The sequence below is a fragment of the Oreochromis aureus genome, linkage group 17, assembly GCF_013358895.1.
Source record: "Oreochromis aureus strain Israel breed Guangdong linkage group 17, ZZ_aureus, whole genome shotgun sequence".
Classification (NCBI taxonomy): Eukaryota; Metazoa; Chordata; class Actinopteri; order Cichliformes; family Cichlidae; genus Oreochromis; species Oreochromis aureus.
The window spans coordinates 28,655,405-28,717,322 of record NC_052958.1 but is presented as its reverse complement, the minus strand read 5'-3'; the positions used below and the strand labels follow the sequence as shown (position 1 = coordinate 28,717,322).

Here is a 61,918-nt window from a genome sequence, read left to right as displayed (position 1 = left end):
CGACACTCTCCACAATACTAAGGGGTTGGCAGTCCTTTATAATAAAATTCAGGACTGCCTGGTCCAGAACAGAGTTCAGGCTGTTTGATTTCAAAATAATAAAACACATATTAATAAAAAATAAAAAAAATATGATAAAGCTGTTCAGTGTCAATATAGGCTGACCTGTGTTCATTCTCAGTGTGTTTGTCTCCTCATTTTCATGTTTGGCTCTGTAATGCCTAAACATTGAGGAGGTGCTTTTGTTTGTGTAAGAAAGCTCCGCAGACCAGATGCGACATTTAACCTGCATAAAATGAAATAAATAATTTACACTTCAACTCACATTGTTGTTTTTCCTATTCTGATAGATTACACTGAAACAAAGACAGACAAACTATTACCTTATTTGCAGTTAAAAGATCAAAATGATCCCACACAGCAGAAACATTTCTTTTTCTTTCGGGCTCCATTTTGTTATGGAGAGATGTGTGTTTTTATTTTTATTTTTTAATCTTTAGCGACAGTAATTTTGTGTTTTTTTGGTGGCGACTCAGTCCGTTGGTAGATGCGGATGCGGTACCTTTTAAACACAGCTTGGCTCGTTGGCAATGAGCGATACAGCAGCTGTATCGATCACGTGACTTTTTCTTAAAGCGACGCACGCACCGATACAGGCTTCGCTAGGTGAGCTTGATACATGCGTCGGTGCGTCAGTGTTGCAGGACCCATCACTAGTCAACAGGGTCGCAAGAAGCGTGTGGAAAAACCAAGGCACAAAATAACTGCCCATGAACTGAGAAAAGTCAAGCGTGCAGCTGCCAAGATGCCACTTGCCACCAGTTTGGCCATATTTCAGAGCTGCAACATCACTGGAGGGCCCAAAAGCACAAGGTGTGCAATACTCAGAGACATGGCCAAGGTAAGAAAGGCTGAAAGACGACCACCACTGAACAAGACACACAAGCTGAAACGTCAAGACTGGGCCAAGAAATATCTCAAGACTGATTTTTCTAAGGTTTTATGGACTGATGAAATGAGAGTGAGTCTTGATGGGCCAGATGGATGGGCCCGTGGCTGGATTGGTAAAGGGCAGAGAGCTCCAGTCTGACTCAGACGCCAGCAAGGTGGAGGTGGAGTACTGGTTTGGGCTGGTATCATCAAAGATGAGCTTGTGGGGCCTTTTCGGGTTGAGGATGGAGTCAAGCTCAACTCCCAGTCCTACTGCCAGTTTCTGGAAGACACCTTCTTCAAGCAGTGGTACAGGAAGAAGTCTGCATCCTTCAAGAAAAAAACATGATTTTCATGCAGGACAATGCTCCATCACACGCGTCCAAGTACTCCACAGCGTGGCTGGCAAGAAAGGGTATAAAAGAAGAAAAACTAATGACATGGCCTCCTTGTTCACCTGATCTGAACCCCATTGAGAACCTGTGGTCCATCATCAAATGTGAGATTTACAAGGAGGGAAAACAGTACACCTCTCTGAACAGTGTCTGGGAGGCTGTGGTTGCTGCTGCACGCAATGTTGATGGTGAACAGATCAAAACACTGACAGGATCCATGGATGGCAGGCTTTTGAGTGTCCTTGCAAAGAAAGGTGGCTATATTGGTCGCTGATTTGTTTTTGTTTTGTTTTTGAATGTCAGAAATGTATATTTGTGAATGTGGAGATGTTATATTGGTTTCACTGGTAAAAATAAATAATTGAAATGGGTATATATTTGTTTTTTGTTAAGTTGCCTAATAATTATGCACAGTAATAGTCACCTGCACACACAGAGATCCCCCTAAAATAGCTAAAACTAAAAACAAACTAAAAACTACTTCCAAAAACATTCAGCTTTGATATTAATGAGTTTTTTGGGTTCATTGAGAACATGGTTGTTGTTCAATAATAAAATTATTCCTCAAAAATACAACTTGCCTAATAATTCTGCACTCCCTGTAGATAGCAGCTGTTTGTTCATCCTTACGGGAAGAGGAGAAAGTCCAGCATCTGTGTCATGTTTGTGTCACAAGTCTTACTGTAAAAAAGGAAGATTTGTCCTCACAATAAGACCTGTGCACCTGAGATTGTCATGTTAGGGATACTGACAACTCATTTTGACCAAAAGAATTTAGAGCAATCTGAAAAGTGAGCATTTGTCTCACTTTTACAAACTATTATTTGGAACTGTAGCCACCTACCATACCATGTAAATGTAAACGTGTTTATATTTTTTCCTGAAAATAATATACAAGTATTATATTAGCAAAAATAATGGAGAAACACCCCAAAATGTTAAGGCTACTCTTTCATTGTCCTGGTATCATTGAAGGACTACACCTAGGTCGAGTAGCAGTTTTATCATTTTATCCAAATGTTTTTGGTCATAGTTAGCTTGTTTTGACCTGCCTGTGTCCTAAAACTGGGCTTTCATTTTTTTTCAGTGGGTTGTTGGTTCATTGTACTTTGTGGAGATCACCTATATCAGTTTTCCTTTGAACAAACTGTCTCCGCAACAGTGAACTGAGCAGCTGCATGCCTATTGATTGTTAGTTTGCTGTAAGTAATGATCAGATATTTGAAGAGTGATAAATTATGCTTTTCATACAACAAGTTCATTAAACTGACTTTTCACAGACTGAAGCTGATGCCAATAATCTGCTGTTAAATGTGAAACTCCTCTGAGATTTACAGTGACTTAAGCTGTTAAATACTTGGTTAAAAAAATACCCTCATAGGTCAGAGACTGGCAAAAACAATGGTATGTTATATTTAATGGTACTTTATCATTTTAAAATGTATCTTTCTGGTGTGCTATGTGTCCACCACACCCAATCCTTGAAACTAAGGCCAGGACTAAGACAGCCAAACTTGACAGAATTAAATTAGGAGAATAGAGATGGGACAGAGACAGACATGGGGAGACACAACAAGGCAGACTTCACAAGGCAGGACAGGAAACACAGGGAAGGCATCATAACAAAAACAAAAAATATGCAAACAAAAGTCTAGTCCAGACACACACATAAAAGGGGAGCAGTCCAGAAATCAAAAGAAAAACAGTCAGCAGGTTGGCCTGGCTACAGAGCAAAGGTGTGAAGCAGTTTTGAGGTCGGGTGGCAGGTGGCAGGCAAACACTTCAGCAGAACTGAGCAGTTCTGGGGGCCAGCCAGATGGCCAGTGTTAGAAACTGAGAAAATCTGGAGGCCGGCTGTCCCCCAGCAACAAAGACGACGTGACAGCATTGGTGGAGGGCGGCAAAAGAAAGTCACTCAGGAAGTAAATGGGCATGGAAACCCTCAGGTGACATGGACAGAGACCGTCTCAAAGGCAGAGGTGACCTCTAGTGGTTGGCGTCAGCGATGGAGGCCCTCAGGTAGCATGGACACAGGCAGACAATGGCAATGGAGGTCCAGAAAACATCCAGAAACCAAAAGAGAATCAGTCAGCAGGTGTTGACCTGGCAACATTTAAGCAGTTTTGAGGTCAGGTGGCAGACCCTCAAGAGCCCGATAACAGCGAAGGAGACCCTTGGGAGGTTGGGGTGGAGGACAACAGCGCAGATGTAGACCCTCAGGTGAATTAGCTGTAGTTCAGCATCATTGAAAGAGATTTATCCTCTCTGAAATGGCCGGACGCCAGCAGTGGCATTGAGTATGGAGTCCCTTTGGGCACAAATGGTGATGATGCAGATGAAAGAGGAGGAAAACCACATGAAGGTGAAGAGGCAAGGGACCCCCCTGGCTCAGACTCTGGTGGCATAGCATCCGCAAGTGGCAGAACTGGGTACTCAGGAAACACTGTTGACTGGGGCTGCTTGATAGAGTACCCTGCTGGGGATAGTAGCTAGGCTGGTTTAGGTTCCTCCAGGAGTCCAGGGTTAACTTAGGCCTCTAGCAGAATCTCTGGGTAGGCCCTGGGCAGAGCTACAGACCCAGAGGGAACCAGAGTTATAAAAACATCAAATGATTTCCTTAAGAAGAGTGAATGTACAAGATATAACTCAATTTTGTCTGATTTGTGAAGCCAAGTCTGCCTAATTCGCAAAGCTCCTCTTTTCAGCAGACTGGTCCAGAAAGACCTAAATCAGATCGTTAGTTAGAGGTTACTAACACTCTGACCTTGGTAGACGAAGAAACACAAAATTTCGTCTCTACATGAACTGACTCATCCAGTCAGCTATTGAGCTGGCAGATAACAGACGTCTCCGAAAACATCGGAGCACTTTTGCAAATATGGGATGTCTTGATAAACCAAGCAGATATTTGAGGTTTACACAGCTACATTCTCGCCTGAAAATATGTTAAAAGTGTAATTTCTGACGCAGAAAGAGTAATATCTCAAACTCTTTAAATAGTCATTTAATTAATAAAGTATTGCAAAGAGTAATAAGAGTAATATTACAACTAGGTAGCTGCCGCCATTGTTGGAAACTGGAATTGGCCAGGCCACGCTATGAATTCTGGCATAGGTTGGGCCACAAAGGATACACCTGACCCGTCCTTCAAACTCTGGGAAATGAAGGGCGCATTTGTCAGCCGCATTTGGAGCAGCTGTCAAATTGGGACAGCCTTCGTCACGTCGCTGTGACATAATCGGCCTTCAAATGCGGCCTCTGAAGGATGAAGCCCCTGAATTGAGACACAGCCTGTTAAACTGTAGCAAAGCCACGGGTATAGTCAATCCTCTGCTTTCTCTCAATGTTTCTTTTCTTTTTCTCACCTCGGCACAAGAGCTCCTGTAAGGCATTCCTCATCCAATCTTTCACTAAAGATGAAAAAATTGATGTGCTGTGTGAGATCTATGAGCCTGAGGTAAGACTCTCCAAAATGGGATCTCTGTATTCAAAAAAAAAAAAAAACTTCATTGTTTTTTTAGCAGATGAAAAAATTATCTATAATGGATTCTGTGTTTTTAGTTGGTTTAAAATCAGCCTGTTAAACTTTCACCTCTGTCTTTTGGAAAAGATAAAATTAACACAAACTGATGATGTGTACTTGTGCCATAAAGACCATCATAGGTCATTTGCGTTTGTCCCCACCATTGATTGCTTTCTTTTTTTTTAGACCCCAACTCTTCATCAGAATTGAATTGAACTGGACTGGATTGATTTTTTTTTATCAACAGCATCAGATGGATGCTTCAACAGTTCATGTAACGTCATACCCCTAGGTAGCAGTGTTGGGACTAACGCGTTATTAAGTAACGCGTTACAGTAACTACGTTATTATTGTGGTAACGAGCACGGTAACTAGTTATTATGCCAAAACCAGGAACGCGTTACTCGTTACTGGGATTTAGATAGGCTCGTTACTCGTTACTTCGTGTGGTGGATATCGCGGCGCTTCCACAGATTCAATAACATTAGCAAGTGGTGGAGGCCAGCAGGTGGATGAAGGAAAAGGGAGGCAAGAGGAGAGACCGAAGCGGCCGCCGGTCCGCGTGTCAGGTGAACGGAACCTCAGGTAAGAAGTTATGACCTGCAGTCTATCTGGGTCAGATATAAACCAAGTTTAGGTGGAGTTTATTTTCGGTATGCTGACATTTTCGTATCATGTGCTAGCTAGCATGACGGAGTTTCTATACAGCTGGGTGGGTGCTATGTTACTGATGTTGAACTTTATTTTGTTCATACGGTTAATTATTAGAGTTGCCAACCGTCCCCTAAAAACAGACTCGTCTCGTATTCAGAGAAAATATTTCGCGTTTCGCACTGAGGTGAAAAGGAACACAGTTTGTCCCGGACTTCAGCTACAATGAAAAAGACACAAAGCTGAAGCTGCACAGCTGCCTCTTCTTCTCTCATTCTCTCCGTTTCTACTTCAATCACGAAACTGATCAATGATCAGCTGATCGGCTTTTCTCTCTTGTTTATTTATCGCCCACTTTGCGCCAGAAAGAGGAAACCAGCGGATGTCGCGTTAAACAACAGCAGCACGTTTAAGCTTGATCAGCTGTTGTTAGAATTTATTTAATATTAATTTCTAGTATCAGCTCATGTTTGCTGGAGCCACAGCTGTAAAGCTGCTGGTCATGATATCGGTTTGGTTATCTGGTGAGAGGAAACATGCAGATGAAACCAGGAGATGTCCTTACTGAATCATCAGAGCTGAACAGGTGATGGAGAAACAGGTTTACCTTTTAGGTGACATGGATGAGTTGAAGGAAGTTATGAACTGTTTCTGAGAGACAAATAACACCAGGATCCTTTTCTAAGTAGCTGACAGCTGGTAACTGTGCAGGGGCGGGTCTAGCAAAGTGTTGCCAGGGGCCAGGTAGGGCATTAACAGGAAAGGGGGGACAAGGAAATACTTTTCTTTATTATTCTCATTTAAAATGTCTCGCTTTTAAAAAAAAAAAAAATTATCTGAGTCTTACAACAAACAATTGATAGATTGATACATATATACCATCAGAACAGTGCACATCACTGTCACAACAGTGTTTATTTTCATTCAAAGGCTTTATGATTTTTCCTATAATGGTGGGCGGTCTCTAGTCAAAATGCCCGGGACGATTTTTTTTTGTCCCAGTCCAGCTCTGTATGCAGCTCATCTGCAGCCTGGTGTTACCTACATCTTCCTATTCAGAAGGCAGAATTTCCAAGTTCTGAGTACAATCAAAAGCACCACGACTGCAGTTTTTGTGTTGGATGTAAAAAGCAGGCTAGAATCATGGCGGCGGTCAACGACGGTCCAGGCGTGATTTCTCTCGTGGAAATGTGCACATTATTTTTTCCTTTCTATTGGTAGGTGGCACAGTGCACTTGTGGCAAGTAAGCAAGATAGAAGACTGACAATCTTGCTGGGTATCCAATTACGGAAGCAACACATTAACAAGAGAATTCTGAGTAAAACCAAAGTTACTTTCCCTAGTAACTAGTTACTTTGAAAGTAACGAGTAACTTGAAGTAACTGAGTTACTTTTTTAGAGAAGTAACTAGTAATGTAACTAAGTTACTAATTTAAAGTAACTTACCCAACACTGCTAGGTAGTGTACCACTAGTATACTACAGTGCACTAGTGGTAGTGGTACAGCTTAAAAGAAAAAAAGTACCATTCCCGGTCAACAGGAATTTTGTTGATGAGCAATCGGAATTATTTCACCAAAGATGATAGAAAATTCTAAAGTGCAGAGATATTTCAATCTTAGCACAAAGCAGTGGTTCCCAAACTTTTTTTGCTAGGCCCCCGTTTGTTGAAAAGAAAACTCAGTTTTTGCGTTTACGTGTGGACGAGGAATACGGAGTTTGTCACACAACGTCAAAGGTGTGTGCCTTTTTCACGTCACGCTGTGCACCACATTGTCGTTTACATGAGATGAATTTTTACAATGGCGGATAGATTCAAAATACTGTTACTTTTAATCATACTATCTGCAGTTTTTACACTCTTACATATACACACGCAGTTACTGTCCCTCCATTTAGAAAGGCAGAGGTGTCCTAGTGTAATTATTTTACGTGTTGTGGAGGTACGCACAGACCACACGGAGCTCTTAGTTCTGACTTCTGCTTTATTCCTCTCCTCATATCAACTGAACACATCGCGCCACAAAACACAGCAACACACTTCCTCAACAGTGGGTGTGAGTGGAGCCCTCTAGTGGTCCAACACACGTGCCCCCCACCCCCACCCCCGAATACCCAGCAGAATTAGTCCAGGATCCGGGTTTAAGTAAATGGCCAGAACGGCTGCACTGGGGGGGTGGATAACTGACTCAGGGGAACCCAGCCCGGGAGCAAGGCTGGCACTGGCAGTCAGAAAAAGCTGCAGACAACTCAGGCTCCGTTGGTTGTGGGGTGCTCCTGGAGGAAAAGGAAGAATCCATCAGCCCAGTGGTAGGTGGGCGGCCGCGGCGGGGGGCAAGACCAAAGCTCCGAAACAAACTGGGGGCCCCTGTCCGAGGTAATGTCAGCAGGGGGACCGAAATGCGAAACCCACGTTGACAAAAATGCCCTGGCCACTGCCTCTGCTGTCGTGGATGCCAGAGGTACTGCCTCTGGCTGGCCACCTGGTTGTGCGGTTCACCACAGTTAAAATGTGCGTGTGTGGTGTGGAGGTTAGTCGGATAACTCGAAGCCAGTCAGTTAACTCAAACAACAGACCTTTATTCGTTGTCAGCAACATAAGACCATACGGGCCAGGTCTCCACAGCTCTACTCTGTCCGTACATACATGTGCGGGGATCGGTAGTCGCCGGCGGCAGCCCGTTGGAACAGTGAGGTTTCTCCTGAGAACAGAACACGAGCAGCATGTAATGGCTGCCGCTATACTTACACACCCACTAGGAGACTCCCACAACTACTACAATAGTAGGGCAGCTGGCCAGCAATATATCGTCCAGGTACACGAAAACGAAAGTCAGCCCGTGCAAGACAGAGTCCATCAGCCACTGAAAGGTCTGGGCGGCAGCTTTCAGGCCAAACGGCATGCGCAAAAACTCAAACAAGACAAAAGGGGGTAATGGCAGCGGTTTTAGGAATGTCTTCGGCGTGCACGGGAACCTAGTGATAGTCAATTTTAGAAAAATTTTTGAAAAAATCGAGGTCCCAGCGAGATGGGCAGAAAAATCCTGAATGTGAGGGATGGGGGTAACAATCGTTCTCCGTGGCATTATTTTAACTGCAAAAATCTCCGCATGGCCGCCACTGACCGTCCGACTTGGGCACCATGTGAAGCGGAGAGGCCCAGGCACTGTTCGAACACTGTACAATGCAAGGCGCTCCATGGCTGCAAACTTCCCTAGCGACGGACAGCTTTGTGGAGAGGAGGCGGCACGCGCGCGTGCGAACACCGGGGGCCCAACTGTGGGAATATAATGCTCAATCCCATGCTTCGTTACCGCATTAGAGAAATTAGGGACGAAGGAAACTCCAAAAGCAAACGCTGAAAAGCATCCCCGGAGGTCACTACATTAGGGTAGCGAGAAAACAAGAGAGCATCAGAAAATCAGCGCCTACGATAGGCACTGAGCTAGCGGCAACAACAAAGTTCCACTGGAAATCCCAGTGTTCTGACAAACCATCCTACTTTGGCAAAACGTCCTACCGTAAGTAGTTTATGCACATTTCTGCTGTCACAGAGTAATTCCAGCACCAATTTAAGTAGGTATGACAGTTTGCCACTTAACTTTGCCCATCAGAGTATACTTGTAGCTCATATGCATACAGCCAAGATGGTTTGCCACTTCATTTTACCCGTTAAAGTATGCTTGTAGGTAACATTCACAAAGGTAGCATGGTTTGGCACTTAATTTTACCCGTCAGAGTATGTGTGTAGCTGTTATTAACAAAGGTAGGATGATTTGCCACTGAATTTTACCTGTTAAAGTATGCTTCTAGCTCGTATTCACAAAGGTAGGAACAATTCAGCATACAAAAAAAAACCTGACCGATCTCAGTGCATCGCGGCCGAAGACAATGGTATGGTGTCTCTCGGTCGGAAAATGCGGGGCTCTTACTTCTGGAAGCAGATTGAGATGAACTTTCAGGCAGTTGATAACAACTAGAGCTAATGAAGGCTAACAGTTTAGCTCCACGCGGTACTTTCTAAAGTCGCCAGAAAACTGCAGCATTCGCCTGTTTACTCACTTTGGCTAGTTTTAACATGAAAGGTAGCTGATAAACAGCGAACTTATGTGCAGCACAGTTGGTTGCAACTTATATCTAATACTTTTTCCAGCTCAAAAACTTCAGTTTCTCAGGGATCAAAGTTTTGCAGTGCAGCTCTCTCTTTCCCCTGCCAGCACGTGACTACACACGTAGCAGCAAACACAGAGCAGGTGGGTGGGACATACAGCGGCAGGCTGCTTTCCCATTGGCCAAAGCATACTAGGACCTGTGCATTTCAATTGGTTGGGCAGGCTGTCCATCTCTCCTCATATCTATCACTCCTTAAAGTGGTACCCTAATTTTATGTGGGTTACAGAAGCGCGGGGCCGGAAATAGAGTTGAATTCAACGATTGTATAGGAACTGTGTGTGTATTGTTGCTAAGTGTGGAAGGAAGAGTTCACTCCTCGGTCTAGAATGGGGAGGAACATTGTAGTGTGAGAAATGCTTGTATGTTGCTGCTTAGCTAAAAATTGTTTTAACTGTGATAAAGGATTGTCTCAATTTTGCTATTGTGAAAAAAATAGATGTGTGTTGAGTTCTGTCGAGTTAGTGTGAAAACAGAAAATACTAAGATAGAGAAAGGGAACTGTGTGTGTGTGTGTGTGTGTGTGTGTGTTTGTGTCTGGAGTAGAAGGTGACGAGCACCACGTCACCTTCTACGGGGGGAGAGGCAGTCGGTGTGACTGCACGGAAAAAGTGCCTAGAAAGTGAAGAGACAAAAAAGGGAAGTAAAAGCAAATGCTGAAAATGGCAAGGGGAAGAGGATCATTAAGTAAAATCAATATGACAAATGCACAAATTAAAAATAAAAATAAAAAATTCAAAATTTTAAAAATTAAAAGAAGAACTGGAGGAATTGGAAAAGAAGGCACGGGAATATGTAAATTAGGAACAAAAGGAAATGCAAAAAGAAGGGTAAAGAGGCGGCTAAATGGGCAAACTGGAGGTAGAAACTGAGGAAATGCAGTGTAATGAGGAGTGTGTGTGTGTAAGAAGTGCTGGGTGAGTGTGTGTGTCTGTGACAGGAATGTCTGCATGCAGTCTGAAGGAAACTGGCTGAGGTGAGTGCAATGAATGACGAGAAAGAGACGTTTTAAAATGTAGATAGAAGAATCAGAGAATGAAAGTGTTAATAAGTAGTGATGAAAATGATATTAAATAAATGTCCTAGTGTGTTAGTACTGGTGATGGTCCTGGATCAACCTCCTCCATGAGCACAGCGGCCAGAGCAAAATGATAGATTAACATAATTGGAACGACAAACAGGCCAGGTTTTGGCTGAAAATTTTACAGCTTCACCTCTCATCCTGTTCTTATCCTGAGAAGAAGCTCCGAGGACGGTCAATCTCTTACTGAAGACAAAAGGCAGCTCCAAAGCAACAGCGTCGACTTCAAGAATCAACAGCAGGTGAACAGACAGCAGCATGCACAAATACCATCGTTGATGGAAGCATGCGCTCTTAATCACAAGCTGGGAGTTCACCAGTGACATCATTGTGTGAATGGACCTGAGGGGACTGTCTTAGTTTCACATTTGCCATGCTGGGAGTGAAGCAGCAAAATAAGAGACTGAAAAGAGGAAGAGAGGATGAACAGAGAAGAAGAAATAGCTCATTGGGGCTCTCATTGCTGCAGATGTTGGGGAGCAGGAAGCAGCTGTGAGAAGTGAGGAGACGAGGACATGGGTGAGAAATGAAGGCTGGTGTTGTTAAAGTGAGAGCATATGAGAATTGGGTTGAAAATCGAGGCTGACCGACTTGTGGAGGTTGGGAAAGTGTCCAGAGCATCGCAACAGAAAGGTAAATAAAATAAATAAATAAACAAATAATTAAATCAATGAATAAAAGCATACATACACAAACAGAAACAAGTGAAATTCCTTTTGGAGAGAATCAGGAGCTGGGGGAGACAGTTTGAATCCACAGCTCCACGCCAAATGCATGCATCAGTCTGAATACAAACTGTAATATTTAAAGAAATTAGGTCACTGCTGAACTGTATATAACCACCATCCTTAACATTGTATTAATTATCATTTCATCAAAGTGTTTATTGAAGCTGCTGGCATTATGTTATAATTTATATTATAGGGGTTATCATAATCAAATATTAACATGTTTATTACAGGTGCAGTTATAACTACTTTAAAATGATTGAGTTAAATATATATGTATCATAACTCATATGCTGAGTATATTGGTATAGTAAAATAGTAGCTGAGCAAAGGCCTGAATGTATTCAGCTTCTTGTGGTATTTGAGTTTGCTTAGTTACAGGTGACGGAAGGATGTCCAGTCCATGGTGACCTCAAAGGCCTTAGGTCATCACCATATTCGGAAGAGTATGCCACAAGGAGGAACCTCTATGTTGCATTTAATTCTTAAAATACATGAATGTTCTGTACATGCAAATTATGTGTTTGTAAACGCAAGAAGGGGCGTTACAATACCCTGATGTTATAAAAGCAATCTAGAGTGTATTTTGGGTAGAGATGTACAACTGTTTGGCAGTTTACACCTCTCCACGCTGCGTGCATTCATTAAAATCAATTGTTTGATTGACCTCTTCTGGACCATCATTGTTTTACTCTCATCCTCAATTTCGGACCCGTAACATTTGGTGCATTGGCCGAGGGTTGAGGGAGAAAAGTTGGAGGTTGAGACTGAGAGGGTCCAAGGTGCTCAAACAGGCAGACACGAGTCAGTGGTCAAGTGAGTGGACATAAGCCGGCTTATTCAAAGGTAAGGCACTACCTGTTGAATTATTTCCAAACAGTGCTGAATTGGTTCTGACAAAATTGAAAGTCTACTCACTGAAAATTACTGGTAAAGGTCTGTTTTGATTTTGGTGAAAATCTCATGAGAAGTTGAAGTTGAAGTAATGATAAGTTATAAGTAAAAGTGAGTTAGAGTCTCACTAAAGGTACCGGGTTAAAGTCCCAAAGGAATAAGAATAAAGAGGATTTAGAATAAAGAGGATTTAGAATAAAGAGAATTTAGAATAATAGGTAATTGGTGAAGTTTGTGACATTAAAGTCTCAATTGAATATAAAGCCGGGCTTGGACACCGATATGGTGGGTTTGTGATTTTTGGGGTGTCTTCAAAATAATTAAATTGTATAGAACGAGACTCTGGGAGTCTAACAAGTGCATTTGTCGGAAGGTGACGCTTCCAATTTGTCGGTGACGATCGACATCTTCCTCGGGGAGGGATAGTTCACTTGGCAAGTGTGGAGAACAACGACGCTCCAAAATAGCCACTGACTGGGTCAGTTTACCGTCCGGGACGGTGGTTTGCACTTTTTTGGTCAGTAGAAACCGGGTTTCGGGCGTGTAACTTTTAACTTAAAACTTCGGGGAAGCCTGGGATGTGAAATGTCCCCAAAACAGAGCTTTTCGGCAGGGGTTGAGTTGGTTGACGCTTTTAAATTGTGTAGGGTCTTAGATATGTGACCACGGCCCGGGGCCGAGACTGGTTAAATTGATGACAAAAAACTCAGGGAGTTTATCGGTCGGACCGTTAATTTAAAAATTGTCTAAATTGTGTAGGTTTTGAAATGAGAGGCCTAAAATCTGTGCAGTTGTAATCATAGGACGTCTGTGTAAATATATTAAGAGACTTGTCTGAGTCTGAGAGTCAGGCTGGTATTATTTTTAGATTGTGTGTGTGTGTGAGAATGCAAATAAGGCAGCTGAGAGGTCCATAGAGTATGAGGAAGTTTATAGAGACTGCTAGACATTGCTGATGCATGTACTTAAGACGCTGGTTTTGTTTATTACAATATGTAAGTAAAGTTTTATTTCTTGCCACGACTGTATGACTTTTTGCGGGGTTTTGAGATAGGATACATAAACTGTTGATACTTAAGACCGTTACCTGGGTTCTGAGAACTGAAATTGAATTTGAGATAATTTAATTAATAAAGATGTCTGTAAGCGATGTGTGTTTTGGGGTGTCGAAGTAAGATGTTTTAGGATTTTAGATGGGTTTTGTTTCAGTTTGAGATAATATATACAGTTACATTTTCTGTGTGTGTGTTGTTGAGTGACAACATGCGCAGTTTAAATTGGGCGCTGTTCCTTCCTCTTTTAGTTTCAAAACACAAAGGCTGTTAGATTAAAAATTACTGTGAGTAACGGTTTGACTTTTGACTAGGGAAATAATATGCTTACTTTTGGGTCTATGAAGATATTTGACCTTGAGTGATGGTATGAGAGGTTGAGTTTATTTTATGTTTGAAAGAGCTCTATTTAAAAGTGTGTATGAAAGGAAGGTGTATTGTTTTTAGACCAAGACTTAGTAAAACTAAAGAGGGTTTGTAGACTGTAAATATGAAAAAACAAGTGTTTGATTAATCTGTAGAAACAGGAAAGAGAAATAGGAAATACTGTGCTGCTGTGTGTGTGACAGGAAGGTGTGTGTGTGACTGATGATGTCAGGGGAGCACCCAGAGAAATGGACAGAGTTAAATTCTAAGAAGATGAAGCAAATCGAGGTTTTAAGATAAAAAATGAATATAATACTAATTGTATGCTTTAGTGTGCCAATACAGGTGGAATTCTCTCAACATTGAACCTTGAGTAACCGGCAGAAAGTATAGAGGAACAATTGGGAAAAACAGGCCACTTTTTGGCTGAAATTCTACAGCTTCACCTGTCACTTTGTCCCTAAACTGAGAAGAAGTTCAAAGGACAGTCAATCGCCTGATGAAGACCGATAGAACATCGTGGACGTGAAGAAGTAACGGAAGCTAAAAGACAGTGCAGGCGAAAGCAGTAACACTGACAACGACTGATGAGTCCAGCAGCATGGAAGAAAGCACGTGATGCAACATGCATGCTGGTGAAGAACAGCGTGATATGTCTGCTTGAAGGCACTGACTGTCATATTTGCCAAGCTTGGAGCAATCTTGGAAGAAAAGACAGAAAAGATGAATGGAGAAGAAAACAGAGCAAATGAAAATAAGACTGAAGGAAGAGGAAATACTGAAAGATCAAAACAGAGGAGAAACAGACTGTGTTTGCTGGGGCTCTGAAGCCCGAACAGGACACTGTGAATGGAAAAGGACCAGTGAGAGATGAAGCTGGACGAGTTTGATCTGCGAGAATATAGGATATAATTGGAATAAAAATTGAAGCGGGACTCATGATTGTTTAGTGATGTCCACCAAATCACGTTTAAAAGAGGTAAACACGAATTGAAAATACACATACACAAATTGTTCCATGTGAGATTATTTTTGAAATGAATTAGAAGTGAGATAGTTTGAATCTAAACCTCAGTGAAAAATGCATGAAGTAAAACTGATTATAATTTAAGATGCAATGAAGAAACAGCTTACACGTAGTGCACATTAACATGAATACATAGAAATGCAACGAAGAACTCAATGAATTGATTCAATGAAGAAGCAGTTACACTCAATTAACATAAAATGCAAGGAAGAACACGCTTACATGCATGGCATAATTGGTATTTCTGACCAGAGATAGAGAAATGGGTCATTTAAGCACTTGTGATAATAATGAAAATGTCTTAGTTTTGTTATTTTCAGGAGTAAAGCAGACCCGGATCAATTCTCCACAGCAGCAGTCGGAAGAAAGTTAGAGGTTAACAGCAATGGATAAGTTAAGGCAAGTTTCTGGTTGAATTGTTCACAGAATGATGTGTCCATGAACTTGAAAAGCAAGCCCTAACTCCTGGCTGAAGACCAGGAGTGCTTTATTTAAGGTGGGAGATCAAAAGTCTGGGTTAGTAATTCGGGAAGGAGAAAACTGACTGTTTAACTGGAGGATTGGAAAGGTGTCTGACAGACTGCGAAGCCATATATGCAAAATAACACGTACACATACACATACAAACAGAGAATGTATTAACCTTACAAAGACAAGCTCATGAGGATTAATGCATAAGATAGTGATTAAAACCTGGCTAAGAACACAAGCATACGCAATGAAGATCAGCTTGCTAATTGTATGAGTGATAGAATGGTGTGAATGGTTATTAAAACAGACTTAAAGCTTGAGGTTGATTCAAAGAAGTTAGATGACAGGGGTGAGCTATGGAAAAAAAAAAAAAAAAAAAAAAATATAAGTGATTAAAGTAGTTTAAAAGAGTGACTTAGCAGTGCTTTTGCACTGAGTGATCAAAACAAGTGATTAGTATAGAAAGAAAATGAAAATAATTGAATAATGGCATGAGGTTTAAAAAAAAAAAAAAAAAAAGTATTTCTCTTGCCAAGTTAAATTGTTGAGATATGGCTGAGTATGCAAAAAGTTTGAGAGCTCGTGTGAATGTGGACAGAGGAGCTTGCTGTGTGTGTGTGATTGAGGCCTTAAAGGAGGGTAGATTGTTCAGAGATGCAAATTTGGTTAAGAGGTTTATAAATTAGTGTTGACATATTGTGAGAACGTGCTTATAGGTAAGGTTGAATGTGAGTTTGGTAAAATGCTTAAAGGGGGATATTGTGTACGAAACGGTGTAGCTTTTTACGTTTTGGGTGTGTTCTATGGGTGAAATTTAAGATTGTTGAAGATTTTTGAGGTTGTTGTTTTATTTTTAAAGAGGGAGTTTTAATAAACATGGACATGTTTAAGGGGTGTTGTAACAGTGCACTTATAAAGAAAAAACCTGTCAGGTGATTTTGTTTGGTACTTTGATGAGCTAATACTCAGCTCTCTTTTTTTTTTTCTCATTTTTGTTGTAAGCAGGCCTGCAAAAGAAAACAATGGATAACGGCGCTGACAATAGTCTCAGGAGAACAAAAAGTAAGGTGACCTTGTCCGAATTACAAGGGGACAGATTGTGGGTCCCTGTCTAAAAGGATTGGAGCGAGCCAATCCAGTCCAAAAGTATAAAGAACTATTTTCCTAGAAACAACTAAAAAGAAAATAGAGGAGTATATAAATTAACTGAGTTTACTGAAAGTGGAAAATGTGATTATTTGTGCGGACGTCTACCACTACCAGATGTTAATGCGAGTGAGTGAATGTGTGGGAATGGACAGGTGAATGGACGGACCAGGCAGACCATAGGTTGGACCACCTGGACACTGACAAAAGACTGGACTAAGGTTGGACACATGACTGATAATTGTTCTGTTTTAACTTTTGTTTTATAACACAGGTTGGATCATAAGTGGAGAAAGTGAGTATAAAAGGTGATGTTCTGGTTAACACACAGGCTTTTGTTTCTAGGACGTTTCAAGGATGCAGGCTGTGGATGGAGCCAAGAAAGGATTTGACATGATGATTAATTTGATTTCATTCCTTAAATACAGGTTTGAAGCTCCGGAGCATTTATACATAATATGATAGGACTAAACTTTTCTTTTAATTCCCTAACCTGAGTGAAGGATTTTGAGTTTGTAACACATGAGATGTGTCACAAAAAGGGGGGTGTTAATATATGCGATTAGCTACATGAAATGTGCTGTTTTAGGGTTACTAAGCAAATGTCTACGTGACCTTTACCTAATAACCTTTGTGATGATAAACTTGTTTACCGACTTGCTCTCTTGTAGAACATACAGACTTAGAAAAGGGGAACCTCAGCTCTGAGTTCTGAGAATAACTCTGTTAAGTTGACAGGAAACACGTCGAAACAGCAATATAGGGCAAATGTGTTTGAGCTTGTAATTAAATGTGGGGCTTGAAAAGAGGAAGCAAATTGGGTACAGGACGTACTTGAGATGATCAGACGAGAGAAGGAGAAGGTCAGGAATAGTTTAAACTAAGATTGAGAAAGTAAATGGGGTAAAAGGGGGTGTAGCTTCAGGGCAGCTCACAGCCCGGCGTAAACGCAAGGTGCTGTCACACAGCCTAAGTTATTTGGGTGATTTATTTTATGACAAAATAATAAGGAGATATTGAAAATATACAACACGTTGAGAAGATCTCTTTTGTTATATTTTAGTGTTTAACATGGAAGATGCCTCTCTGGAGCTTCTCTCCTGATGCTACTCCACCAAAAGAAGTTCATTTATAGAGACTATGTCAGCTCCCAAACAGACAACAACAAACCAAGACTAGCAAAAAAAAAAACAATCTGAATATAAATAATAACAAATAAAGAACAATACAGAATCCAAATCTGAACCAAAGAACAAAATAGTGAAATGTGGATTATTGGGTTTTTCTCTGTATATATGAAGCATTTGTAATGTCTATCGGCTCATTATCTTGTTTCATGTACTTTAGTTGTGAAGGCTTGTAGAGGCCAGTTTTTACTCACAAACAAGTGCTCAGCCAGACTGAAAAACAGGAAGTTTTAGTGCACAAGGCATATTAATAAATATAGACACAAAAAGAGGAACTCCCCATATAAACAACGTTCAAAAATGTGTGAAGTATAAAGTACCGAAATAACACTATATAAGTCACAGTTGATGATTCTAATGTTAGAGAGCTCTTGCAACTGGCGTCTGAGCTGTGCAGAGGTCGATGTTGGTCATAACAGTGACATCTCTATTTACAGGTTGAGTTCATTTTATACACAATGCATATCTGTGCTTGTTTAGAGTTGATGTTCCGTCCAAAAGGGTTTTAAGCTTCACTGGTGAGAGTGTCCAGGTGATACATGTTGAGGGAAGATGAGAACATAGCAGGTTAATTGCACGCACGCTTACAAACACACATGATTTATATATAGGCCAGGCCAGAGGCCTGGACTTGATGCAGCTTTCAACTTTACAGCTCTAACTTGCAGGAATGGCGGGAGTGTAATGAATGAATGCAAAACATGCTTACAGACACAAACATGACAGGGGTTTATTTTACAGGGTAAAGGTGGACCACAGGTTGCTTTGTTTCTGCTTAGCAACTACTGAGGTAAAAGGTCTTAAAGATAAATATGCAATAAGTGAACAGGAAACGTGTGAGGGTGAGCCGGGTGAAACAAAATGTTGTAGATAATGGAAACTTGTCTAACGGGCATTAACAGTAACCTTTGCATGTTATGTATATGCTTGAGGCCAAAAGAGGCGTAAATCCAGATAGAAAACTTTGAAGTGTGCTTTTTAGCGGAGATTTAGGCTGACAGGGGATGGTGTGTATTTTACTTGGGTTGTGTTTAATAAAGCTAAAAGTGTTGCTCACACACATAAAGAGTATTGAGATTGAATAAAGTTAATATAATGGATAGAGCCCAGAACATGATAATACATAAGTGAAATCAAATGCAATGTTCGATTTCACTTTTATTGGGAAATAATCAGGTTAGAAATGTGAGTAACCTATGTTTAAACTGTGAAAACACCTGGGTTCATTTCCATAGAAAAACTGTAGAAAAAACAAGAACTCATGTCAGGAGGACCAAGTTAGAAAATGCACCTGAAGATGGTCTCATGAAGAGATCTGCTGTTGGTGTGTGCTGAGACTGGACGAGTATTTTAAACAAGTGAAGGAGAAATGGTTGAGTGTGTGTTTAAGTGTAGATATGCGCTTGATATGGATATATATATGTAGAGATAGGGAGTTTTGATAATTATTTTAAATGGCACCTCAATAGTTTCAAAATATAGAAAAATAAATAATTTTTAAAAAATAATTAGCCAAGAAATGTGTATTGAACTCTCCACATACATTAAAACTGTGCAACTCTGAGTGGGCCAGTAATCAAGCAACTGTTACATATCTGTATTAAACTAGCCAACATAGACTCACCACCACATGATGTTGCCCTGCAGCGGGGGCAGAAAATCATTTGCAAACCAGGGATCTTACGTTGATTATCATATCCTTACTTATGTATACACACACACACACACAGAAGGGAAAAATTTCAAAACAAAACAAAAAACAACTTCCCTTATCCTGTCAAGCACAGGAGCAAAATAAAAATCTCTTTGGGCTCTGTTAAAATTTCTTTAGTAAAAGTGTAAAAGGCCAAACCTAAGAGGTTGGGCAAACAGGAAAGTCCCTCCAGTATCAGGAGTTTATAGACAGGAAACATTTTTCACTTTAACGCCTTTTTTGTGAAAAACCACTGACTCATAGATGCAGATAGACACACAAGTGCACATACATCCAGATGTGCATTTAGACATTAAAAGTGTAGAGGCATGTACACACAGATTGGCAAACCGGTACAGAGTCTAACTGAAGAGCTTAACAAAGCAGACGTGGCAGTAGGGTTTATCATTTGGCCTGATATGATATTGTGAACCAACTTTGAATAATGACAGGAACCTTAGATGAACACAGTAGGTTAGTAAGGTGTAGCAGAGAGAGGCTGTTTGTTGTTATCCCTTACAGGAGAAGATTTCCACTAGAGAGGGTAAGAGCGACATAGTGGACTTGGGAATGGTGGTTTCGGCGCCCATGGTGCCATTAATGGATTTAGAGGTGACAGAGTGGGTCGAGCGGTGACACAAGACACAGTATAGTGACCTCTTGTGGGCAAGAGGTCAAGAGAGGGGATTGTAATATTTAAAGAAATTAGGTCACTGCTGAACTGTATATAACCACCATCCTTAACATTGTATTAATTATCATTTCATCAAAGTGTTTATTGAAGCTGCTGGCATTATGTTATAATTTATATTATAGGGGTTATCATAATCAAATATTAACATGTTTATTACAGGTGCAGTTATAACTACTTTAAAATGATTGAGTTAAATATATATGTATCATAACTCATATGCTGAGTATATTGGTATAGTAAAATAGTAGCTGAGCAAAGGCCTGAATGTATTCAGCTTCTTGTGGTATTTGAGTTTGCTTAGTTACAGGTGACGGAAGGATGTCCAGTCCATGGTGACCTCAAAGGCCTTAGGTCATCACCATATTCGGAAGAGTATGCCACAAGGAGGAACCTCTATGTTGCATTTAATTCTTAAAATACATGAATGTTCTGTACATGCAAATTATGTGTTTGTAAACGCAAGAAGGGCGCGTACAATACCCTGATGTTATAAAAGCAATCTAGAGTGTATTTTGGGTAGAGATGTACAACTGTTTGGCAGTTTACACCTCTCCACGCTGCGTGCATTCATTAAAATCAATTGTTTGATTGACCTCTTCTGGACCATCATTGTTTTACTCTCATCCTCAATTTCGGACCCGTAACAAAACCCACACATGCAATGAAGATCAGCTTACACCCACGAACATGCCCCTATCTCACATCAGTGCTAAAATAGTGTAGAGTTAACAGACACTTGCTACAACAGGGTGACTTTTGTGAAAAAGGAAAAGGAGACTGGTATAACCAACCAGTGATCAGATAATAAATGTAGTCTTAAAAAAAAAAAGTAAATTGTGAGATGTTTTCTGCCGATTGAGAAACATAAGTGATTACTGTATGAAGAAAATTCTATTTTGTGGTAATATTTTGAATATGCACTTGTGTAGTCATGCCAACTTGGTGGTCGATATGCAAATTAGTTGAGTGTTCTTAGATTAGGGAAAGATGATTTGATTTCACAAGTGAATAGATTAAAACAGAGGGCTCAATGAGTGGAAACAAAAAAAAAAAAAAGAGTTTCCTGTTTTGGATGTATGAGTGAAGCTTGCATTGAGAGAAACATATCTCTGACTATGTGAGAAGAATTGTTTGGTAAAATACATGACAGCATGGTACAGGATAATTAAATAAAGTGTTTGGGTCTGTGACTAAAATGGGTGCAGCCGTGCAGACCTGGAGAAGAAATTTATAATCTAGTGATGAAACCTGGTCAGGTAGTGTAGAGGAAGTGGTTAATGGTGAACATTAGTGTTGTGTGAATTGCGTAGCTGCTAACAAAATTCTCTGTGTATTTAGCAGGTGGAACTATGACAGTAGACCCCAGACTCTCCAGGATTCTGGAGCACTTGTGGGCAACCGGTAAATATGATGTGGGGAAAATGAACAGATTTAATGACACTTAAGTCTGAGTTCAGACCAGATAAGCATAAGCAATTAATTAAAGCTAGAAGCAGTGACCACAGCACTGAATCTCATGGTACCGGAAGTTCTAATGCCTACATCATATTGTTTTATTGGGAGCAAAAGCTTTTCTGGTTTGTTTTCCATTTTTAAGAGAAAACAGTTGAAATTTGGACGTGTTGTGAAATCGGCCTAATATCTTATATATAACAGTGCACTTAGAAGAACCTGTCAGGAATCATCCCTTGAATGGTGATGTTTTGTGTTTTGATGATTTAATAATCAGCTATCGTTCTCTCTCTCTCTCTCATTTTTTTTCTAAGCAGGCCTGTAAGGTTGGAATTAACAGCGCTGTAAAACATTTCGTGAGAGAAAATATAAGGTGAGCTTTTCCAGATTACAATGGGCTTCGGAGAAGGTTACCTATGGGGGACCCGATCAGATTTGTAAGTCCCTGTCTAAAAGGATTGCAGCGAGTCAATCCAGTCCAAAATCATAAGGAACTCTTTTTCTTTTTAAAAAAAAAAGAAACAAATGAATGAGCTCATATTGCTGCCAGTAGAGAATCTGATCATTTGCGCGTGAGACTCCACTATCAGCAGTAACTGGTATGAATGCGTGTGAAGGAATGTGTGTGACTGTGATGGACTGACAATGTGGACTAAAGTTCTGACTGACTTGATACTGAGACAAAGACTGAACCAACTTTAGGATTAGTAAATGTTGAGAAACAATTCACCACGCTGGTAAGAAAAGGGTGGGTGCTTTGCTTTGTTTTGTTTTTTGCAGGAGCAGGACAACAAGAGAGACCAGAGGGGGAGACTGTTTCACATGAGAGTGTGGAACTGCAGACTTAACCCTTTGGCTGCTAATTTGAGTTACTGATGTTTGCATTAAGAAAATTCTGTCTTATTGGCTGTGTTTTGATTAAGGTGTCACATTATATTGTTGGGAAAATGCCAAATGCTACAGTAAAGAAAACTTTTTATATCACTCATGACTGGAATATGTTACTATTAACCATAGCAGGCCACTGTAGAAGTCAATTAAATTTTATAGAGGAAAATAACCAAAACCAAAACAATATTTATGAATTACATAGGGGAATGGTAGATTTGTCACATTCAAAATACAGTTATTATAATAACAAACGCTGGTCCACGTGACCGAGGTTTTTGCCCGTTAAAATAGTAAATTATTAAAAATAGAGCACAACCAATAGGGGCATGTGATAGGACGTGGTACTGCAGGAAAAAAAAGAGCAAAGTAAAGAAAACCTATTTTGTTTAGCTTTGATAAATTCAAATTAAAATGTACCACTACACTCAGAGGATCAACATGAAATCAAAACATATGCAGATTTTGTATGAAGCACGTGACTGATAACTGTTCTGTCCTGAGCTTTTGTCTCTTATAGCACCCACTTGACCATTCCACCAGTTTTCACGCCAAAGGAGGGTAATTGCAAATGTTAGAGGGAAGAATATCACCAAAATTGGATAAGATAAGCCCCGATGGGGGTGATAACACAATAAATTTAATTTATGGTCAAATTCTTAAAGTTTGACACTTGAATAAATTCTCAAAAAATTTAGAGACAGAGAGGAGTTCTGGATAAACATAATTTAGCAAACCCTAGAGGGATGGAGGTTTGGAATTTATAATGTTTTGAGAAAACACCCAATAAAATGTTGACCATGTTGATTATGTTTATACTAGTGTGCAGACATTGGCTAATCTGACCAGGGAATGCAATAAACAGGACTGTCAGAACAGACAGCGTTAAAGTCACCTTTGACAGTCCAGACTAAGATGGCGTTGGACATCCTCAGGGTGGAAAAAGGGTTGGTGTGACCAAGGTGTGGTTTGGCCTGTTTATGTACATTTCAAAATGATACAGCTCTGGATGGGCCAGTTACCAGGGCATGGAAGGATGACAGACTTTATTAAATGAGGAGAAGGAATTTTCTGGGATTGAAGATCCTCTGGGTGAGTGGTTGACTGAAACATGCAGAAAATAAAAGCTATTATTTTATTATTGATTGGTAACTGACTGATAAGTGGCCACATTCACAGCTGTATTGACTTGTGGACGCGGTCTATTTCATGTTTAAGGACTCTAATTGACAGATTGAAAAACAGTGACTAAGGGAAGAATATGCAGTGCCACACTATCAGATGCCAGTTACGGTTGGGCTCAGTGATGAATCAGGTGAGCTGGATTCATTGCTGAATCAAGACATAAATTCCCCTGCTGTGGTCAGTGAGGGAAGGACAGTGGGGAAAAACTGAGTTGAAAATGTGAAGTTCATGTTAACACAGGTTTTGTTTCTAGGCAGTTGTGCGGATGCAGGCTCTGGGCGGAGCCAGAGTTCAAAAGATTTAACATGATAATTAAATTGATTTCATTCCCTAACACAGGATGGCAGAGCTGGACCAAAGTTACTCGAGAGGAGAATTGCTGATGTTTTCTGAGAAATGAGGTGAATTGACACATGGAAGTGTGTCAAAAAGGGAGGGAATTTCAGGTTTAACATGGAACAATGGTTTCTATGATCATTTTTCTATGACTTTATGGTGATGGGTGTGATTAACAATTCAGGTACAGGTAAAACTTAAGATTATAATGAACCATAAGTTCCCAGATCTCCAGATTTTTTCCTAGAGAACCAGCGAGAAGCACAAATCATTCCAGGCATAGCAGACGGCCCAGCCAGTGATTTAGGTGAAGGGTCATGCAGTTTGGGCTCCTGCTGGTCACCTTGAGAGGATTCCAGAACCACAGCAATAACCACAAAGGGGTTGGCGAAAATCCAGGAAGCACCAGGCCGAATGCCTCTGGCCAAGAAAGGGGGACACGGCTGTGACCCCAAAAGGAACATAGATCCCAGCCAAGGGACAAAATAAATCCCCTGATCTAAGCAACGGGCCGACTGGTAGTCCACCCAGAAGGCCGAAGAAGGAATTGGAAAAGCGCAGAGAATCGCCCGTCCCGGAAGATTAGTTGTTAACTGTAAAGAAGGTCAAAAGCTCCTTAGACAGAGGTTCTAGTGTAAGCACAAAAGTAATGAAAAGTAATGGGAGGATTAGCTTTAGTAATAGCCAGTGGGATTTTTATGTTATGTCAATTGCCCGAACACAGTGGTCATTGCACATCTGGTCCAGACGTTAAAGGGGGACAGACTGTCAAGAGAGGGAAAAAGCACGACAACAAAGACAAATGACAGGTACTGGGTATAGAAATAGCAACCTGCGGTTAGATTGATTAATTAAAAAATAAAGAAACTAAAGGTGTCAGACTATGCGGCGTGCGTAGCTGCCGCCGCGACGTGTTAACCGAACCTGGCCCTGTCTATTCAAATGACACTTGGGGATTTGGTTGTGTGCTTAAAATAACCAGAAGCGCTGTTTAAATAGGAAACTGCTTAACTCTGTCTAGACTGTTTCCACAAATTGACAATAAAACTAATCCAGGACTGTTAAAGTGAATTGTTAAATGTTGTCATTTTTATGCTTACCATCTCTACATTGTTTCAAACTGTGTGATCAAAGACATTCCTTTGTCTCTGACCACCTCTCCAGCCACTCTGGTGCTGGGGGAGGTTTTATTGTAGATACATCCTATCTGAAAGATCTGTTTCTTGTGTTGTAAGCTTCTTGCTTTTATGATCCTTTTCGGTGAGCATGCATACACGTGCACACACATACACATAGTGCCTTGTCTTTTGTAACCATTGGGGGGTTTTACGGTGGGAGGTGCTTGTGTTGTGTTGTGTATTGTAACAGTTTGTCAATAAAAGCTACGAGGAGGGCTGCTCTTTGAAGGACTTGGTTTGAAGACAGGTGAGGAGCGTTTAGCTCCACAGCCTGGTTCTGACCAAGCTCTCCCTCGTTAGCGAGTAAAAGACCGGTTGAAGATGTTCTGTCTTGTTTTCGTTCTTCATGAGGAATAAGTCTCTGAACTAGCGGAGCCTGCGGAAGCACAGACTCAACAAGGACCTTTTACCCGAAGAAAAGCTAACTATATCTGTTTTGATTTTACAGTGAGCAGCGAGGGAAGTCAGAAGCGGGTTTGTACTATCATGCTGGGTGAAAAGGGGGTCTAAGGAAATAAGGCAGGACAGTTCACAGCCTGGTGTACACGCAAGGTGCTGTTTTAAAGGTCCACTTACTTGTTTGACTTATTTGTGGGGTTTTTAACATATATGGACGCCATAGGGGTCATAGTACATGAATGTACTATTGCTGTGTGATTTATTACTATTGCTGAAGGCTACTCGCCACCAAGCTAACATTGTTAACTGGCGTTAGCTCAGGTTAGTTCATCAACCGCAGACTGTTAGAGTTGATGGATAGCATTAACAACCTGCTATCTGCAAATAATCATGTGCAGTCTTGAAAGCAATACCAACCAGTAGGGTGGACATTAGGTAAGACTGCACTTTTTGCAGTCATCTCGTATAGAAAACTATTTCTGTATCAGTAGCATGTTTTCTTTCTTTCTTTCACTTCTGCTTTCAGAAGTGCATGTGATTGTTAGCGGGTTGTAATGCAGCCTTCAGTAATAGTAATAAATCACACAGCAATAGTAAATCAAACATACTGAAGTGGCACATAACCCAGGTAACTACCACAACTAAAACGAGGTACTTGCAGTACACTAACGTTAGTTTTTAAGAAAGAACCTACTTCCAGATGTTTCAGATTTCACCCATCCCTTCTTTAAATGTGAAGTGGTGTCAGAATTTCCAAGTAAGAAATTCATTCCTGCCCGTGCACTGCTGGCTCTGTTGTGCTGGCTCCGGGCCCATTGTGTAACTGATGCCACCAACATTAACAGGACGCTTACATTAGAGAGGGGATAGAGAGGGGAAATGGATTCTAATTCTCACCTATTTAAGCGGTAACTGTAACGGAATACAGTTCCGTTACTCCCTAACACTGCCTTAAATATACTGTACACTCTTTAATGTACTACATTGAAAGGGCAACAATCTCTAAATATCACAATGCTGTTAAGAGATTGGTTTAAAAGAATCACATATTATTCCCTTTTACTAGTCATCTGACAGACTGATGTATATAATGGATATGAACTTTATTTTGTTTCATGGTCTGTTAAAGGCCACAAAGCCATAAAACATTACCATCGGAGAGCAACTTGAGGTTAGTATCTTGCGCAAAGATATTTGCCATGCAGATTAGAACAGACGGGGGAATCAAACCCAGCAACCTTCCGATTAGTAGGTGACCTGCTCTACCTCTTGAGCTACAGCCATCCCAATTAAAGTGCTGTATTTGAGATTTGTGTATGTGCAACCTATCAACCTATGCACATTGGATTGTGGGTCTGCAACCTGAGCATTCAGTGTTGGAGAATAGAATAGTTTGGCTCCTTGTTAGTCTCATTAGCTGAATTTGTCAGTTAAACTATCCATCCATTCTCTTCTGCTTATCCTTATTGCAAGTGGGCTGAAGCCTATCATGGGGCATGGTAGACCCTAAATATGAGTATTTACGTATTAAAAATAAACAACTGTATTTTTTTAGTCCATTTACCCTGTTCCCCAGTATACTATGACCCTTTAGTTTGTCTGAACAAGAAAAATCTGGCCAGACAGCCGTTTGTTTGATTATCCTTATGGGAAGTCTAGCATCACAGTGCCAACAGGCCCTGCAAAGGAAAATTATCAGACTACCACGTGTTAATATTAATTTATCTACCAGCATAGGCTTGTGTGTGTGTGTGTGTGTGTGTGTGTGTGTGTGTGTGTGTAGAGAGAGAGAAAGCATGTGTACCTGCGCTGTGTCTGGCTTTGCTGCAGCAGGGAGCAGAGCTCCATCAGAGCCACCAGGCTGCAAGAGCCCTGATACAGTAACAGTACAGAAGAGGTCTGGAGTGCATCAACCAGGATAGGAAAAATGCATACTGACCTTTACAATCAAGAACGGGTAATAGTAGTGATGTCATGCACAACATAATCAGAAGAAAATGGTAAGAAATGAACAGATCAAAAAGAGATCTAGAGATCTCAAGAAGAGTAGACCAGTACTGTAGGTGTAAGTGTGTTGAGCATTGAGCTCCAATACATCACTCCCTCTCTCTCTCTGAGAAAGTGCTTATATAGATTATCTTCTCTGGCTGGAAAAGTTACATGTTCAAAATCAAAGAAATGCAGAGTGGCAGGAGAACCATGTTTACCTTCATAATATTCTTCGAATAACTGTTTTCATGTTTTGAAATATGTTGAGTGCTGTCTTTGTTCGATGAATATAAGCTTTTAAGGACTGTTAATATAAGCTGTTGTTATTAAGAGATTAGGAAAAATGATTACCTTTTGATTCTTTCAAACCAGTCATCTGACAGACTGATGTATAGAAATATATATAACCTCCAATTTGTTTCATGGTCTAATAAAGGCTAAAAGAATGAAACATTTGCGTCTTTGATGGCTTGGCCAAATAAATAGGTGTATTTGAGAATTGTCAGCTATCAAAGTTTTATGCGTGTGCAACCTATTTCCTTTGAGTATTCAGTGCTGGATTTTGTCAACTGAATTTGTCAGTGACACTAACTATGAGGATTTCTGACTATTTAAGTATTAAAAAATAAACATACCCTGTTTCCCAATGCACTATGACCTCTCAGTTTGTCTGAACCAGCCTTTGGCCTGCAGAGCAGCAGATACCAGCTGTTTGATCATCCTTACTGGAAGTCCAGCATCAGTTTGCCAAAAGGCCCCACAAAGAACATTTTCAGACTCGCATATGTGTTAATATTAACCCTGTAGGTACAAGGGGATAATTATCTGTTTTTAGCTACTCTTGATTTTTCCTTTATATTTTACCTTTAAAAAGGGTCCGCATTGTCATTTAGTGTCATTCTTTTCAGAACAATCTCACGTCTGATTTTACATTTATTTTTTTTGTTTTGACCTAAAATCACACAAACACAAAATAAGAATAGGATATGGATTTTATTTTCTGTGAAAACCACAAAAATGTTTAACAAATCATTGTCTCAATGTGTAAATTTCAAAAACCTGTGTACAAATTTAGCAAACAACAAAGGTTTATACAACTATTTACATGAAAAGTCAGGCAGTGCCTCCGGCATTTTTTGTACATTTAAAACTCTTTACAGTACAATCGGGTGTTTGTGTCACTCCAAAAAATATTCCTGTCCACCAAAAGACAGATGGGTCCATGACAGATTGACCAAGAGCCTTGTTTTTAGAGCTTTGAAATATAAGAGGAAAAATAAAGCAAATACAGAAAGAATTGTTTTTTTAAATGTCCAGATGTGTCCAGGAGAAAGGTGGATCTCTTTACAAACACTGAAGGAGACGAGTTAACCAACTTGGAACTTCCACTGTTGGACGAGGAGAAAGACTCTAACTACCTCGCTAGCATCAGCTGATTTCATACTGTATAGTGCAGAATCACAACTACAGTATGGTCACCTCAAAGCACTTTATATTGTAAGCTAAAGACAATAATACAGACTAATTGCCAACAATCAAGAATGTACTTGGAAACAGTGGAAAGGCAAAACTCCTTTTTAACAGGAAGAAACCTCTGGCAGAACCAGGTTAAACCAAGTTTAGCATCTGGAAAAAGATACTTAGCAACATTAAGTTAAGAAATAACAAAGTGCTCGTAGATGATTTATGGGTACACTACCCACATAGCAAAATTGGTGTGGCCGGGATCTGGCCCACACAATGTGCTTACACGTGGCCCAAATACTGAAAGAATGACGGCCCTTTGGTGGCCCAGATCTGGTTTGCCAGAGGTGGGCCACACATGGGCCAGCACAAGGCCAGCTGCAGACACACTGGTGGCCCTGTGCTGGCCCAGAACAGCTTCAGCTCTGGCCCTCAGCTCAGCTCAGCCTAATGTGTACCTTAATCAAGCCATGTAATAACAACATGTGTCAGAACATAGTAGTGCAAAGGTAACATAACAAAACTCTGTTCAAACAGTGAATCTTAAATAGTGCTTTTCTACTCTAGCGGATTACTTAAAGCACTCCATACAACATGCCACAGTCACCTAATCATACCTAACTGCATTAATACACATTCACACTCTTGACATGCAGACTGAAGGAGCCAGGATCGAACCACTGACCTTCCGATCAGTAGGTAACCTGCTCTCATCTACGCCAGGCCTGGCCCATATCTGGATGACATACCACTTACCATGCCAGAAGTCAGCCAGCAGTGCTGGCTTGATATCAGATCCGGCCTGTCCTGTCTTCTATGTGGGTATATACTGTACATAAAACTGAACTGAACACAACTGAACCATGTCAAATCAATTACTTATTAGCAGTCAAACTAATGTGCTGCGTGAAACCAACTTTCAGCATTATAACCTTGGGTTATTCAGCTTTAAGCTAATGGAGATAACTCAGGTTCTGTGTCATTTAAGCTGGGCAAAGAAGCAGGTTGTACAGCAGTGTTGAAAGCAGCTTGAAAAAAGTTGCAGTAAAAAAAACATAATAAACTTTAATTTAAAACCATCATAACTGAATCACTGTGTTTATGTCATGCATGTCAAGACTTTATTTACATATGTAAACTTGTACACAAAAGAAAATGTGCGTAAGAAAACTTATTATCACGTGTGTGGTCTTACATTTTGTGTGCTATGCGTGTAATGCATCCAGTGTTTTCTGGCCACAAGCAGCTTCCACTCCCAAGTGGTAAATCCAGTCTCGGCTCTTCTTTAGGCAGTCTTCTTCAGAGAGATTGGCTGTGGCTCAGGATATAGAGCAGGTTGTGCAAAAAGTTGCTGGTTATATCCTTGGTGCCTCCAAGCTGCCTGATGACGTATGTGTGAACCAGACATCGAATCTTGAGTTGCTCCAGATGCACATTGGATTGTGGGTCTGTTCATGAATATTAGACACAGTGCTTAAATAATAGTGCCCTATGAATGTGTGTTCAATTGGGTGAGTGAGGCTTGTAGTAAGAAGCCCTTTGAATGTTCAGTTAGAGAAAAAAAAAACTGCTATGTAAGCGTTATAGAAGTGTAAAAGTTACAAAATAGCAATACTAAGACAGACATTATGTAAGACAAAAGTGCAAAATGCATTAATAACTAATATGTACCATTTAAATCCAAGAAAAACAGCTTCATGAAGGTATAATACAAAAATACAATCATGTGACTTCCAATTCACTGGTTGCGCCTATTGATCCAAAAGAAGAGAGAGTGTACAGCCTGTTTGTTTAACAACTGATAGCTTTATTATGCAAGTCTGTGTGTGTGTGTGTGTGTGTGTGTGTGTGTGTGTGTGTGTGTGTGTGTGTGTGTGTGTGTGTGTGTGTGTGTGTGAGTTTGTGTGTGCACGTGTAGGTAGCAGGATATAAAATGTGACCTCTCCATCTTTGCACAGCTCTTCTAGAAGTTCAAGTGTGACAGTGTGTAAGAGAGTCGTCCCAGGCCTTTACCATGAAGACCTGCGTGCTGTTATCACTGCTGCTGGCGTTGGGTTGTGTGACCATCAATGGTGCACCAGTGGAGCATGGTGGCATGGAGCCAGCTTCATGTGAAGACGCATCAACAAAAGCAGCTGCTGAACTGGCTCTTACCAAAATCAACCAGGACAGGAAGGAGGGCTACATCTTCAGCCTGCACCACCTATCCAACGCCCACATAAAGAGACATGTAAGCCATGCTGCTGAGCTTGCAGTATTATAACTGTATGAAAGACCAGTGCTGTTTAGGGTGGAATTACTTTCTAACAAAGTGCCAGACCAGTTCAGTGCATTGTTGTTCTGTTTGATTGTAGAAAAGAAAGGATTATAGAAGATTATAGAAAACAGTTTGCATAACGTGTTCCCTGGAATTCTATTAAATCTGGTGAAACAGAAATGAACCACATCCACTTTTATGAAGGTGGACTGAGTCAGCCTGTTTATTGAAAATGATGTGATTGACTAGCCTCAAAAATAGTGTTTGTATTTTGCTAACACTACCTGGTTGAAAAGGGTCAAGATTGAAAATCAGAAGAATCGGGCGGAAAACAAATTATCACTACACCGTGAAATATCACTCAACTCAAACCAGTAACCACTCATGATAAATTCCATAAGAGTTTCATTGACTGTAAATATTGTTTGATAAAGTCTGTGTGTGTGTGTGTGTGTGTGTGTTACAGGGTGAGAATGGTGTGGTCTTCTACCTGACTCTGGATGTTGTGGAGACCAACTGCAGCGTTCTCAGCAAGAGGGACTGGAAGAGCTGTGACATTCGTCCAAGGGAAAACATCAAGGTAAGAGCCCACACACCACACACACACGTGCGCACACACAGAGAACACGGGGTCGAGGCTTTCTTAAAATCCTATCTGAAATCCTATTTCAGCATAGTGATCATCTTAGGTTTTTGTTCCGTAAGCATTACTTCAGAAGTTGGAAGGGGAAAAAGTCATTTGGTGTATTGATATATTGTATTTGTGTTTGCAGGTATATGGACAATGCAAAGCTGCTATCTTCATCAATAAGGTGCATAGAGTGGAGTGCCTCTACAAATACAGCTGTGTTATCAGACCAGGTATGAAAAATATTAATTTAACCATTAAAATTTAACCATCATATCTACAATGACATTCAAGTGGCCGGGAGAGCTCAGTAAGTAGTGTGGTCACCCCATGACCGGAAGGTTGGGGGTTCGAATCCACTGAACGGCTACTCTGAGGAACCGTCCCTACACACTGCTCCCCGGGCGCTGGACAGATGGCTGCCCACTGCTTCACTAAATGAATGGGTTAAAGCAGAGAGTAATTTCCCCATGGGGATCAATAAAGTATACATGACATATGGTTCTAAATATACAGCAGCGTACTTTAGAGGAAAAATAAAAACAGACAATTTGTTAAAATTACAGGTTTTGTGCAACACCAACATTTAAAACCACTTTTTTGTTCTGCTCAATTCCTGCAGGTAGGTCCCATGAGGGCTGTACCGGCTGTTCATTTTTACCTCGCAATGATGAAGAAGCTGAAATTCAGAAGACTGTGACCCATTCTCTGGAGAAGTTCCACAACCAGAACAGGCCGGCCAATCATTTCACTCTGCTTAAAATCTCCCGTGCTACGGCACAAGTAAGATTACCACATATCCGAAAAGAAACATCAAGATATGTGACATACAAACATGCTGTCTAACCAAACACTTACTGTGGATGATTGATAAAATTTAAAATTAAAAACATCCTGTCTCTGAGTAACACTGAAAAACTAGTGCACATAGTCATAGTTCTGGGCTAAACTATTGTAAATCATTATTGTCAAAACTACAAAGCTCTCAATCAATCTGAAATACAACAGTGTGAATATTAACAGGGATAAGAAAGATTCTTTATTCATCATGGACTCTCATTTAGACTGACATGTTATTATGCTTTTTGTGTTTGTGTGTCCAGGGGCCCGTTCTTCGTACCTCGCTAAGTAAGTTAGCCGGATTTGAATGTTGACGATTTCGCGCGATCTTGGATCGTTCGGTTCTCAAGCTCATCTGGGACTTGCTGTCATAGCAACAGATCCGTAGCGTAAAACCTGCTGCGGGAGCAGGTTTACTTTATGTAAACAGGATTAGATCGCGCCACTCAGGTATGTCCGCTGCAGTTATATGAAAGCAAGAGCGATATGTCGCCACTGTTTTACCATAAATAAATATTATCAATGTAACTAAAGATAATGCAGTATTTGATTCTTTTATTGATTTCATACAGATACATACAGGTCATTTCCGAAAAAAAGGGAAATGTACTAGTAATCATTCTATTACATGTAGTAGATCATGTCAGATGTAATTCATATTTTAGAGTAGTAATAGTAAATTACTACGTGCAATCAAGATGAGAGACCACGACTATAAAAGCGAAGGTGGATTTGGGAAGTCTGTCGCAGCCATGTCCTGTCCGTTTGTACGCGAGCAAGGAAGGTGCAAGATTGATAAGGAGCGTTTACAGAATTTAGCGTATATTGCGGGATAGACAGGATCCTTTAGCTCAGCGCGACGGTGTGCTCATAGAGAGATATCGATTCTCCCGTGAGGGTATTATTTACTTTCTTCCTCTCTCTCTCTCTCTCTCTCTCTCTCCCTCCCTATATATACATATATATATATAAACACCCAGCACGCCCCTGCGGGCGGTTTATCCTTCAAGCTCGGGTCCTCTACCAGAGGCCTGGGAGCTTGAGGGTCCTGCGCAGTATCTTAGCTGTTCCCAGGACTGCGCTCTTCTGGACAGAGATCTCTGATGTTGTTCCCGGGATCTGCTGGAGCCACTCGCCTAGCTTGGGAGTCACCGCACCTAGTGCTCCGATTACCACGGGGACCACCGTTACCTTCACCCTCCACATCCTCTCGAGCTCTTCTCTGAGCCCTTGGTATTTCTCCAGCTTCTCGTGTTCCTTCTTCCTGATATTGCTGTCATTCGAACCGCTACATCGATCACTACAGCCGTCTTCTTCTGTTTGTCTACCACCACTATGTCTGGTTGGTTAGCCACCACCATTTTGTCCGTCTGTATCTGGAAGTCCCACAGGATCTTAGCTCGGTCATTCTCCATCACCCTTGGGGCATCTCCCATTTTGACCTCGGGACTTCCAGGTTATACTCGGCGCAGATGTTCCTGTACACTATGCCGCCACTTGGTTATGGCGTTCCATGTATGCCTTGCCTGCTAGCATCTTGCATCCTGCTGTTATGTGCTGGATTGTCTCTGGGGCATCTTTACACAGCCTGCACCTGGGGTCTTGCCTGGTGTGGTAGACCCCAGCCTCTATGGATCTTGTACTCAGAGCTTGTTCTTGTGCTGCCATGATTAGTGCCTCTGTGCTGTCTTTCAGTCCAGCTTTGTCCAGCCACTGGTAGGATTTCTGGATATCAGCCACCTCCTCTATCTGCCGGTGGTACATACCGTGCAGTGGCCTGTCCTTCCATGATGGTTCCTCGCCTTCCTCCTCTTTCTTGGGTTTCTGCTGCCTGAGGTATTCACTGAGCACGCTGTCAGTTGGGGCCGTCTTCGTGATGTATTCGTGGATGTTTCTTGTCTCATCCTGGACTGTGGTGCTGACACTCACCAGTCCCCGGCCCCCTTCCTTCCGCTTAGCGTACAGCCTCAGGGTGCTGGACTTGGGGTGAAACCCTCCATGCATGGTAAGGAGCTTTCTTGTCTTGATGTCAGTGGCTTCTATCTCCTCCTTTGGCCAGCCTATTACCCCAGCAGGGTACCTGATCACGGGCAGGGCGTGGGTGTTGATGGCCCGGATCTTGTTCTTACCGTTCAGCTGACTCCTCAGGACTTGCCTGACCCGCTGCAGGTACTTGGTGATTGCAGCTTTCCTAGCGGCCTCTCTTCATGGTTCCCATTCGCTTGCGGGATCCCCAGGTACTTGTAACTGTCCTCTATGTCTGCAATGTTGCCTTCTGGTAGTTCAATCCCCTCAGTTCTGACTACCTTCCCTCTCTTTGTTACCATCCGACTACACTTCTCCAGTCCGAATGACATTCCAATGTCATTGCTGTATATCCTGGTAGTGTGTATCAGTGAATCGATGTCTCGTTCACTCTTGGCATACAGCTTGATGTCATCCATGTACAGGAGGTGGCTGACAACCGCTCCGTTTAAGTAGTCGGTATCCGTAGCCAGTCTTGTTAATGATCTCACTGAGGGGTTCAGGCCTATGCAGAACAGCAGTGGGGACAGAGCATCTCCTTGGTAGATCCCGCACTTGATGGTGACTTGTGCTATGGGCTTGGAGTTGGCCTCTAGTGTTGTGCGCCACATCCCCATTGAGTTCCTGATGAAGGCTCTTAGGGTCCTGTTGATCTTGTACAATTCTAGGCATTCCAGTATCCAGCTGTGGGGCATTGAGTCATAGGCCTTCTTGTAATCAATCCAGGCTGTGCACAGGTTGGTCAGTCTGGTCTTGCAGTCTCGGCTGACTGTTCTGTCTACCAGTAGCTGGTGTTTTGCGCCTCTGGTATTCTTGCCAATCCCTTTCTGTGCCCCGCTCATGTATTGACCCATGTGCCCGTTCATCTTAGCCGATATGATGCCTGACAGGAGCTTCCATGTAGTACTGAGGCAGGTTATTGGTCGGTAGTTGGATGGGACCGGTCCCTTCTTGGGGTCCTTGGGGATCAGGACCGTCCGACCTTCAGTTAGCCATTCCGGGTGTCTCTCGTTAACTAGCAGCTGGTTCATTTGTGCTGCCAGACGCTCGTGGAGTGCAGTCAGCTTCTTCAGCCAGTAGGCGTGAACCATGTCGGGCCCTGGTGCTGTCCAACTCTTCATACTGGAGACCCTTTCTTGGATATCTGCCACTGTGATGGTTACTGGACCCTGTTCAGGAGGTTGCTGTGGTCTGCCCTCAGATCCACTAGCCACTGAGCATTGCCGCCGTTATGGGTTGCGTCCTTCTCCCATATGCTCTTCCAGTATTGCTCCGTCTCCAGCCTTGGTGGTGCTGTTCTGTTATTGTTCCCTTGCCACTGAGAGTACACCTTTGCTGGTTCTGTGGAGAACAGCTGGTTTATTCTCCTGCCTTCTATCTCTCTGGTGTACCTCCTCAAGCGGCTTGCCAAGGCTGTGAGTCTTTGCTTGGCAGTTTCCAAGGCCTCAGGTATGGACAGCTTGCTGTATTTCTTATGCACCTTCTTTGTCGCGCCTTTCTGCAACTCCGTTAGTTGGCTAACCTCCTCCGTGCTACTTTGATCTTGCCCTCTAGCCTCCTTCTCCATGGAGGGTACTGCCCCTTGTGGCTGTTCAACTTGTAGCCAAGCATTTCACTGATCACTGCTGCCGTAGTGTAGATCAGCTTGTTAGTGTCGGTAATCGTGGTTGTAGGTATCGTCCGTAGTGCTGCATTAACATCATCTAGCAGACCTTCTGAGGGTACTTCACGTAATCTTGGTAACCGCCTACGGGGATCCAGGTTTCAAGCTTGGCCATGATCCTATCTTTCAGGTCAGTTCCTCTCGCACTCAACGATCCTTCTCCTATCGCACTTGGGGCTATGTACCCAATCTCGGGTGGGGTGATGATATCTCCCCCTGACCTGGCGTCCTGACTCCTCCTTGCCGTAGCATTTATGTTGTACCTCGTCAATCTCTAGCTGTGAGAGCAGTCCCTTCTTTCGAATGTTGGAACACTGAGCTACTAGTTGTTTCGCCGTCATTGTGGATGTTGGGTATCGAAGAATCCATAGGTCCCTCATCCTATTCATGTAACCCCTTCCGCCAGGGTTACTTGCGTGTAGTAGCATTCCAACAACGCCTGTTTTCGCCTCTTGCCCACCGATGCCTTCTTGTTCCAGTAGCCCACTTGTCGTCAGGGTGCCCTGGTTCCTCAACACCTGACGCGGACCTTGTTGATCCGGGCGACGTCCGAGCCGGCATGCCTTCATATTTATCTGTCTCGCTCATGTCTGCGGTAGGCTCACTTAGCATAGGGGGTCTAGCCTTAGGACCCTTACTGGATACAGACGCCCCAGGCAGGAATCGAACTTGCGATCTTCTGCTCCAAAGGCGTGTGTTTAACCACTATATGTGTATATATATATATATATATATATATATATATATATATATATATATATATATATATATATATATATATATATATATATATATATATATACTACTGTACTGTATATACTTACTCCCGACTTACTGTGCATGCTTCAGTCACCCCTTGCATGGGAACAGGTAAAAGTGATGGAGTGTTATGTCAAACTACACACAAAAAAACCCACAATGTCAATAAATGTCACAGTACAAAAAGGGGTGTGACGAGGGGGTGCAGGACCACCACCTGTCTTTATTTGCTCTGCCCTTTTCTTGGTTGCTGTTATAAACAAACAAACAGATTATTTCAGGGTCTCTTGTCATAGACTAAAAGCAATATAAGTGATAAATATTACCATTCTGTAGAATATTCTTATATTTCACTTTTACTTTTTCCCATGTTCTAGTGGGTCCTGTTGTGGCTCTAATGTGAAAGAGGATATGATGTAATATAATATAATATGGTATGATATAATATCACATGATATAATGTAATATCATGGATCACTTATGAGTTTAATTTGTCAGCAACTTTCTGCCAGCCCTCTCTCCTTGCTTTTGCAGCCTTTGCAGTGTTCCCCTGCGTTTTAATTAAACTCTGAAACTCCTGATATCCCTCAATCAAGAGCTCTTGGTCTGCTGCCGTGAAATACTGAGCGCGCTCCTTCGACATCTTCGCCGACCAATCACAGGGTTGCCGATCAATGTTTCTACTATCGATGCGTAGCCCCTTTTAAGCCACCCAGTGATCTCAGATTACTTCATCCAGCTATACTAATCGTCAACAACAGGTGTGTTCGGAGAACCGGATTAGCGAGCTCAAAGTTAGCGCGATGATTTGATCTTGGATGTGTCATTTGATCTTGGATGTAGTAAGCGAGGTACGAAGAACAGGCCCCAGGTTGTAGCAGGTTCAGTTTACCGTGTGGAATACACAATCCAGGAGACCACCTGCCCCCACACCACAGAAGCAGTGACAGCTGAGAACTGCCCCCCTATGGACTGCGAGTTTGCTGTGAGTCAGGAGAAAGAAGTAATCTTACTCATGTCAAGTTGTAATCACGTGGGTTGATGAGATCACTGAGGGCTTCTCTGATAAGGGGGTCATTTCAGTTTTTAATGCTGCAATCAAAGACCTCTGCTTTCCGCTCAAAGCTCCGAGCCAGTGTCACAGTCTGCAGCAGCACACTGTATGAATTTGAGGAATGGACCCAAAATGTACGTAGACACGTAGAACAAAACTTGAATGTAAACAGGAAGCCAGCCGTTTATTAAGGCTGGAAAAATCTTTACAAAACAAATGGCAGAGATGAAGAAGAACAATAACATAAACTGGAGAAGCTAAAGACAAAAATAAGAAACCCAAAACATGAAACCTGACATGGATACAAAGATACCTAGCACATGGAACATAGAAACATTGCACAAAGCACAACAGACAGCCTGACAATGAATAAACAGAAACACAAAGACTAAATACACAGAAGGGTGATTAGGGGAAGTGGAAACACAACGGGAAACAGCAGCTAATCTGACATAACGAGATGAAGGAAGCAAAGCCGACTACACTGACATAGGACACAGACCTTCAAAATAAAACAGGAAACATGAGACGCAGACATGACAATAAAACTTCACAACATGGACAAGAAGACAAGAAACATGACAGACTAACACAGAAGACGTAAGTGAAACATAACTAATACTAAACTAAAGGCAACGAAAAGATAATCCGATTACTCAACATAATTAAAAGGATAACTTAAAAACTCAAAAGGTAAACAGAAAACGATGGGTCAGAGACGCAGGATAGCCAGGACACCCAGTGTGTTCTAGGTTTGTGTCACTGACTAGTTTGTGACAGCAGAGGATTACTTTTTCATTCAGTATGTGTAATTGTTCAGCCGTAATAAACCACACGCATCCTTAATCCTCTGCTCTCTTAAGTTTTTTATTTTTTTTTCTGTTCTCAGCACAAGGGCTTCTGTAAGGCATCCCTCTTCCAGCCTCTTTTTGATGAGGGGCGAATTAATGTTGACTGTGAGATCTATGAGCCTGAGGTAAGACTCACTAACATGTCATGTCTGTCTTGTTCAGATACCTTTCAGTCACATAAAGCATATGTGATGAATACTGTGATTTGAATTGGACTTCATCCATCAGCTCGATGCTGCAGTAGTTAACGCATTCATCTCACATGTGAAAGTCTCCGAATTCAAGATCAGAAGAAGATCCCAACTCCCAATCTCAGGAGGTCACAGTGAGCATGCTCCTTGTGCCAGTTCCAAGCCTGGATAAATGGGAGGTGGTTATGCACTACACCTCTAATGAGGAAAAACTACACCAGTGGTCATTTGGATTTTTTTCTCGCCAATGAAAGGCTTAATCAGCAACACAGCTTAAAATTTTAAATCTACATTGAAAATTGCACCATCTAGCTGACAGGCTGAAGTAGAGTTGAGCAGGCAGTGATCTGCAACACAAGCCTATGTTGTCAAAATGGTCTGTCGGTGAACACATCCTTAAGCTGTAACAGTATCCAAATGGATGAACTGAAAGATAAAATTTCACACCCCTTAAGAAGGGGGGACATAGCTAGGGACCCCAAAGCTGTTCTTTGTTGTTTTCATTACAAAGATGGCTGCACCAAAGCACATTCTTTAAGCACATACTCACATCTCTACTTAAGGTTGCTTAACTACAGTATTCTGCACATGCCTTAATATACTGCACTCTCTATCTCTCCTTCAGGCATCTGAGAGGGAGAAGCAGCTCCACCTGCTGGGTGTAGGGACTGAACATACCCATGATGACGCACACTCACACAGTCACCTACATGAACACGAGCACAGCCATGGGCACAGACTTGGGGCCACACCCCACAAAGACCCAGAGGGAATAGTAACAGTCTTGCCTGCCCTGGGCCAGCCTGTGACCCTGCCTTCCTTCCCTGATGTCCCTGCCGGTGGGCCTGGAGTTGGAGTCACTCTCCCACTTAAGCCCGACCCTCAGATTCCCGGAGAAATGGAACCCACCATCGAGCCCTTCCCAACCTCAGTCTCTTCCCAGTGCCCCACCAAAGTGGGAGGAGATCAAGGTGTGGTAAAACTCTTCGCTAATGACCCCATATTCAAGCCAGCTGCATAGTGTGGTGCATGAAACTGATCTCAGAAATACACACAAAGGCTCAAGTGTGATGAAGTTATATTGCACAGTGATTGTCAGTGATTGCTAACTTTTTCTGTCACTGTAATAAAGACATTGTGCAAAACATATTGAATTATTGAACTCTCCAATATGTAGTGTGTGTGTGTGTGTGTGTGTGTGTGGATGTGTGTTCAAGTACAGTCATTCATTGTAATTATGGGGGTCAAATGTGCTGTACTTCCGTACACTTTTTGGGGTTTGTCCAGAATGGGCCCTACATGGGTCAGAAGAGCCATGTTTGCTGGGAATACAATGGCAGTTAAACCTTCTCCATCGGTAAAGTTAGTCATAAGAAAACAAACAAAAGTCAGAAACTACAACGGACCACTGAAAGCATGCTTACAGATTGTCCAAAATCATGAACAATAGCAAGAGGATGATATTGCCATAACTGTTTATATTAATTTATATATAACAAAACTGAATTTACTGAAACCAGAATGAGTTCATTTACACCTTCTAATGCCATTAAGGAAATGAGTCAAATCTATTTGCAAGATTTGTCAGTACATAAAGAGGTATATAATACCACAAGTTTGATTTTTGATAACTTGGCATCTATATGTTGATAGTTATATTTTATAATTAGACAGTGTAGTAAATGGATAATGTTTCTGATCGGGAAAATGACAAGAATACCGCCTGGGTGAGGTGTTCCTGAGAAGCAGAAGAAAATTGATTGAGGAATGGTCTAAACATTTATACAAGGATCTATGGCAAAATTGCTGTATTGAATTCATCAGCTAAGAGTGCCAAATATTCTTGCAGTCAATATTTCTACCATATTTATCTTTTAAATTCTATTCTAAATGCTATTGGTCATTATACTCTGGGCTTAATATCTATACAGCACAAAAAGAAAGTGAAGAATGGAGAACAGTATAGTTAATGATATACAATGTTCAGATGTGGGAAGTAATGAAGTAAAAATACTTGTTTGAGGTACTTAAATAGAATTTTCAGGTAACTTGACTTTACTTGAGTACTTGTTTTTCTGACAACTTTTTACTTTAACTCCCTACATTTTAACACAAATATCTACATTCGACATTTTGAAAACAGGCTCCTATCATTTATAGCATTTATCCTCAGGGTTAAAGTGGGGTATCCATAAGTTGTGGTCGGCACAGTAGCTAGCTACTGAAGAGGTGTGAGCATAAAGGGATTAAAATTTTATAAGTGGGAGGGGATTTCAAACATACTAGCAGGCTAAAAATCCAACTGCAATATTTTCAGGGACAGAAAAGAATGCGAGCTAACTTTAGTCAGAGAAGAATATTTGTTGTTTATTTGTTGTTTGGTATATATCACCTTGTTGCTTTGTCATCGTGAAGTGGTCATGTGATTGGCTTACCCCAACTACTTTATTCTTCCTCAGTCAAACAGCAGCATTCATGCGATTGTTTTGCCCCCTTAGCTACAGGTGTTGTGCCAAAAAGTGATCATATGCCAGAAAGTGATTGCTGTCCGCGGGAGCACGCGCAGCTGCTTAAAGCTGTAGCGCCCATATTACTTACGTAGACAGCTACTTCAGCCGCCTTCTTTCAGTCTCTGGAAACTGATATAAGATGACCACAGCTTCAACCGTCTGTTTGTTGAAAAATAGTAATGCGACCGCACCGCATTTTCTTGTTAGTAACGGTAACAGCGTTAAAACAATAGAAATAGTAATTAATTAGATTACTCGTTACTGAAAAAAGTAAAGGCATTAGTAACGCCGACTGCTTGCCTTTTATGTGTGTGTCTGGACCTGGCAACATTGAAGCAGTTTTGAGGTCAGGTGGCAGACCCTCAAGAGCCCGACAACAGTGAAGGGGACCCTTGGGAGGCTTGGGTGGAGGACAACAGCGCAGATGTAGACCCTCAGGCCCTCAGCATCAATGAAAGAGATTTAACTTCTCTGAAATGGCCGGAGGCCAGTAGTGGCATACAGTATGGAGTCCATTTGGGCACAAATGTTGATGATGCAGATGAAAGAGGAGGAAAACCACATGATGGTGAAGAGAAAAGGGACCCCTTCTGGCTCAGACTGGTGGCAGCTGGACTGGTTTAGGTTCCTCCAGGGGTCATGGGTTAACTTAGGCCTCTAGCAGAGTCTCTGGGTAGGCCCTGGGCAGAGCTACAGACCCAGAGGGAACCAGAGTTATAAAACATCAAATGATTTCCTTAAGAAGAGTGAATGTACCAGATATAATGCTATTTTGTCTGATTTGTGAAGCCAAGTCTGCCTAATTCGCAAAGCTCCTCTTTTCTGCAGACTGGTCCAGAAAGACCTAAATCAGATTGTTAGTTAGAGGTTACTAACACTCTGACCTTGGTAGACTAAGAAAAACTAAATTTCATCTCTACATGAACTGACTCATCCAATCTGCTATCGAGCTGGTGGGTAACAGACGTCTCCGAAAACATCGGAGCACTTTTGCAACCTCAAATATATATTTGAGGTTTACACAGCTACATTCTCGCCTGAAAATATGTTAAAAGTTTATTTTGTGACCCAGAAAGAGTTATATCTCAAACTCTTTAAATACTCAATTAATTAATAAAGTATTGCAAAGAGTAATTAGAGTAATATTACAACTAGGTAGCTGCCGCCATTGTTGGAAACTGGAATTGGCTAGGCCACGCTATGAATTCTGGGATAGGTTGGGCCACGAAGGATACACCTGACCCGTCCTTCAAACTCTGGGAAATGAAGGGCGCATTTGGAGCAGCCTTCGAATTGGGACAGCCTTCGTCATGCAGCTGACATAATCGGCCTTCAAATGCGGCCTCCGAAGGATGAAGCCCCTGAATTGAGACACAGCCTGTTAAACTGTAGCAAAGCCACGGGTATAGTCAATCCTCTGCTTTCTCTCAATTTTTCATTTCTTTTTCTCACCTCGGCACAAGGGCTTCTGTAAGGCATTCCTCATCCAATCTTTCACTAAAGATAAAAAAATTGATCTGCAGTGTGAGATCTATGAGCCTGAGGTAAGACTCTCCAAAATAGGATCTCTGTATTCAATTTGTATTACAATAATGACATTTTTTAAAAACTTCATTGTTTTTTTAGCAGATGAAAAAATTATCTATAATGGATTCTGTGTTTTTAGTTGGTTAAAATTCAGCCTGTTAAACTTTCACCTCGGTCTTCGGGAAAAGATAAAATTAACACAAACTGATGATGTGTACTTGTGCCATAAACATCATCATAGGTCATTTGCGTTTGTCCTCACCATTGATCACTTCCTCTTTTTTTAGACTCCAACTCTTCCTCAGAATTGAATTGAACTGGATTGGATTGATTTTTTTTTTTATCAACATCATCAGAAGGATGCTTCAACAGTTCATGAAACATCATATACCTAGCTAGCTACAGTGCACTATTGGTAGTGGTGTGGCTTAAAAAAACAAAACAAAACAAAACAAAAAAAAGTACCATTCTTGGCCAACAGGAATTTTGTTGATGAGCAATCGGAATAATTTCACCAAAGATGATAGAAAATTCTGAAGTCCAGAGATATTTTAATCTTAGCACAAAGTATTGTGCTAAGTGGTGTATGGCATCAAAAATCTCAGTCACAGCGAACACACCTCTAATTTTGCGCAGTAACATTGTCCAGATGGAAGAGTTAAAAAATTAAATTCAAACCCTATAGTGTTGTGAAGAAGGGGGACCATAGCTAGGGAGTCCAAAACTGTTTTTTTGTCATTTTTATGACTGACGTAGGCCATGACAAGCACCAGCACACATTCTGCATATATTTATTCACATGGCCAATAGTTTGTAATATATTTCTTTCAGTTACTCAATGTAAGTATTGTATTCTGAATACTTTGGATTGAACTACATGAATGTACTATTGCTGTGTGATTTATTACAATTACTGAAGGCTACTCGCCACCAAGCTAATATTGTTAGCTGGCGTTAGCTGAGGTTAGTTCATCGACTGCAGACTGTTAGACTTGATGGATAGCATTGCTATCAGCTGCAATAATCGTGTGCACTTCTGAAAGCAATACCAACTAAATTTTAAAATCTTAATGTAAAATAAGTAAAAGTAGGGTGAACATTAGGTAAGGCTGCACTTTTTGCAGTGATCTCGTATCAGTAATATGTTTTCTTTCTGTCTGCTTTCAGAACAACATATGATTTTTCGCGGGTTGTAATGCAGCCTTCAGTAATTGTAATAAATCACATAGCGATAGTACACCAAGGACTGTTAAAGCCCACAAGGCAACAAAACATTAGCATCGGAGAGCAACTTGAGGTTAGTATCTTGCGCAAGGATATTTGGCATGCAGACTGGAACAGACGGGGCGATCAAGCCCAACAACCTTCCCATTAGTAGGTGACGTGCTCTACCTGTTGAGCTACAGCTACCCCAATCAAAGTGCTGTATTTGAGATTTGTATATGTGCAACCTATCACCTTTGGGTATTCAGTATTGGAGTGTTCATATAATACTTTGACTCAACTGTTGTTAGTCTCATTAGTTAAATTTGTCAGTTACACTATCCATCCATCCATCCATCCGTTCTCTTCTGCTTATCCTTATCGCAAGTGGGCTGAAGCCTATCCCAACTATCATAGGGCAGGATACACCCTAAATATGTTGCCGGGTCAATTACACCAACTATGAGAATTTCTATGAGTATTTAAGTATTAAAAATAAACAACTGTATTTTTTTAGTCCATTTACCCTGTTCCCCAGTATACTATGACCTGTCAGTTTGTCTGAACCAGAAAAGTCTGGCCAGACAGCTGTTTGTTTGATCATCCTTACGGGAAGTCTCGCATCACAGTGCCAACAGGCCCTGCAAAGGAAAATTTTCAGACTAGTCATGTGTGAATATTGTGTGTGTGTGTGTGTGTGTGTGTGTGTGTGTGTGTGTGTGTGTGTGTGCAGGGCTGCAAGAGCCCTGATGCAGTAACAGTACAGAAGACGTCTGGAGTGCATCAACCAGGATAGGAGAAATGCGTACTGACCTTTACAATCAAGAACGGGTAATAGTAGTGAAAAATGAATGTAAAAAAGTCATGCACAACATAATCAGAAGAAAATGGTAAGAAATGAACAGATCAAAAAGAGATCTAGAGATCTCAAGAAGAATAGACAAGTACTGTAGGTGTCACTGTGTTGAGCATTGAGCTCCAATACATCACTCCCTCTCTCTCTCTGAGAAAGTGCTTATATAGATTATCTTCTCTGGCTGGAAAAGTTACATGTTCAAAATCAAAGAAATGCAGAGTGGCAGGAGAACCATGTTTACCTTCATAATATTCTTCGAATAACTGTTTTCATGTTTTGAAATAGGTTAATTGGATAATCCAAATTGCCACTAGGTGTGAATGTGTGAGTGAATGTGAGTGCGAATGGTTGTCTGTCCCTGTGTGTTAGCCCTGCGACAGACTGGCGACCTGTCCAGGGTGAACCCCGCCTCTCGCCCTATGACAGCTGGGATAGGCTCCAGCGCCCCCCGCGACCCTGAAAAGGATAAGCGGAAGTGAATGGATGGATGGATGGATGTTTTGAAATATGTTGAGTGCTGTCTTTGTTCGACGAATATAAGCTTTTAAGGACTGTTAATATAAGCTGTTGTTATTAAGAGATTAGGAAAAATCATTACTTTGTGAGTCTTTCAAACCAGTCATCTGACAGACTGATATATAGAAATATATATGACCTCCAATTTGTTTCATGGTCTAATAAAGGCTAAAAGAATGAAACATTTGCGTCTTTGTTGGCTTGGCCAAATAAATAGGTGTATTTGAGAATTGTCAGCTATCAAAGTTTTATGTGTGTGCAACCTATTTCCTTTGAGTATTCAGTGCTGGAGTATTTATAAAATACTTTGGCTCCACTGTTGTTAGTCTCATTAGCTGAATTTGTCAGTGACACTAACTATGAGGATTTCTCACTATTTAGGTATTAAAAAATAAACATACCCTGTGTCCCAATGCACTATGACCTCTCAGTTTGTCTGAACCAGCCTTTGGCCTGCAGAGCAGCAGATACCAGCTGTTTGATCATCCTTACTGGAAGTCCAGCATCAGTTTGCCAAAAGGCCCCACAAAGAACATTTTCAGACTCGCATATGTGTTAATATTAACCCTGTAGGTACAAGGGGATAATTATCTGTTTTTGGCTACTCTTGATTTTTCCTTTATATTTTACCTTTAAAAGGGTCCGCATTGTTATTTGGTATCATTCTTTTCATAACAATCTCACGTCTAATTTTGCATTTATTTTTTTTCGTTTTGGCCTAAAATCACACAAACATAAAATAAGACTAGGATATGGATTTTTTTTCTGTGAAAACCACAAAAATGTTTAACAAATCACTCTATCAACTTCAAAAACCTGTGTACAAATTTAGCAAACAACAAAGGTTTATACAACTATTTACATGAAAAGTCAGGCAGTGCCTCCGGCATTTTTTCTACATTTAAAACTCTTTACAGTACAACCAGGTGTTTGTGTCACTCCAAAAAATATTCCTGTCCACCAAAAGACAGATGGGTCCATGACAGATTGACCAAGAGCCTTGTTTTTAGAGCTTTGAAATATAAGAGGAAAAAGAAAGCAAATACAGAAAGAATTGTTTTTTTAAATGTCCAAATGTGTCCAGGAGAAAGGTGGATCTCTTTACAAACACTAAAGGAGACGAGTTAACCAACTTGGAACTTCCACTGTTGGACGAGGAGAAAAATTCTAACTCCCTCGCTAGCATCAGCTGAGCTGCAGTGCCCCCGCCATTTCATACTGTATAGCGCAGAATCACAACTACAGTACGGTCACCTCAAAGCACTTTGTATTGTAAGGTAAAGACAATAATACAGAGTAAATGCCAAAAATCAAGAATGTACTTGGCAACAGTGGAAAGGCAAAACTCCTTTTTAAAAAAGAAAAAGAAAAATGCCATGTAAGTTTTATATAAGTGTAAAAGTTAAAAACAGGAAAACTAAGACGTACATTGTGTAAGACAAAAGTGCAAAATCCATTAATAAATAATATGTACCATTTAAATCTAAGAAAAACAGCTTCATGAAGGTATAATATAAAAGTATGTTTGGGATCTTGTGTATGACAAGTGTGTTCATTTATCACAGAATGAAGAGTTGCTATGCAGCTTTTTAGACATTGGTAGGAATCATTTCCTAAAGCGTTCTTTATGGCAGCGAGGTTGAATCGATCTCAGAGAAACAGGGCTCTGCTACCTCAACAGTGTGGAGTGGAGCAGGTGTGATGGCTTGTCCTTGATGGACAGCAGTTTGTTCAGTGACCACCTGTCCCTCACTGAGTCAAATGCCTCCAAATTCTGACCAATGATGTCGCAGTTTTTTTCCTCAGGAAGTCAACCCCCATCTCTTCAGTCTTGCTAACATTCAGAAGGTGGTGACAGCCATCCTGAGCAGCTTCTCACTCAGAAGAAGTAGCTGAATGGAATTAAAGCACTGGAGAAATTTTAAAAAAAAAACATGATTCTAACAATGCCACCTGTACCATCCAGGTGAGAGTGAGCACGCTGCAACAGCTGGATAAGAGCATTATCCACCACTTCAAGAAGAAGGTTAAGCAAACTGAAGAAGGTCAAAACATTATGCCATGTCGTCGATTAGGCTCAACTGTGTGGCAACACTGGATCATGTGCCTATTGATCCAAAAGAAGAGAGAGTGTACAGCCTGTTTATTTAACAACTGATAACTTATTGTGCAAGTTTGTGTGTGTGTGTGTGTGCGTGTGTGTGTGTGTGTGTGTGTGTGTGTGTGTGTGCGCACGTGGGTAGCAGGATATAAAATGTGACCTCTCCATCTCAACACAGCTCTTTTGGAAGCTCGAGTGTGACAGTGTGTAAGAGAGTCGTCCCAGGCCTATACCATGAAGACCTGCGTGCTGTTACTGCTGCTGGCGTTGGGTTGTGTGACCATCAATGGTGCACCAGTGGAGCATGGTGGCATGGAGCCAGCCTCATGTGAAGACGCATCAACAAAAGCAGCTGCTGAACTGGCTCTTACCAAAATCAACCAGGACAGGAAGGAGGGCTACATCTTCAGCCTGCACCACCTATCCAACGCCCACATAAAGAGACATGTAAGCCATGCTGCTGAGCTTGGAGCATTATTACTGTATGAAAGACCAGTGCTGTTTAGGGTGGAATTACTTTCTAACAAAGTGCCAGACCAGTTCAGTGCATTGTTGTTCTGTTTGATTGTAGAAAAGAAAAGATTATAGAAGATTATAGAAAACAGTTTGCATAACGTTTTCCCTGGAATTCTATTAAAATTAGTGAAACAGAAATGAACTACATCCACTTTTATGAAGGTGGATCGAGTCAGCCTGTTTATTGAACATGATATGATTGGCTAGCCTCAAAAATAGTGTTTGTATTTTGCTAACACTACCTGGTCGAAAAGGGTCAAGATTGAAAATCTGAATGATTTTCAATGTTGTCAGATTGAGAATCAGGTGGAAAACAAATTATCACTACACCGTGAAATATCACGGATTACTCAAACTCAAACCAGTAACCACTCATGATAAATTCCATAAGAGTTTCATTGACTGTAAATATTGTTTGATAAACTCTGTGTGTGTGTGTGTGTGTGTGTGTGTGTGTGTGTGTGTGTGTTACAGGGTGAGAATGGTGAGGTTTTCTACCTGACTCTGGATGTTGTGGAGACCAACTGCAGCGTTCTCAGCAAGAGGGACTGGAAGAGCTGTGACATTCGTCCAAGGGAAAACATCAAGGTAAGAGCCCACAAACCACACACACACGTGCGCACACACAGAGAACACGGGGTCGAGGCTTTCTTAAAATCCTAACTCAAATCTTTCTGTTTCAGCATAGTGATCATCTTAGGTTTTCGTTCCATAAGCATTACTACAGAAGTTGGAAGGGGAAAAAGTCATTTGGTATATTGATATATTGTATTTGTGTTTGCAGGTATATGGACAATGCAAAGCTGCTATCTTCATCAATAAGGTGCATAGAGTGGAGCGCCTCTACAAATACAGTTGTGTTATCAGACCAGGTATGAAAAATATTACATATATATAAAAAAAGGAGTTGCGATTTTTAACGATCATATCTATGACGACAACCAGTTCTACATATACAGCCGCATACTTTATGGAGGAAAATTCAAAACAGGCTGCACCTTATGAGACAATTTGGTGAAATTACAGGTTTCGTGCAGCACAAACATTTAAAACCACTTTTTTGTTCTGCTCTATTCCTGCAGGTAGGGTGCATGGGGGCTGTCCCGGCTGTCCAGATTTACCTCGCAATAATGAGGAAGCTAAAGTTCAGAAGACTGTGACCCACTCTCTGGAGAAATTCCACAACCAGAGCAGGCCGGCCAATCGGTTCACTCTGCTCAAAATCTCCCGTGCTACTGCACAGGTAAGATTACCACATATCCAAAAGAAACATCAAGATATGTGACATAGAAACATTCTATCTAACCAAATACTTATTGTAGATAATTGCTAAGTGTTGGGTCTACCCTAGCAGCCCTGCTGGTTCAGAGCATCATCACCCGTTAACAAAGCAGGACAAACAACTTAACCGGTTTTAACTTGCTAGCAAGGGAAGCCTGATCGGATCTCAGAACAGCACCTCTGCCCTCGACCTCAGACGACTCCAAAGAACCAGTCTCCCCTTCAGCCTTTTATTCTGTGTCTCTATATACGTGACTTTCTGCTGGTCACCCTGTATGTGGCTTAACCCCTTTTTAACGGTCTCATGATACACAAGCACAGGTGAGGGCATAAAGGGCAGGAAGCAAAACATCCTATAAGGACACCCAGAACCTTACATGCAATGTCTGCAATTAAACACTATAGCTAATTGCCTCCCCCACCATCCTAGATGTGTAGGGGAGGAACAGGAAAATCTCTAAACATACAGTTTAAGACGAGGTTTACAAATTTAAGTACAACAATGACAACTATTATCAAAATCAACCTAACACTGAGTGACACTGAAAAACTAGTACATCCAGTTATTACTTCTGGGCTAAACTATTATAATTCAATATTGTCACATTGTGCGAAAGGTTCACTGAAAAGCCCTCGATCAATCTGAAATGAATGAGAATATTAACAGGGATAAGAAAGATCCTTTATTCATCATGGACTCTCATTTAGACTGACATATTGTTATGCTTTTTGTGTTTGTGTGTCCAGGTTGTCGCAGGTTCAGTTTACCGTGTGGAATACACCATCCAGGAGACCACCTGCCCCCACAGCACAGAAGCAGTGACAGCTGAGAACTGCCCCCCTATGGACTGCGAGTTTGCTGTGAGTCAGGAGAAAGAATTATTAGTCTCACTCATGTAAAGTTGTAATCACACGGGTTGATGAGATCAGTGAGTGCAGTATGGCTTTTCTGATCAGGGGGTCATTTTAGTTTTTAATGCTGCTATAAAAGACCTCTGCTTTCCACTCAAAGCTCTAAACCACTATGTTCTAAGTTCATGTCACTGACTAATTTGTGAAAGCAGAGAATTACTTTTTCATTCAGTATGTGTAATTGTTCCGCTGTAGTAAAACCACAGGCATCCTCAATCCTCTCTTAAGTTTTTCTTTCTTTTTCTCCTCTTAGCACAAGGGCTTCTGTAAGGCATCCCTCTTCCAGCCTCTTTGGGGTGAGGGAAAAGTCGATGTCAACTGTGAGATCTATGAGCCTGAGGTAAGACTCACTAGCATGTCATATCTGTATTATTTAGATACCTTTCAGTCGCATAAAGCATATGTGATGAATACTGTGATTTGAATCGACTTCAGCCTGTCAGCTCGATAGTGCAGTAGTACACAATCATCTCACATGTTAAAGTCCCCTGATTCAAGACCAGAAGAAGAACCCAACTCTCAATCTCAGGAGGTCACAGCTAGCATGGTCCCTGTGCCTGTTCCAAGCTTGGATAAATGGGAGGGCTGTTTCACATCATATATGCACCAGAGCTGATGTGGGAATACCCTGGGAAATACAGAAGCAGACAAAATATCTCATAATTTGAACTTTTGTCACCCCATTCTAGCACTTACTAAATCAACACAAACTGTTGATGTGTACTTAAAAATCCAAATGACCACTGGTGTAGTTTTTCCTCATTAGAGGTATAGTGCATATCTTGCAATGAAAGGCTTAATCAGCAATGCAGTTTTAAATTAGAGCCCCAAAAAATCATTCTTTAGGCTTGAGAATCAGACATGAGTGAATGAAAACTTTTGTGAACTGGAATCTATGAGTAAAGCACTGACATTTACAAACATTTTAAATTTACATTGAAAATTGCACCATCTAGCTGACAGGTGAGTTGAGCAGACAGTGATCTGCAACACAAGCCTATGTTGTCAAAATGGTCTGTCACAGTGAGCACATCCCTAAGCTGTAACAGTATCCAAATGGATGAGCTGAAAGATGGAATTTGACACCCTTAAGAAGGGGGGACATAGCTAGGGACCCCAAAGCTGTTCTTTGTTGTTTTCATTACAAAGATGGCTACACCAACACACTTTAAGCACATACTTGCATATCTACTTAAGGTTGCTTAACTACAGTATTCTGTACACACCTTAATATACTGCTATCTCTATCTCTCCTTCAGGCATCTGAGAGGGAGAAGCAGCTCCACCTGCTGGGTGTAGAGACTGAACATACCCATGATGACGCACACTCACACAGTCACCTGCATGAACACGAGCACAGCCATGGGCACAGACTTGGGGCCACACCCCACAAGGATCCAGAGGGAATAGTAACAGTCTTGCCTGCCCTGGGCCAGCCTGTGACCCTGCCTTCCTTCCCTGATGTCCCTGCCGGTGGGCCTGGAGTTGGAGTCACTCTCCCACTTAAGCCCGACCCTCAGATTCCCGGAGAAATGGAACCCACCATCGAGCCTTTCCCAACCTCAGTCTCAGCCCAGTGCCCCACCAAAGAGGGAGGGGATCAAGATGTGGGGACTCTCTTCGCCAATGACCCCATGTTCAAGCCGGCTGCATAGTGCGGTGTATGAAACTGATCTAAAATATACACACAAAGTCTCAAGTGTGATGAATTTATATTACATAGTGATTGTCAGTGATTGATAACGTTTTCTGTCACTGTAATAAAGACAAAAACACATTGAATTATTGAACTCTCCTGTGTGTGTGTGTGTGTGTGTGTGTGGATGGGTATTAACGTCTTTGTGGGGACCAAGATTCCTGACCCCACGAGTTTGAAGCCATCTTTGAGACTCAAAATGTGGTTTTAGTGTCATGGTTACAATTAGGTTACAGTTAGGTTTAGGGTCAGGGTCAGGGTTAAGCATTCATTTTTGATGGTTAGGGTACACGGCTTGGGAAGGCATTATGTCAGTGAGATGTCCCCACAAAGCTATAAATACACACGTGTGTTTGTATTCAAGCACAGTAATTTATTGTAATTATGGGGGTCAAATGTGCAATACTTCCGTACATTTCTGGGTTTGTCCAGAATGGGCCCTACATGGGTCATAAGAGCCATGTTTGCTGGGAATACAATGGCAACTAGAAAGCGAAATTTCGGAAGAAATTTTAAGTGTGCCTATGCCGCTGCTAATCAGTGTAGTTTGCCATTCATATGGCTACAGAGAGCAAAACTCAGCAGCGCAGCCATTCTCCACCATGAACTATGGTAAAAACAAACACCGCTCGTGCCTCACAGATAACAGCTTACAGTTTTGGGTAAAGATGAGGTGACTTCGTACAGCCCCGATTTGCAGACGCTGTGCACACAGGTTCATGAGCAGAAGTCCCATTGTACCATGGCAGACCTGACAATGTTTGCATGAACACGCTTTGAAGCATTATGTTATGGACCACTTTTCACACATGGTTGGTGTACCCACACAGCCGGCTGTAGCTTTTCAACTCACAGCCCAACACACACCCAAAAAACAGCCGAGAGAGCACAGATTTTACGCACGTGGGTCCACCTCCCCTGCAGCGGCACTGCAGACCACGCCCCGCCACACACATCAAACACGTAAAATAAATATTTATGCACGTTTGCATTCACTTTTTGTTTTTTGTTATTCTTACACAGTGTTCTGAATGATTAACAATGTCTTGTGTATTGTTATACAAACTTTGGTTGTAAGATTCAGATAACTATTTAATAAAAGCTAAATATTTTATATGAGAGTAAGAAAGAAAAGTATATCTTTGTGTCCACCTTTCTCTGTTAATGCCCTACCTGGCCCCCTGGCAAAAGCTTTGCTAGATCCGCCCCTGCACAGTTACCAGCTGTCAGCTACACAAAAAAGGAGCTTGGTCTTTATTTGTCTCTCAGAAACAGTTCATAACTTCCCTTCAACTCATTCATGTCACCTAAAAGGTAAACCTGTTTCTCCATCACCAGTTCAGCTCTGATGATTCAGTAAGGACATCTCCTGGTTTGGACCAGCCGTTTTTACAGCTGTGGCTCCAGCAAACATCAGCTGATACTAGAAATTAAAATCAAATGAATTCTAACAACAGCTGATCAAGCTTAAACGTGCTGCTGTTGTTTAGCGCGATAAACAAACAAGAGAGAAAAGCCGATCATTGATCAGTTTCATGACTGAAGTTTCAACAGGCGAGAGAATGACAGGGGAGGCTGTCATAAAGTTCAACATCAGTAACTTAGCGCGCACACAGCTGTATAGAAACTCCGTTGTGCTAGCTAGCATGCAGTACAGTTATTGTAAGTGATTGTCAAAAGTCAGCACAACGAAAATAAACTACACCTAAACTCGGGTTAGGCGGAAAAAGGAAAATAATAATAATAAGAATAATAAATCCGACGAATAGTAATAAGTGTGCCTCTTGGCATAGGCACACTTAATTAGACCATCTCCATCAGTAAAGGTAGTCATAAGAACACAAACAAAATTCAGAAAACTAAAACTGTCCCACCGAAAGCATGATTGTGCAAAAGCAAGAGGATGATGTTGCCATAACTGTTTATAACAATTTATATATAACCAGTGATGGGAATAACGGTGTTACAAGTAACGGCATTACATTTTTCAGTAACGAGTAATCTAACTAATTACTATTTCTATCGTTACAACGCCATTACTGTTACTAACAAGAAAATGCGGTCATGTTAATTTTTTTCAACAAACAGACGGTTGAAGCTGTGTTCAGCTTACCGCATCTTATATCAGTTGCACGGAAGTAGCTGTAAGTAATCTGGGCGCTACAGCTTTAAGCAGCAATCACTTTCTGCCCGACGATCACTTTTTGGCACAACACCTGGAGCTAGGGGGACAAAACAATTGCATGAGTGCTGCTGTTAGACTGAGGAAGAATAAAGTAGTCGTGGTAATCACATGCCAGTCACATGATCACTTCAAGATGACAAAGCAACAAGGTGATATATACCAGTTTTTAAATTGTGTTGATAGGCCACGTAAAACCAGAGTCATTATAAACAATATATATGCGTGTTTTTTTCTGAATAGTTTTGTCACGTTTACTGTCTAAGGACGGCGCTAGCGAGCACTCTCTGCTTATGACCAAAAAAAAAAAAAAAAAAAAAAAAACCCAGCCTGTTCGTGTTGGTGGAAAAATGCACCATGTCAGCCAATCAAAAATGATATGGCATCATGAACGCCAGGACTGCCATAATGAATTAATTAAATACACCATTAAATAATTAATTAAATGTGGCAATAATTAATTACAATCGGAAATAATTAATTACATAAATATTTACGACACATGTAATTAATTAATTATTGACACATTTAATTAATTATTGACATATTTGATTAATTAATAACACATTTAAATAATTATTGACAGTTTTAATTAAGTATTTAATGATTTATTTATTTAATTTATTTTGGCACTTTTGTCCCCTTCATCTCTCTCCTTGAAATAATTTTATCTGTCAGCCTCACCCATCAAACTAAGTGGGCGGGGTTAACGCTGCCCATGCAGCTTCTCTAACATTTGATTGGTTGCCGTGCAAAGTAAGTCAAGACAGGTCGATCCTAGATAATCGATTGCTTGTGTGGACTTGGCAACCAGGTATCCCAGAATGCATTTTAAATCACAGGCAGCAATGGTGGTAAAGTTTTAAAATACCCCGTTTTTCTGTCACCAACTACGGTGTTTTAGCCGCGAATGTCGCGGCCTGTCTACCAATATCTTGTAACTCAGTTACTTACTCAGTTACTTTTTTGAAGAAGTAACTAGTAACTATGATTAATTACTTTCTCGAAGTAACTTGCCCAACATTGTATATAACAAAACTGAGAAGCGGAAGAAAATGGATTGAGGAATGGACTAAATATTTATACAAGGATCTATGGTAAAATTGCTCTACTGAATTCATCAATTTCAGCTAACAGTACCAAATATTCTTGCAGCCGATATTTCTGCTATATTCATCTTTTAAATTCTATTCTAAACGCTATTGGCAATTATACTCTGGGCACAAAAAATAAGTGAAGAATGGAGAACAGTATAGTTAACAATATACAATGTTCAGTTTTTGGAAGTAATGAAGTACAAATACTTGTCTAAGGTACGTAAATAGAATTTTCAGGTAACTTGACTTTACTTGAGTATTTGTTTTTCTGAGAACTTTTTACTTTTACTCCCTACATTTTAATACACATATCTCCGTTCTACATTTTCAAAAGAGGCTCCTATCATTTATAGCATTTATCTTCAGAGTTAAAGTGGGGTATCCATAAGTCGTGGTCCACGCACTAGCTAGCTACTGAAGAGGGCTGGGCATGAAGGTATTAACATTTTGTAGCGGGTCATTTCAAACACGCTAGCAGCTGCAGCATTTTCAGGGAGAGAAAAGAATGCGTGCTAACTTTAGTCAGAGAAGAACATTTGTTATTGTTATGGCCCTGGCCATAATGTGTTTTGGTAACTGTTTCTTGTTCTGTGTCTTTAAGTCTCTGCAGGTCCCTGATTGGATAAGCTGACGGCAGCTGACGGCTGCTGATATGGTTGCTTCAAAATCTGTCACCAGCAGTTGTCCCGAGGCATCAACTGACAGCAGCAGCGGACCTGACCCTGGCCTCCAAACTCTGTGATATTTGTGATTCTCGTGACCTATTGAGCTTGTATATAGTGTGTAAATTAGCCTTCTCTTGTAAATAGCACCTTGTAAATAGTCACTAAAGCCGAAGGTGAGCTGCCTTGTTGTTTTCTGTATTGTTTCCTCCTGTTTATTCAGTTAGGGAGTTAGGCGTAGCATTTGTCTTTTGTTTGTTCTTTTACATTACGTAGGGTTTAGGTAGCACCTCCTTGACTGATTAAGCTGGTTTTGTTTGTTATTTTGGCCTTTGTTCACCCCGGAGTCACACTTCAGCTTAGACAATAAACCACTGTTCACTAAGAAATCGTTTTTCCCCTGTCTATGGTTTTGGGGACCTGGGCGGGGTCAATCTTTTCAACTCTTATGTTACGTTCCTGTACCCCTAGACTGGGCCGTAACAGTTATCCAAATGTTTCGTGAAAGATTAGCTTGCAGTACTGCCCTGAATATAGAGTAAAGGATGATGTTAAATTGGTTCACTGCATCTGTGGTGCTCATGGTCAGTTTTCACATCAAATGTTGTAGATTAAATTGCACTTAAGTTATTGTTACGGGTCCCAAGGATGAAGACCACGATGACAAATATGTTACCTGTAAAAGCAGGTGAAGAGCGGAGTAAGGAAGACACGATGCGTCTCTGCTTTCCTCCAGAACGTGTCTGAGGAAGCAGCGGAAGGTGGGCTCCACTCACTGCACCCCGAAACCCTGGAGCAACCACCAAAGTTCCGCCCTCACTGCTTTCTAACATAAAATGAATCCCTTTTTCATGGATTTTCTATCCTTTTAAAGAAACTGAAAATAAATACATATAGTAATGAAAAAATGTCCCGTTACATGAGTGCTTTACACAAAATAATATCAATGTGGCCATTCCCTCACAGGGGTGCCACACGCTCCCCTACAACAAAAGTGGCTCCTGACACTTGGAACGAATTTGCACTTACAGTCTCTGTATTCTTATCAAATCTCACACAGTGAATAATCAAAACCCTTAAATTAAAACTTGAAGCACTTAGGAATGTTTGGTTCTCTAGGATTAGGTAACCACCATAGTTTATGGCTCCTTCCTAATAACTACATATGGGGTAAAGAAGAGATAGATATGGGAACTGGACGACCGGTGGGCCTTGGAATGAAGATAAGCTTGGTTGTGGGGGCCACAGGGTGGCCGAAGGCACGAGGTAAGTATCTACCACATTTACAGTGGGCCGTGACTGGTATGTTGGATGACCTAGAGATGAATAGGTGAGCATTTGGCCTGGACGCCTCTGTCGGGTGGATCGCCTCAGTGGGGCAGGTGAGTTAGACGGAGAGTCTGCTGCCTGCTCATCACAACAGTCATGTCGAGAGGACTCGGGTTCTACCCCTGACTGAGGCAAGTTAAGGGCTGCCGAACTGTCACTCCCCTTGCGGTCGCACTGGTGAGTCTCAACTTCATCTCCAGCCTGAGTTGCCATGGGACCCTCTCTTCCTAATCAACCTCCCTTGTGGGCTCCAGCCATCTCTGGCAGGTTCTCAGCAATGTCCTCGGCATCTGTTACAGGTGTCCTTTGTTCTGGCTCTTCATGATCCCCCAGACTCTGAACAGATTCTTCGAACCGAGCCTGCGTCTGCCTCCCCAGTTCCATTCTGTCCTGGCTGACAGCCTGTTTCTCGGAAGGGACGGTTGTTCTGAACTCAGCCTGGGTCGGTGGAACCCTCAGCCAATAGCCACTGCCCGGGTCATCATCTGAATCAGAGGTCTCAGCATTTTCTATCCGTCCTTCCCTGTCTTTACCCCTCACTCGATCATTGGTCTGTTTGTGTGTCGATCTTAAAGTTAGTTTAGTTGGTTGTGGTGGGAACTCTACTGGCAAATCATTGACCAACAGGAGCAAGTTTCGGTGCAGGGTCCGAGTTCTTCCCTGGTCATTACCCTCTGGATGGACGACATACACTGGGTTATCCGAAACCTGTTCCTTGACCACATATTTCCTGTTCTCCCAGTAGGAGCGTAATTTGCCGGGTCCACCACGCTCGCCTAAGTTCCTCACCAACACTCTGTCCCCTGGTTTCAGTACCACTCCCCTCACCTTCTGATCATAGTAAGACTTCCCCTTAGCACTAGCTGAGAGGCTATTTTTGGTGGCAACCTGATAGGCCTCTGTCATTCTCTTACGCCACTTTTCAGCATACCCCCTGTGCGACACTGGTTCAGTTTCCTCAACCAGGCCGAACAAAAGATCCACTGGAAGGCGGGGATGACAGCCAAAAAGCAAGAAATGTGGGGAATAACCAGTGGACTCATGACGAGTACAGTTATATGCGTGTACAACCTGCAGGAGATGATCTTTCCATGTTTCCTTTTCTTTGTCTGTCAGGGTGCGCAACACCTGCAGCAAGGTGTGGTTGAATCGTTCTGCGGGATTACTCTGGGGGTGGTATGGGGATGTCCGAGAATGACCAACCCCTGAGAGCTGCCCAAGAGTTCGGAAGAGCTCATTTTCGAACTCTCGCCCCTGATCGTGATGGACCTTGTTGGGGAACCCGAAGCAAGGTATAAAATCATTGTAGATCCGCTCTGCTGCAGTCCGCCCGGATTTGTTCTTGGTCGGGTAGGCCTGAGCGAACCATGTAAAGTGGTCGACCACCACCAAAATGTATTCATACCCGTCTTTGCTTTTCTCGAGATGTAGGTAGTCTATACAGACAAGTTCAAGCGGTGAGTTGGACTTCAGGTTGCCCATGGGTGCACGCACATGAACTGTGGGTTTGTTTTCTTTAATGCAACAGCATTTCTTAGTGACGTAGTCCTCTATGCACCTCTTCATGTGAGGCCAATAGAACCTCCCTCGTGCAAGATGAAGGACCCTCTCAGTACCGACATGACCCATCTGGTCATGAAGATGTTCCAATACCATAGGCTGGTACAGGAGAGGTAGGACTAGCTGTTTCCGTTCAGGTGTTCGTCTGTACAAGATTCCATTTTCGAGGTGTAATCGGTCCCACTCGCGAAGCAGTTTACAAGCAGATCCTTCTAACGACCTCCTGATACTCTCACTGAGTCTGACATTAGACTCTTTAAGTTTGATGACCTCCTTCATCGTGGGGTCATCCCTTTGTGCCTGCATCAGGTCATCAGGTTTGACTTCCTGGAGAGCCGCGCCTGGCTGCAGCATGACGTCCTGAGAGGAAGCCAAAAGGACAGCCGCCCACGCAACTTCTTTCTGCTGGGCTACTCTTGCTCCCTCCCAAGCCGCTCTTACCACCTCCTGTGACAACTCTTCGATACACACTGACGCGAGGTTGTTCACATCCAGAGGAACGCGGGACAGCGTGTTGGCATCTACGTTTGTTTTCCCTGGCCTGTATTTGATGCTAAATCGGAAATCCGACAATTCCCCGACCCATCGATGACCAACTGTGTTCAGCTTAGCTGTGCTCATGATATACGTAAGCAGGTTATTATCTGTGTAAATGGTGAAGTGTGGTGCGTAGAACAGATCATCTCTGAACTTTTCGCACACTGCCCATTTAAGAGCCAGGAACTCCAACTTGCCACTGTGCAGGTGGTAGTTCCGTTCAGCAGGCGACAGGGTTCGTGACCCATAGCCAATGACGCGCAACTTCCTGCCCTGCTGTTGGTAGAGCACAGCGCCCAGTCCCTGCTCGGATGCATCAGTGTGCAAAACAAAGGGCTGGTCAAAGTCTGGATATGCTAGCACTGGAGGATGGACTAGCATGTCGACCAGTTGTTCCAGTGCCCTCTGATGCTCAGGAGTCTAGTCTATGGGCGCCCTCGATGGCATTTGGGGCCCTTTGGTTTTACTCTGACGGCCATGAGTGGGCTGCTCTGAAGATTTGCTCTGGAGTAGCTCGTACAGTGGCTGAGCTATCCTCCTCGAAAAGTTCTGTATGAAAGAGCGATAGTAGCTAAGGAAGCCCAGGACCCGCCTAAGATCACCTACTGTCTGTGGTGACTTGGTCTTCAGAGCCAAGACAGCCTCCAGATCCTTTGGGTCAATCCTGACGCCCTCAGCGCTAAGCACCCCACATAACGAACTTCTGCTTTAAAAAGCTCACACTTCTCAGGCCGCAGCTTCACACCATGGACCTGTAGGACCTGAAGCACTTTGCGGACCACCTCGACATGGGCTTCAAAAGACTGTGAGTAACAGAGGATGTCGTCAAGATATGGTACGCAACAGTCATCCCTCAGCGAACCTAAGATCTCTTCCATACTTCTCTGGAAGGCGGCAGGTGCATTAGTGAGCCCGAACAGGATTCTCACCCATTCGTATAAGCCCCAGGGTGTGGTGAAGGCAGTGAGATGGCGGGAGCCTTCATCCACAAACCCCTGGTGGTAAGCCTTGCCTTGATCAAAGATGCTGAACCAGGAGTATCCCCCTAAGGTGTCAAGCAGGTCGCGTAAGCGAGGTAGTGGGTGTTGGTCCGAAACCATTTTCTGGTTCAATAGACAATAGTCTATGCAAAGACGGAGTGAACCGTCTTTCTTCCGCACGCACACGATGGGAGGAGCATAAGAGGACTTGGATCTTACTATCCATCCCTTCACCAGGAGGTCTTGCACATACTCTTTAACCTCCCGTAGCAGCGGTTTAAGTATGGAAGTATATGCTCTCTGCACTGGTATGTCATCCTTTAGGTTTATCACTATTTTCAGATCAGGATTACAACCAATATCATTCCCATCCCTCGCAAAGGCCCTGCACTCATCAAACAACATTCTCTCGACAATCTCCTTTTGTTCCTCCTCCAAATGATCAAGGTTCACTGGCGGATGCCACGACACTGGGGGAGGTTCAGCTGGCTCCACTGTTACCTCGCGAACTGTTACAGCAGGTCGGGACTCGTTTGGGGCCTCGGCCTCCACAATACGTTCAACCGGCTGTAAGGTGCCCAGGGCTGTCTTCCTTGTCAAGGTGATATCATGTTTGGTGTCATTACTCAGAGCAATGGTGACGTACGGCTTAGCTGGATTCTGTATTTCAACTAACCCCGTCAAGACATCCAACTGCTCTAGGGCCTGGTTACCCTCATCAGCCTCAAACAGCACCAAACAATCAGGCAGATTCATGGTTGATGGAACCCGGCACTTTACCCAGGTGACCTGTCCAGCAGGGATAATCACATCCCTTTGACCTGTTCTCAAGCGCCCTTGCGTCATGTTTGGCTCTACTGTCTGGATGAAGCTTACGACCACCTCAGCTTTCTCAGGGGGAAGACAGATGGCATTACGCAGCAAGGTAACAAGAGTAGGTATCAACCGCTCTGGTTGTCCCTCAGTGATCTGTTCCAAGACATTGAAACCGATCAATGGTTTGTCCATAGGCAAGGTACTGATGAGGACCGGAGTACTGACGGAGAGGCTGGGGTCTTCACCCCCCGGTAAGTTGATCATGATGGGTACCCAGCCATCAAATGGTATGGTTTCCCCATTGACTGCGCACACTTTCAACTCATCAATTTCCTCAATGATCTCTGACAAAGGTCGCATGACTAAGTCAGGCAAGTATCTGTCTTTCCAATCTTGACTTATGATGCTAAATTGAGCACCTGTGTCAAGTAGTGCTTTCACTGCTAAGCCATTCAAATTACACTGTATGA

The 61,918-nt window shown here is 41.9% G+C and overlaps 2 protein-coding genes across 2 annotated transcripts; both read left to right on the top strand.

Moving 5' to 3' along the window:
* The first annotated feature begins 30,874 nt into the window (after positions 1–30,874).
* On the top strand, positions 30,875–40,316 carry LOC116330448 (fetuin-B-like). The gene is made up of 7 exons (XM_039600792.1): positions 30,875–31,129; positions 31,623–31,736; positions 31,930–32,017; positions 32,407–32,567; positions 37,931–38,056; positions 39,015–39,101; positions 39,793–40,316. Exons 1-7 carry the CDS (start codon positions 30,914–30,916, stop codon positions 40,186–40,188), a joined length of 1,188 nt encoding a protein of 395 aa, XP_039456726.1. The 5' UTR covers positions 30,875–30,913; the 3' UTR covers positions 40,189–40,316.
* A 7,732-nt stretch (positions 40,317–48,048) lies between these two features.
* LOC116330455 (fetuin-B-like) lies at positions 48,049–52,371 on the top strand. Its single transcript, XM_031752794.2, has 7 exons — positions 48,049–48,327; positions 48,871–48,984; positions 49,181–49,268; positions 49,479–49,639; positions 50,425–50,538; positions 50,843–50,929; positions 51,849–52,371. The coding sequence occupies exons 1-7, from the start codon at positions 48,115–48,117 to the stop codon at positions 52,242–52,244; spliced, it is 1,173 nt and encodes a 390-aa protein (XP_031608654.2). The 5' UTR covers positions 48,049–48,114; the 3' UTR covers positions 52,245–52,371.
* The last annotated feature ends 9,547 nt before the right edge of the window (positions 52,372–61,918 follow it).

Bases quoted from the DNA above. Each gene is read 5' to 3' on its own strand.
- LOC116330455 (XM_031752794.2), top strand. From the start codon at position 48,115: ATGAAGACCTGCGTGCTGTTACTGCTGCTGGCGTTGGGTTGTGTGACC. The intron at 48,328-48,870 runs GTAAGCCATGCT...TGTGTGTTACAG, and splicing joins ACGCCCACATAAAGAGACAT to GGTGAGAATGGTGAGGTTTT. The intron at 49,640-50,424 runs GTAAGATTACCA...TTGTGTGTCCAG, and splicing joins TCTCCCGTGCTACTGCACAG to GTTGTCGCAGGTTCAGTTTA.
- LOC116330448 (XM_039600792.1), top strand. From the start codon at position 30,914: ATGAAGACCTGCGTGCTGTTATCACTGCTGCTGGCGTTGGGTTGTGTG. The intron at 31,130-31,622 runs GTAAGCCATGCT...TGTGTGTTACAG, and splicing joins ACGCCCACATAAAGAGACAT to GGTGAGAATGGTGTGGTCTT. The intron at 31,737-31,929 runs GTAAGAGCCCAC...TTGTGTTTGCAG, and splicing joins GTCCAAGGGAAAACATCAAG to GTATATGGACAATGCAAAGC.